The sequence below is a fragment of the Oryza brachyantha genome, chromosome 1 (genome assembly GCF_000231095.2).
Source record: "Oryza brachyantha chromosome 1, ObraRS2, whole genome shotgun sequence".
Taxonomy (NCBI): Eukaryota; Viridiplantae; Streptophyta; class Magnoliopsida; order Poales; family Poaceae; genus Oryza; species Oryza brachyantha.
In genome coordinates, this window is record NC_023163.2 from 15,971,701 (window position 1) to 16,043,789 (window position 72,089).

Consider the following 72,089-nt stretch of genomic DNA (forward strand, 5'->3'; position numbering starts at 1 on the left):
TTGTTTTTCATCTACACATCAATTAGATCAAGTACTTTCGGCGCATTGCCACCCTCTTGTGCGAGGTTTTCAACTCTGGCGGAACTTGGCACCTGACGCGAGGCTGCATCGCTTCGATCTACGGCGGAGGGGTAAGTCCATCGTTCTGCCGGGCCACAGTAATCGCGCGGCTAGATTAGGATTGTCTTGGTTCGGTCTGATCTTCTAATCTGGTTGTGCGATTGCTAGTTATCATATCAGTTTCAACTTGAGTTACTTCTGTGTCTTGAGTTGATCTGGTCGACCACTTTGGGCGATCTACGTGGGTTTGATATTTGTTGTTTGACATATTCAATCTAGTACTATCTCGGTTAGGTCCGATCTAGTAGATTGTGTTTGTCAGATGGTTTATATCAGATCGATGTATTTTATTCATTGTTTTATCGGAATACCAGTCGATAAATTACCAGTCATCGACTCATTGGCTTGATAGCAATCTAGATCTGTTTAGTATCTATCCTGACATTGTTAGGTTTAATCTTGCACTGTCTTGGTTGGGTTCGATCTTCTGTAATTATTCTTAGCAATCTGGGCTAGGTATTTTATAGATCATGGTTGTTTGTCCGTCGTCTATAGCCGATGTTCTTTGCCGATCTACATGTTCATTATATTTACATAAATAAAGTAGTCGATTGCTTTACTGCATTATTTATTTTGACACAAATTGGCTTGATTTACTTAGATCGACAGTTATTTATGTTGTATCGGCTTATGAGAATTACATGCAAGTTGGGTTTAGCCGATCGTAACACATGATTCATTGTTTATTCCAAGTAATTCGTCGGTTTATTTATTAGCCTTATCGATCTTCATATTTCCTATAATTATATCGACTACATACTGTCTTGGTTAAGTCCAATCTCTGTACGTCTACTTCGATCTGGTTATAAGGGCTCGTCTGATCGACTAAGATTAATAAGTAACTTGGCGGATTATGTTGGTTTAATATTTAATTTAACTCTATTTCTATCAAGTTTCTAGCCGATCGAATTTCTATCAAGTTTCTAGCCGATCGAAGCTTTTAATAGCCAATCGTTCATCCTATCGGCTAACAGTCACTGCATCAACATCTGATCGGCTGGATTATTAGTTACCTATCGGCTCAATAGCCGACCGGCTTGCTTTACTGTTTATCTTGTCAATTGCAGGATCAAACTGATTGGTACGCCCGTGAATTCTAAGATTTAGGTCCTACAATGGAGCTGTCTAAGATTGACTCCCAGGCCTTCGTGTGTGACACATCAACGTTCACATTTTGACGTCAACATTGTTATAACATGCCCAAGATAAATCGGGAGCACCTTTTCGAAGTTGAGTCCAAGTCGATTGAGTAAGTACTCAACTACATTTACCATATTCCAAGCAACTTCTGGACGTATCTCGAAAACCTTATAAAATTACAAGTAAAAGTATCTTAAGAGCTATGTGTCTCGAGATTAGTATACCATATGTCGCTCTCTCGATATGAGATCTAGGAAATTTTGCAAGACTTCGTGGGGAGTTTTCTCAACTATGCCTTTTAACTACAAACAAACATGGAAGTTTTATAGAACTGTATTTGCAAGAACTCTAACGGTTGAAACGAAACGAGTAATAATAATACTTGAGCTCTAAATATCATCTTGTCAGCATTTCTTTAGTGGATAGAAACACAAAATACATTATTTTCTATTGTGGCACCCTCTATAGCTTTAATAGCCTCTAGTAGAGACCTGAAAAAGTGCTAATTCAGGAATACAACAAAACATACATTGTTTATATCTTTTTTTGTCACCTATCAGTCGTCTTTGATTAAAATATTATTACTTAAGTAGCAACTATAAGAAAACTTTTACCACTAAACAGGGGCAGATCCATATCAGAAAAGGAGGGGGCTAATTGTCTTCTTCCTCCTTTAGCCCTCCTACTGTTCATGTTTTCCCTTCCTCTCTCTAATTTTACATGGGAATCCAGTGGGTAGGTGGGCTTGAGCCCTCCTAGCGCCCATGCTAGATCTGTCCCTGTCTTTAAGGATAGCTTGCCAAACTGAACTATTGTTTCAATTTAAAAAACCATGAAAACCTTGTTAGACAAATCCACACGAGCTTTTATGTTGAAGCTCTATTCGAATATTCTTATTACGTCCATACTAATTTTCTTCAAATGCACCAGATTGAACAATTACAACAAACTCAATTAAAAATTTATTTTGTCTGCAAATTGGAGTTTAATGCTACACTCAATGTTGAACATACAATATATTGTTACATACGAGCTAATTGATCTTACATTTTTATCTACCTCAACGCTCACTCCATGTAGTCAAAGCAGTGAGGAATTCCATCACATAAGTAACAATATGTATTTTAAAATGCATGCACCATTTGCGTCCTACAAAATATGATAGGAATAAAAATGAAAGTAATTACCTCATCTAGGTCTTTTAGTGTGTAAAATGTTATTGTATTCTGAATCATATCAGCTTTTTATGAACGAGAATCCCGGACCTTCTTTGTTGTTAATGGAGCAACTGACCAAAGCAATGATCGAGAGAGTATTTTTAAAATGTGGGATATTATTTTAAAACATGATCACATGACAAGTTTTTTATTAGGAGTATTAATAACTTGAAGGTGTCGTCATCCGTCATATTATCTCCGAGATAAATTGGGAGCATGTCTTCAGAGTTCATTCGAAGGCAATTGAGCAAGTACTGAACCGCATTTCCCTTATTCCAAGCAACATCTGGAAGTACCTCAAAAACCTTATAAAATTATTAGATTAGTATAAGAGCATATAAAAGAAAATCTTTGTGTCTCAAGATTAGTATACCATATCTCCCTCTCTCAATATGAGATCTAGGATGCAATACCTCTAACATTGGAAAAGGAACAAAAAAAAATAATACTTGAGACCTGAAAACCTACTAGAGACCTGAAAACCTACCATACAAAAGGTAGATTAGAATTTTCATATATAAAAATTAAAATGAGTAGGATAATTTGAAATATGCTACAATAAAAAACATGAGTCATACCTTGCTAATAGTAGGGAGAACATCACAGCTAGCAGGCTAGAATGGAGTTTGTTCTTCCGTCTGATGAGTGAAAAATACACTAAGAAACATTAAAAGGGAGTGCATTTAGAAATTTTAGCAGATAATTAATCAAAGTTCAAGGATAATAGAACTATGAAATATTGCTAGATACTTACTATTTCACTACTGCTTGCAAACTGCATAGCAGCTTCCAGAATATCCACCCCTAGACTTCCGCGTAGTTGACCTCATTCAACTGTACGAAGTCAGACACTTGTAGTAATTATCAAGTGGCTAGTTTCTTAACATCAAATATTATGAATATAAAATTGCAATATTTCGATCATGTTAATAATAGTGAAATAAATAAATAATTGCAAAGAACGTTGGTAATGCAAAAAATACTCTTTTGAAAAGAAACTTGCCTCAGAGACAGGCTTCTCTGTAACACAAAAATAATATCAATGTAAAATATAAACTTTAATATTTACCTAAAAGAAACTCTAAGTGTCGAATAGTTTTAGGTTTAGAAGATATGTGACGGAAAAGAGAAAACTTTGATGGTGCAATACGAAGAGATGATGCATGTCCTGACTCATTCAGGACATAAGCTGGTTTGGATAGTTATAAGAAGCCAAAAACTCGACTATTCACTATTCCTTTTTCTATAGCTCTCAAATTGTAGAGTTGCTCCGGACCTCGTGTACTTTTAATAAATTGTGCAAAAAAAATGGTCCCTCTTTTTTCTATACCTAATTGTTCTTAAAAGACAACATTTTGATACAAGATAATTTGATTTAGGTAGGGTGGAAAGGTGGCACTAATGTAAGTTCTGATGTGTCATAGAAACTGTTCAACATCTCATTAAGATATGGTGGAAAGGTGGGACTAATGTAGTTTCCTAATAAATGGAATGATTGTATTATGGAGGTAATTAGAGAGGGCAAGGTTAGTAGTAAGGTGATCATTAGGTGCACACTTTGAGACTTGTAAAGGGCTAAGACAGGGATCCTATCACCCCTACAGTTTGATCTAGCAACAGATATTGTACCAAATACTTAATAAGAAAGCATAACAACAACAAATTGTAGTGGGGCATGGAACTGACGAGATCTTCCTATTGGAAGACACAACTCACAATATGAAACATCTTAAACTCATATTATGTCTGTTTGAATAGATCTTAGGCCTTTCAAAAGTGAACAGAGGTGAGCTATGCTATCTGAATTTTGACCAAGCCAAATTTAACATGCATGATTGGGGAATTGACTACGAAATATTTGAGGATCCTAGCAAATAAAAAAGGAATCCATAACAGGGACTAGAAAGGAGTATAAAACAAAATAGAGCTTAAACTTGGTCGCTGGCAAGGCAAGCATGGAGTATATGCTGTCCTTATATGAACTACCTCAGGAGATTAGCAAGTGTGTAGCAGGATGTACTTGGGGCTAAATTTCAAAAGGGAAACACCTTAAGTTGAAAAAACCTAGCACGGGTGACTCTTTCTTTCTATCTGGTGCGATGGCAATAAATACATTTTCCTCTAATTCTATAAGGAAAAACTTCGAATGGGAAAAATGCTCTTTTGTGGGAAGATTGTTGGTTGGAAGGGATAAGCCTTAAGCTGATCAATACACTAACCTTTTTAATATTACCTTCACCAAAAAAGTCAGTGATAAAAGTTTTCTCTGATGGCTAGGTGAAAATGTGGAACAGCATTAGTGATCAATGTTAGATAACAATGCTATTAAGGGTCGTACAACATTATCCTGATTTTTTTCTCATTATTAGAAATTATCTACATTATTTTATTTCATATTGAGTTTCGAATGAGTGGTGTAACTTTGGGTTATAACATGCAAATTTCATTGGATTCTACCAAAGTAATCTCATTGTTACATTGTTGAACACTTCCTGGATACAAGATTATTGATATTTAGTCTAATGGTAGGTTAGCATGATACAACTTAGTTAATTATTTCTACTTTACATGTACTATCGATTAGGCAATTTGATGATAATGACTGATAGGATGAAAGTGAATGGAATGATAAAATGATAATAGTAATAGCTTGCTAGTATCTTTTCACGTGACCTACCACTCACAATAGAAGTAGGAAAAAGTCCGGCGACATTTTTCATAGCTTCACGCATCTAATCTTTTTTTGTTTTGTTTTGGATTGAAACAGGGTAAGTAAATTTCAATAAGAATATAATTAATTGTTACTCATGCTCAACCTCATGGACATGAATGCTCTCTCAGGATTTTCCACAATTGGAGAAACAACTCCATCATAATCCAAAAATAGCGTAATCCTCTTTTCATGTACGCTAGCTCTTATTTTCTCGAATGATGCCAAAGCGGAAGGGTGTTCAACCTACAATAAGAGGAAACTTCTTTTAGAAGAAAAGAAATGGTATATAAAGCATCCACCATGCCGAAATAGATTTATGTTGGCACAAATTTGATGTGTTTGTATCAAGTGAAAATATAAAGATTTTGTTAATTCTTTAGTTTCCTCACCAATAGTAATCTCGCTGTCAATAGTAGCCTTGATAATCTCAGTGGAGAATTTTGGGATTTTACATTTTCTCCATCAGAAAATAAGAATAACAACTGATATTGAAATCACATTCATAATGGATAGTACAACCCAGATAATTAATATTTTTCTCTTGTGATTGTTTCCTGCATGCCCAGACATATCTATATTAATATATAAAGGAACATACAACTGAAGAAAAAATATATACAAATTGATGGTAACATCAACAGAGGATCATCACTAAAGAAAGGGTGTCTGGTATCTATTATAGCTATAGTACATAGAGGAACTTCTCTCCCATATCAATCTAGTAAATCCTTATGTAGTCAATAAATTACTAATGCGTATATGACATGCTATAGGAGATATGTCTGCCAAGCATTACACAAGTCCGCAAAACTTGTATTTTTTTTAACATTCGTATCGATCTCCACCTCACTAGTAATAAACTTTCTTGGTGATTTTTCTATGCCATTGAGCATGGCACAAATGAACACACCAATAACCTCTCCAAATTCCATTATGATAACTAGTGAGAGGTCAACCTTATTGGCTATGATGTTGTTTACATAAACATGATTGTCAAAAATATGTCCCTTTTGGTTGCACAACTAAATGCTACAAACATCATAAAGTATGGAAGCAACTTTTGATAATCCACATGCAAACTTTACGTCCTTAAAATCTTAATTTACGCAATGTATGCATGTCCTTGCACTGACATCGCCTCAACATTGCACAAATCCAAATTATTCTATCGATGTCACCAACAACACCTCTAGCATACAAGAGCGGGGATGAGGAAGTTGTGGTAATAAGAATTGTTGACAGCAAATCCAGGTTGGCATCATATATATTGCCTGCCATTGTTTAATTATCTCTAGAGCAATTGAAATACCACCAGTTATGTGATCCACTAATTATGTTAATGGACCTACTTGTGTAGTGATGGATGATATGAGAATAAAACTAAGTGCTGGCAAGTATGTCATTGTTCTAGTTTCGCTAACAAACTGAGAAACATAAATAACATGTGAAACAAAGTTAGCTAGAGCAGCTTACTATACCTGTAGATTAGATAATGCAATTCAAAAAGCAACATAACTTAAATCCACTCGGAACTTGACTACTATTATTTTGAGAACTTAAAAATGAGAAAAAATTGATTCCACACACTAGGTCAAATCAAGGAGGATTTTAATAAGTTTTAACCTAGGCATTTTAACAATGTGAACTACTAATTAATAAGCATGTAAGGAATCACAGTTTAGGGTAGGAAAATAATTAGTCATATAGGCTAAAGAGAGAGTTTTGTGTCCATGTTTTTTCATGTGCAAAACTTCATCCTCCTAAAACTCAATAAGATGTTGGTATGCAAGCATTAAGACCATGATGTTGGCATGCCTATCATACTAGAGTTTTAGTCAATCTAACTTCAATTTGACCAGCCAATAATGTGTGCTAGAAATTCATTTTTTATGCACATGAATTATGTCAACAGTTGCACTCAAAGGGCTCAGATTAATTTCTTAACATGAAACTATGTTGAAACATATTACAATATTTTTTTCCTAGAATGAAGTAGGTTCATAGTTAAATGGCTAAAATGTCTAAGATGACATATGGCTAATAAAATGTAGCAAATGTGCATTTAATTAGACAATCAAATAGAACCAAACATGCGCTGATCTCTAAACCAAATGGACAGAGGCATCGATGATACTGTCTTTCGTTTCCTAAGTGTATTTCTTCCCTGAGAGAGACAGAGATTTGTATTTAACATCTATGCAGTGCATTACATTTGTCTTAAGGATAGAGTGTTAACATTGTAAATGTGAACATGTACACATGAAAAGAGCACATTACATGCGTATGATACGTGAAAACAATCACTAAATGTAGGAGTTTAAACTAAGGATGAGAGAACAACACATGCAAATAGATGTACCTAGTTACTATAGAAATCCCTCCATATATCACCAATTCAAGCATTGGTTATTACTATCATACTACTAGATGTAATGTTAATATAAGCATTATTTGGTGATCTGTGCGACGAGTAATTAAATTAAAATGCAATTGTTTCTAATAAAAGCTCACATCTAGGGCTAGATCTAGCACAGTGCATAATCGGAGGACTTGCCATCTTTTTGTTGCCGGCGATAACCAGCCTGCTGTGATGCCGCCACGTCGTCGCCGGTCGTTGTGGCCGCGGATCCGGCCGCCCGGGAAGGCGTAGGCTTGGGTGGGGTGACCACTAGGATCGAAGATTGGAGTTGGCCAGGGTAATTAATTAAGCTACCTATAGTACTGCGTCTGGCCGGCCGGCTACAGCTGAGGGACGAAGATGGCGGCGGCCAGGGATATGAGATGCAGGTGGATTTGTGCGTGTGAGCTAAGGAGAGGAATTTGCATGTAGCATGTGCACGATGCTTTCTCCTCCTAGGCCAGGAAACTTGATAGTATATTACTACGTGTTAGCTAACGGCTATGTATGTATTCCCACATAGCTTGATAATTAGCTAGAGCTGCAACAAATTAAAAAGCAGGGATCAGTACGTGGATGTGTCTAATTATATACGTACTGAGTAGCCAGGTGATGATCTTCATACACTAAGGAGGTCATGTTTTGATTTTTTTTTTCATATATAAAACATGAATATTTATAAACAAAAAATATTTTATCAATAAAACCTTTATGATATATATATATAACAATCTAAAAGCAAATACTGAAAAATAAACCACGTGCAATGAAAAAATCATAAAATCTACTCTAAATTTAAGAGTGATTTTATTTTTTAGCTTATAAGTATAAGCATAAATGATAATACCACGGTGTGAGTATTAGCTAGGTAGACCTGTTAGCCACAATTGACAACATCCATGTGACAAGAGGAGCAGGGGCTGCACCTGAGCGGTGAGAAGACCATCAGGCGCCCTAGCTAGCTGTTCGCCATGGCCTGCATCCATGGCCGCCCAAAACATGCATGAAATTAGCATCGCATGCGCAGGCTGTACTCTCTGCTTTCCCTGAGCAGCACAACTAGAAAATGATTTTTCCCCTCGCCAAATTTCAAACGGACCTAAAGCTCACATGTAATGTGATCAATCACGATATAACACAACCTGTTTTTGAAAAATTCATTATAGTAGGTTGGCGTAAACATCAGACGAACCATTAGATAGCCCATATACGATATGGTTCTCCATTAAAGATTGGCCATATTGTGAGTAGGCTCTATAGCAGTCCACCCGGAATTTGGTAGGGTTCTGCACATAAAGTCAATTTTTATAGTGAATGTTGAGCCCGGTTCATGGATGCTAGCTAGTATAACATGGATATGACAAGACGACGCTGATTATACGCATGCACCCTTTTGCATGAGAGATTCATATAGACATAGAATTATGTTTTTTAAATATTCTTAAAAGTATATTTTTATTTAAAGTACGCATTTACAGATTTATACCACCAACACCCTCTGAAAGGGCTTTCTATATTAAAAAAAAGGTTCTTCTAGAGAGCGTTTTTTATAACGTGACATATGGTCATTGGGCCCGATTGAGAGGGGAAGGCTGACGTGGGTGAATTTTTATGGGTGACCCACTCTCCAATGAAAAGGATGTTTTTTTATTGGAATGTGACTGTCCATAAATACATTGTTCATTTGTTGGAACAGTCCTAGGGTAGGCTGGTCACTTGCTAGTTGCTACCCAACCAAATAGAGCATTTTATAGGGTGTTATGAGGCCTACAAGAAAACTCCATCCATGTTAGAGCATGCACAATGGAAACCACTCATAGGACTAGTTTCAGCATGCCACGTACGTTTTACATTTCACCCCCTACATATTTATAAGTCGGCCCTTCTCTTTTCTTTATTAGCCAAATCAATTTTATATTTTATATTTAAACACCTAGGACAAAAAGAACACAGCTACATACATACTATCGACGACTGATGTCGGCAATAAACTTATAGGGTGGCTACCGAGCTCGGAATTCGATGGTTAAGATAAAGAGGGAGACGATTTACCCAGGTTTAGGCTCTCGATGTGGCGAGACAATACCTTACTCCTGCTTGGCGATTGTATTATGCAGATGGATTTCTGTTGCCCTCGAGGGGGCAACCCGTACCCCTTATATAATGGGGGAAGGGTTATGGATATGATAGAGTCCTTATCTAGTAAGACTAAGATCTGTCCTAATTCAGTTGCGGCTCGGGTCCGACGTACACGGCATGCAATCCGGTACGGACCATACTTCCTAGCCAACACCGTACAGATATAATCTCCTTCTTCTTCGGTACCCCATTGACCGTACGTATTTGTATAGTCTCCGGATACCCCCGGTATAGGTATCCCACAGCAGCCCCCGGAGTCGTCCATAGCAGCGCAAGTCATCCATGTGGATTATTGATCCTTAGACATTTCTTGGCACTATATGCTTGACATTATCCGAGTGCTTTTTTAGGTGCTCCTCGAGTGCTTCCCGAGTGATCCCGAGTACTCTGTGATGATTGTAGAGGCTGTGGAAGGCTCCGAATGGAAGAAGACATTAGGTGTTGTAGCCCCGATTCTATGCTTAAATGCGTAACAATTAAACATAGAGTAATCTATGGACTGTTACCCAAAAGGCTTCCTCTCGAAGTTTTCGACCTCACCAACTCGGGCTGCACTATTACAAGTGCTCCCGGACCCGAGTGGTTTGGAAATAATTTTGTGCGTGTTTACCCAAACACGCAGCGTTCAACTATGTTCTGCCCAGGGGATAGGTTGCGCCGACTGACCCAACCGTTATAGCCGAGTAGTTAATACCGAGTATATTCGGGTTTACTCAAAGTTTAGGCACAAGCTAGAAAGCGCAGTTAAGTGTCATGGGCGATATCGACCGACGTCTGCCCGAGTGTGGCCATGGGCCCATAACATAGGCATTCCGTCAATTCCCGGTTTGAAGGAAATTACGAATTTCATATTTACCGTTATAAAACTCGCAACGTTCCTTAAAAACGGCATGGTATCTGTTATGCTAGCACCGAAAATTTCGGTCTGCCCTGCCCGCGAAGGAACATTTAAGCCTCCCATTACCTTGTCTGTTCATCTTCTTCCTCGCCGCACTAGGTACTGCAGCCCCAATCCACTCCGGCGATCACCGAACCCTAGCCTCCGCTCCCAGGGCTCTAGCTTCTCCTTCACCCACCGCACCCACGCCTCCCTTCGATCATACCAAAGAGAGCCCTAAATGGCTTTCCCAGCGGATTCAGGGAAGACGCTGCCGCTGCACGCTTGGCAATCTTCCATCATCTCCAACCAAAACCTCTCCATTCTCTCCGGAGCCAACTTGATCCAGAGAAAGGAAATAGCTGGGTACCGCGTCGCTCATGGTGAGGAGTTCCCTACCCCCGATTCACGGGAAGTAGTTGTATTTGAGCCTTTCTTCGAGCAGGGCTTCGGGCTGCCGGTATCTTCCTTCTTCCGGGGTCTATTGGATTTTTATGGAATCGAACTTCATCATTTGAATCCCAACTCCATTCTTCAGATCGCTGTATTTGTATACACTTGCGAAACCTTCCTTGGAATCCCCCCTCACTTCAACCTTTTTTGCCATCTGTTCGCCGTTAAGCCCCAACCGAACCGGAGTCATCCATTGGTGGTGGGCGGCGTTGTCACACCCGGAGTTTTGTCCTAAGCCTTAATTCGTAAAAGAAATCCGTAATTAATAATTGGCTTAATTAACTCAGGAAAAATCTCTCTAAAGGAAGTAATTTAATTAAATCGAGGTTCCAAATCGATTAACTGGATTTAAACTCAAATTGCAGAGTATAAAATTTTGTCCAAAAAGTTAAACTAAAATTCGGCAAAAGTGGGGTTTTTCTTTTTTTCCCTCCTTTTTCTTTCTTTTTCCTTCCTTCCCAAATTGGGCCGAAGTCCAATTTTCCTCCTCTCTCTTTTTCTTTTTCCTTTTTCCTTTTTCCTCTCCTCCTTCCCGGGCCGGCCCAGCCGAGCCAGCCAAGCCTCCTCCTCCTGGCCGGCCCGCGGCCATGCCGGCCTCTCCCCCCTAGGCACGCACGTGCCCCCGCCTCCTCCACCTGGGCCGCCGTCCGCTTAGCCCACCTCCCAGCCGTCCTCCTGCCACGCGCGCCTCGGCCCAGCACGCCCGCGACCGCGCGAAGTCCGCACCGCCTCCCTCCGCGCTGCCGCGCCGGCCGAGTCTACGCCGCCTCCGACTCCGTCGCCGCGTCGCCGCAACAGCCGCCGCCTCCCTCGCTCGCGCCCGACTGGGTCTCAGCAACGGCCACCCGCCCTAACCGGCCGCGCCGCCCCCTATAAATCCCCTTGCCTTCGCGCCGCGGCCGCCCCTTTCCGCATCCCTGAGTCACCGCCACGCCCATCGCCTCGCTGCCGTCGGCCGATCGCACGCCTCGCCGCCACTCACCGCCGTGGAGCCGCGTCACTACCGCCGCCTCGTCGTCGCGAACCTTTCGGCACCTTCGCCACCGCCGGTGAGCGCCCCCCATCGTCCTCTCCTCCTCTCCCTCACCTTCGCCGCAGCCACCGGGCTACCCGCCACCGTCGCTGGGCACCGTGGGCCGCCGGTCGTCGCCCGACGTCGCCGCCGCCACGCCGACGTGGTGACGCGCTCGCCTTCCCGCGCGATGGCCTCGCCCTCCCGCTCGCCCGGTCGTCGTCCTCGACGTCGTGCGCCGCCCGCCACCACCCTGGTCGCCGTCCTCGTGTGTCGTCGCTCGATCGTCGTCCGCGCCACCTACCTGTCCTCTGCGCTTCGCAGTCGGGTTCGCGCCGTCGGTCCGCGGTTCGCCGCCACCTGCCGGCGGACGCCGCCCCTCGCGCCGGACACCGCCGCCCTCCCGCTCGGCCGGTGTCATCCCCCTCGCCCTCTCTGTTTCCCTCTCACTGGCCGGCGAGCCCCACCCGTCAGCCTCTCTCCCCTTCGTTTCTCTCCTCACGGGCCCAGCTGTCAGCCCTTCCTCCCTCTCTCCCTCACCGACAGGTGGACCCCACCCATCAGCCCTCTCTCTCCTCGCTGATGTCAGCATCCCGCTTAATTGTGCAATAATTGATTTAGGACTTTTCTGTTTAGTTAAAAAACCTAGAAAACTTCTAAAATTCATATCTAATTCATCTAGTTTCCGTTTAGGCCCATTCAAATTTCATTAAATTCATAAAATTGTCAAGTATCCATTAAAAATACTTTCTTTTACTGTTTCAGTAGAGTTTGTGCCTATTTTATTTATTTTTGTGCTTTGTCGCTTAGATTCGGACCCCGCCTAAGAGCCGGTTTATTTCGAGATTGTTGCCGAAGTTCCCCAAGGACCAGAGCAAGGCAAGTGGTACTCATCTTTGATCATATTGAACCTATTATTGCAAATTCCCCGCTTTATTTATTCAAATATGCATTGTTTTAATTAAAGTATTTACTATTTTATTTTCCGGGTAATCCCTATTGTTATTATGTCGTTGTTTACCCAACTTTATTCATGCTAGACCAGGGGTAACTTGACTAGAGTTAGGCCTAGGTTAATGCTTAGCCGTGCTTAGATGAAGTAGCTCATGGGATCATTAAATAATCATGATTAGCTCTGAATAGCTGGAATAATGATTCATTTCCCAGTTCGGGTTAATGTCAACCAAAATACTGCTAATGGTGGGTCGTGGGTGCTTGGTTTTGAGAGTCGCGCCCATGACAATTAAGGACCGGTTCGCAGGAAACCTTGAAAGTTATTTCCGTGCTAACGACAAGCCAGAATGGGCAACGGTTGGATTAGGAGTGTGATTGCGAACTATTCGACGTACCCAGGCAAGGGTGAGCGTGATGGAGTATGGATGGGAGTCGTGGTGTAACGATGGCCTATGCTGCTTCCGGATTCACTTAGGCACAAGAGGGGGCTGCCCGACTTGGTTTAGAGGAAGGGGCGAAACCTGAAGTGTGGTGCGATTGAATAGGGAGGGTTATGCAACGGGTCCTATCATAGTTCCCTTTCCGGTATGCCGTGGTGGTATGTCGGCGCACGTTCAAGTGTAGTGGGACTATGTCTTGTGGGTACAGTAGTACACCTCTGATCAGAGTAAATCTATTCGAATAGCCGTGCCCACGGTTAAGGGCGAGCTCCCAGCTTCACTATGATTAGTGAACCTTTAATAACTTGGGTAAACTGGTTTTCACTTGGGACTACTGCAACGTGGTGTAACGTTGATTAGTGGTTGGGCCTGTTTCAACGTGGTGTAACGTTAGACAGTGATGTGGTATTTTACAAGTGTTATTTACTTACTCCTTAATTTATTCAATTACTTCTATTCATTTAATCTCTGCTATTTATTTAAATGCTGCTTTATTACAACTAACCCTAGCATGCCCTTGTTTATCCCTATACATCATTTATTGTTCTCTTTTCCATGTTACTTGTTGAGTACGGTGGTTTGTACTCAGCCTTGCCCAATTTTCCCCCTCCAGAGTTAGAAGTTGAGTCCGATGGAGGTGACTCTCAGCAATGAGCTGGTCTGCCGTCGAAGCTTTGCCTGTGGACTGGAGCCGTACCCGCTGGAGCTAGTCTACCTTCCTTTCCGCTGCATTTTCGTTAGAATAAATGTTATTTTCAGTTGTTCCTAAGAACGATGGTTATGTAATCAACATTGTCTTTTTGTGTACCCTGGCTGGTCCTGGACAGGGATTTTAATACACAATTAAGTTTGGAAATTCGGGTAAGGAATTTCTGGGCGTGACAGGCGTCGGCATCCAGCTCCGTGAGGGGAGCAAAAAGGCATGGTTGTTCCTGCCCATGAAGACCTCTCTCAAGGGCTGGCATGTGGCATGGTTTTATTGCTTCAACCTTGCCGACTCCCTCCTTTCGTCGGCCATGCCTCGGTAGCTCAGGAGACCTGGTCGTCTCTCCCGACTGCCGAGGAGATGCCACAAGTGAACTCACTCAACCTGATCGAGAACCTGAAGACCGGCGGCCTAACCGGAGTCTGGGTGACTCGGCATTTCATCCATCGTCGGATTTAGCCCCTCAAAGACCGGGTCCGATTTGCCTTTGATTACACTAGGAGTGACGACCCAACTCGAGAGACGGTGGAGATACTTCAGCCGGTAGATATCTGGTCGCGAGCCCGTAGGCTATTCGCTCCGAACACCCCCATCCCAGCCGATGCCTCCGGCCTTCTACCTCCATTCAACGCTGGAAACGTCCCACCCCCGGTAAGTTCTCCATCTTTCCGAAGACTCATTTCTTCTTCTTGAGTATTTGCCCCGATCGGTCATGGCAGGCCTTTTGTTGTGTCTGCAAGACCGGCACTAGTTCTTGTCCTCCCCCCGAGTCGGGCATCGCCGTGCTTAAGAGGGGAGCGGAGACTTCAGCTGACGAGCCGGTAGCCAAGAGGATGGCGTTTGACCCCGACGCCGAGCTGGCCGGGGTACCCAAGGACGATGACGCTCCAACCCCGGCTCGCTCTCCGAGCCCGCCTCCACTAAAGCGCCTAAGGAGACCCGTCTTCAAGACGGGATCAAGGTAACATAACTCAGCTTTCATGTCGTGACCCTATTAGGGTTCTCGTGCTTGCCAAAGTTATATCGCTTGGCTCTCCCAGGAGATCGAGCACCATAGATCCGGCCGTACCATCCGGCTCAGGGGACGTTCAGCCCCTGAGCCCGCCAAAAGCTACTGCCCCAGCCATCTCTAGTCCAGTCCGTGCTCCAGCAGCCGACCCTGTCACCGGCCATCCATCAAAGCTACCCTGGCGATCATCCCAGCTACTACCCCAACACCAACCGTGGAGCCGGACGTTCTTGTAGTGTCCCCAGCCAGAGATGCCACAGGACCGGGTGCCGGGAGTTTTGCTTTGTCAGCTGTAGTGACGACCTCGGTAGTGATTCCCCCGAGGGCCCGAGAGGGCCATACCGAGCAGGCCAAAATTGACCCACCGGACGACTCAGAAGACATTGCCAGTATCGAGCGGTATATTGAGAAATCGGTCAGGCTCATGAAAGTATGCTCCTCAACAGTCACTCTAAGTGCGCAATCCCATTAGCTCACGTCAGCTGTTTAGGGGATCGAGGCATGCTCCAAGGCGAAGTCGGAGGCTCTTTGAGCGCTGAACCCGTAGCTAGGGGACATGGATACCCTACGGCAGGACCGCGACGACATCTTAGAGCATGCAAAGGCCTTGGAGAACCACCTGCAAGGTGAGATAGCCGACCTCCGCATAGAGCTGGTGTCGAGTACCGCTTGGATCAAAGGTGCGATGATCTGTCTGTGGTAATTGTTTTTTCCTTTGTCATTGAAGGTTGTCTTCTTTTGCCAGATCAAGATGCGGCCTTGAGGGAGCTGAAGAAGGCGAACAACGGGCTACAAGCCGAGTACGCCCAGCTGCTAGTGGCGAAAGCTGATCTTGAGGCCGAGCGCTCCAAGCTGTCAGCCTAGAAGGCTGTGCTGGCTCGGGACCGACTCATCACAGTCACCCTGAATGTGCTTGGGGCGACGTCGCTATTGGCGCAGGGCTCCTCGTCGATCAGCATAGACGGGGTAATCTAGCAGCTGGAGAAGATGCCCGCGGCCCACGGCGCCGAGTTACGGGAGACGGCGAAGCTGGCGTCTAGCCATGCTCTCGCTATCGTGAAGTCGTTGTACCCCCGAGTGGAGGTTGACGCCATTTGCGACGGATTTGCTACCGACTGTGACGAGGAGACGTCAATGAAGTACATCGACGAGGCGTAGAAGGCAGCCGAGTCGGTTGCAGACGATCTTGGCCTGTAAAGACATAGGAGAACTTGCAGTAGTTTGCCATGTTTAGGCGGAACAGTTGTAATGTGGTTTTAATCAATCTATCTGCTTTCGAGTCTTTTTTCGTGGTGTGTTTCGTTGTCATGTGAAGGGTTATCCTTTCGGCGTGTGCCTGTCCCAGCAGCTCCGAGCGGACTTAGCCATCGCGGAGCGTGGCGTAGTGTTGCCCAGTTTGGTGGGGAGCAAGGTGTGGTCGATCGGATGTGGCACCGCATCCAGACTTCGATCAACCGACAGTTAGAGAACTCATTGGCAGTAGATTTTATTAAAAAGAACCTGAAGGTAGAGTACATCGTAGCCCCTAACTGGTCTCCCGAGTGGGATCACTCGGCGAGGGTAGTCAAGGGTAAAAGGAGAAAAATTACCAAGGAAAGGACTATGTGTGAAAGGGACGTAGCTGTTCGATCTTCCATGAATTTTCTAGCAGCCTTCCGTCTTCCATCCTTAGTCGATATGAGCCGGGCCGAGTGACCTCGGCTATGACATAGGGCCCCTCCCAGATTGGGGAGAGATTGTATCGATCCTTGGTGGTCCGTACCTTGCGTAAGACTAGGAACGCCCGCCCGTGAACATTCCTGTTGTGGCATCGGCGGAGCCCCTGCAGGTAGCGTGTCGACTGGATGGTCGCGATATCCCTGGCCTCTTCCAGCCTGTTGAGGTCGTCTTCCCTGGCTGTGTCTGCCGTGGACTCGTTGTAGTTGCGTATGTGAAACGATTCATGGTCGATTTCGGTAGGTAGGACTGCCTCTGCTCCTTACACGAGGAAGAAGGGCGATTGTCCCGTAGCCCGACTGACAGAGGTGCGGAGTGCCCAGAGTACTGGCGGCAGCTCTTGCACCCATCATCCAGCATAGGGATGTAGTCGGTCGAAGACCCTGGTCTTGATTCCTTGAAGGATCATGCCGTTAGCTCTCTTTACCTGCCTGTTGCTCTCGGGTGTGCTACGGAGGCATAGCAGATCTTGATCCCGCACTCCTCGCAAAAATCTTGGAAGACTCCAGAGATGAACTGCCTACCGTTGTCCGTAATGATACGGTTTGGAATGCCAAAGCGGTAGATAATGTTCTGTCTGAAGTCTCTCGCATGCGCCGAGTTGATTGTGGCAACTGGTTTTGCTTCTATCCACTTGGTGAATTTGTCGATAGCAACGAACAGGTGGGTGAACCCTCCTGGTGCCCGCTTAAAGGGCCCGACAATGTCGAGTCTCTAGATGGCGAACGGCCAGAAGATCGGGATAGTTTGCAGTTCCTGTGCCGGCACGTGTGTCTGCCTTGCGAAGAATTGACACCCTTCGCATTTTCTAACCAACTCTTGCGCGTCTGTGACGGCGGTTGGCTAGAAGAACCCTTGCCTATAGGCCTTTTCGACTAGCGTCTTGGCCGAGGCGTGGTTGCCACAGAGGCCCAAGTGGGTCGACTAGAGTATTTGCTTGCCCTCGTTAGGGAGCACACAGCGCATAAGAATGCCTGACGCACTTTGTCGAAGGAGCTCTCCGTCTGACACGATATAGCAATAGCTTCGTCCGCTGACGCGCTCAGCTTCGGCTTTATCGATCGGGAGGACTTCCTCCGTGAGGAACTTGATGAACGGAGTTCTCCAGTCATCAATGATAACAGCAACTGAACGGTCGTCGAAGTTTGACGGCTGGCCATTGTCTCCTGCATCCTCTGCTTCGCTCGAGGTTGGTTTGGGTCCGTCCTTTCTCTCGACTGTAGGCTTCATGAGGTGTTCGATGAATATGTCGGTTGGCACCTGCAGCTGTTTTGAGCCGAGATTGGCTAGTTCGTCGACGGCTTCGTTGTTGTGCCGCAAGACGTGGACCAGCTCGAGTCCTTCGAACTTGTTTTCAAGCTTGCGCGCCTCCTGTCGGTAGGCTTGCATGTTTTCGTCTGCGCAGGTCCACTCATTCATGACCTGGTTGACTACTAGCTGGGAATCCCCACGAACGAGCAGCCGCCCAATCCCGAGGGATATAGCCAACCGTAGCCCGTGGAGGAGCGCTTCGTACTCGGCTACATTGTGTGAGGCCGGGAAGTGGATCTGGAGTACATACTTAAACTTCTCGCCATTGGGCGATATAAGCACTACTCCGGCTCCAGCCCCTGACATGCGTTGGGAGCCATCGAAGTACATTGCCAATGGGGGCAGCTCCTCTGGCACGGTTTCCAGTTGCACGTCGATCCACTTGGCCACAAAGTCAGCGAGTACCTGTGACTTTATCGCGGTGCGGGGCTTGAAGGCGATGTCATATGGCATCATCTCCAATGCCGACTTCGCGATGCGACCTTGCACTCCCTTGTTGTGTATGATATCGCCGAGTGGATAGGATGTGACAACTGAAACCTAGTGGGCTTAGAAGTAATGAATGAGTTTCCTCACCGTGATCAGGATATCGTAGAGAAGTTTCTAGACTTGGGGATATTTTAGCTTGGATTCTCCAAGTACTTCACTGACGAAGTAGACCGGTCACTGCACCAACTGAGCGTGTGCGTCTTCTTCCTGCTCAACCACGAGGACCGTGCTAACGACTTGTTCTGTGGCCGAGACGTAGAGTAGGAGCAGCTCGTTTGGGCTAGGCGAAGCCAGCACGGGGGGAGAGGTCAAGTATTTCTTGAAGTCCTCAAAGGCTTCTTGCGCTTTCGGGGTCCATGTGAAGTGGTCGGCCTTCTTCAGTAGCTTGAAGAAGGGCATCCCTCGGAGGCCGAGTCACGAAACGAATCGGCTGAGGGCCGCCATGCATCTGGCCAACTTCTGGGCATGTCGGAGCTCGCTGGGAGGCTTCATATTTAGTATGGCCTGGACTTTCTCCGGGTTCAGTTCGATGCCCTGTCGGGATATGACAAAGCCAAGGAGCATGCCAGAGGGAACACTAAACACACACTTCTCAGGATTTAATTTCATCCTATAACGTCGGAGGTTGTTGAAGGTTTCCTCTAGGTCGTCTAGTTGGTCATCCTTTTTCCTCGACTTTATGACCACGTCGTCGACGTATGCTTCCTCGTTTCGTCCGATCTGATCGTGGAGGCAACCCTGGATGGTCCGTTAATAGGTTGCCCCTGTGTTTTTTAGACCGAGTGGCATTGTGATGTAGCAGTACGCGCCGAATGGTATGATGAAGGAGGTCTTCTTCTGATCGGCCTGTTTTAGGCTGATCTGATGGTAACCCGAGTAGCAATCGAGGAAGCTGAGTAATGCGCAGCCAGCCGTCGAGTCTACGACTTGGTCGATGCGCGGTAGACCAAACGGATCCTTAGGGCATGCCTTGTTAAGGTCCGTGTAATCCACACACATTCGCCATTTATTGTTCTTCTTTTTAACCAAGACGGGGTTGGCCAACCAGTCGGGGTATTTGACTTCTTTAATGAAGCCGCCGCGAGCAGTTTGGTCAATTCCTCCTTAATTGCATCTTTCCTATCTTGTGCGAAGCGGCAAAGGCGCTGCTTAACTGGCCTAGCGTCGTCTTTTACATTCAAGGAGTGCTCAATCACTTCCCTAGGGACTCCCGACATATCAGACGGTTTCCAAGCAAAAATATCTTTATTATTTTGGAGGAAAGTGACGAGCGTGAGTTCCTATTTAGAATCTAATTGAGTTCCTATGAATGTATATTTAGACGAGTCGGCAGGGTCGAGGGCAATCTGCTTCTTCTCGTTGGAGGTGATCTTTGCCGTCTTTTTAGATGGTAGATCATCGTCCTCCGTCTTGTGAGTCGAGGCTTCGCGTATCTGCTCCCGACCGGCTTGTTCTTTAGCCTGTTGTGCAATCTCGCAGCTTTTCGCCTCGCAGCTGAAGGCCTGCTTGATGTCGCGGTGCAAGGTGATGACGCCATATGGTCCGGGCATCTTGACCATGAGGTAGGTGTAGTGCGGGACTGCCATGAACTTCGCCAGCGCGGGCCTACCAATGATGGCATGGTACGTCGTCTCAAAGTCAACGACTTCAAAGCAGATGTTCTCCGTCCGGTAGTTGTCCTTTGTACCAAAGGTAACCGAAAGAGTGATATGCCCGAGTGGTGTCCGGGAATGACCCCGTGGAAGGGGGCATTGCTTGGGCGTAGCTCCGTCCTCGGGATCTTCATGTCGTTGAGCGTCTTGGCGAAGAGGATGTTGAGGGCACTCCCTCCGTCGGTGAGGACGCACTTCAGCTTGACGCTTTTGATGACTGGGGCTAGCACCAGTGGGTACCGCCCCAGGTGAGCCACTCGGTCAGGATGATCCGAGCGGTCGAAAGTGATCGGAACCTCCGACCACCGTTGTGGTGTTGATCTCCCTTGATGCGAGCTTCTGGTTCCGCTTGGATTCATATGCGAGCGGTCCAACAAAGATATAGTTTAGCTCGGCTTGCGGGTCCTGGAAGTCGGCATCGTCTTTTTTGTCAACGGGCTTCATCTTGCTCTGCCCGGTGGCCCCTGACTGGCTTTTGGCTAACTGTTCTGCGTAGTGACGCATCACAAAACAATCTTTGGCCAGGTGGGAGGACTTTAGGTGGTAGGGGCACTTGTTGTTCATGACCTTGTCGTAATCCGCCATCTTGGGGCGCTGGATTGGCTATCGGTCTCCGACGGCAACGAGCTCCTCAGGCATACGCTTCCGTGAGTCCGAGTCCTTCTTGTGCTCATTCTCCTTTCCTTTTCCCGACGGCTGTCCTTTCTCCTCGTGCTTGTCTCCCCGCGAAGCGGACACCGCATCGGCGGCCACTGCATAGGAGTTAGCCATATCGAAAAGATCCTTGACAGTAGTCGGTTCTTTCCTGGTGAACTTTGCGATGAATGGTTCATCGCGCACCCCTTTTCGGAATGCGGCGATGACCACGTCATCCTTTATATCTAGAATGGAATTGCGGACCTCTAAGAACCGTTTAATGTAGGCCCGCAGGTACAGATCGTACTTCGTCCTTGGCCTTTCATACATGCCCTAGAAATTGGCGATGAACCGGTCACGAAGCTCTGCCCATGAGTCAATGGACCGTTTAGGGAGCCCCGACAACCAATGTCCAACCGAATCGACCCGTAGGTAGTTGGCCATGGCTTTGGTGTCGCCTCCTGCTGCCCGAATGGCCATGGAGTATACCGTGAGCCATGCTTTTGGGTCAATGGACCCATCGTATTTCTTAATGCTAGTTGGCTTGAAACCAGTCGGCCAAGTCAACTTACTTAAATTCTTGGTGAAGGCCGGGACGCCATCTGTCATGTCTGTGTCAGAGCTGTCAGGTGACCAATGCCTAGACACCTGGCTATGACTTCGGTGGTCCCGGTCGTGGTGGCGGTCCTGCCGCCGTCGATGTTCGAGCTTGTGGCGGAGGTCGGCGGAGTTTTCTTGATTGAGACGCCGCTTCTCAGCCTTGAGCTCCTGGCGTTGCCGATCCAGTCGGCGAATTTCATCGTCAATGCGGCGTTGCCTCTCGATGGAGTCTCTCCTCCGTGCCAAGTCAGGGGAGTGCCGGCGTGCTTTGCTTTCGCTATGCGGCCAGGAACCAGTCGGCTGTCGAGAGACGTTCGCCTGAGATCTAGGAGATCTGGACGACTGAGCCTCCGAACGGGTGGCTGGGGTCCCTGTTGTGCGCTGGAGGGAGTGCTTGATCGCAGCAGTGGTTACCATGGCCTTGACCTTGTTTATGGTTTCTGCCACAGGTAGATCCGGCTGTGGCAGCTGCTGGATGATGTCACCGAGTAGATCGGCGGCCGCACAGACGTTCTGTTGGGGCGTCTTGAAGACGTCATGTCCGTTGACTTGGGTTTGGAGCAGTTCGCGCTGCATCTTGTGAGATTGGATTCGCAGTGTGGCGTGGGAGTGTGTCGCTTGTCGTTCCTTTCCCTCCTGCTCCTGGCGTTCCTTCTCCTCCAGAAGTCGGCGCTCTTCTGCTAGTCAGGCCGCCTCCTCCTCTTGTCGTCCGGCTACAGAAGAAGGCGACGCCGGCTTGCTGGCGGCAAAGACCTCTCGGGGCGACACGAAGCTTCCGATGCTACTCTGAGTCTCGGAGGTGTTGACCAGTGGAGTCGGCACCGCCCCGAGATTGGATTTTACCTCCATTGGCGTCGCGCCCTGGCTGGCCTGTGGGTCCGGGCTAGGAGAAAGTATCTCGGTGTCATGTGACCCATATTGGATCTGAGTTTGACCCGAGGCTTCCTTGTTAGGCTCGAACCGGAAGACTTCTTCATCGGAGTCGGAGGAGCTTGAGTCGGTGTACGACAATGCATCGAACTGGTCGGTCTGAAGCCTGCCGCCCAACTTGAAGGTCGAGCCCGGCGGAAACTTCCTCTTCATGACGTCCGAGTTGAAGTCCATCGAACTTCGCTGAAAAGAGCTTTAGATCGAAAAAGAAAGATAGCGTACCCCCTACCGCGCCAACTGTCGACGACTGATATTGGTAATAAACTTATAGGGTGGCTACCGAGCTCGGAATTCGATGGTTAAGATGAAGAGGGAGACGATTTACCCACGTTCAAGCTCTCGACGTGGCGAGATAATACCTTACTCCTCCTTGGCGATTGTATTATACAAATGGATTTCTGTTGCCCTTGAGGGGGCGTCCCCCGTACCCCTTATATAATGGGGCAAGGGTTACGGATATGATAGAGTCCTAATCTAGTAATACTAAGATCTGTCCTCAGTTGCGGCTCGGGTTCGACGTACACGGCATGCAATCCGATACGGACCAGACTCCTAGCCAACACCGTACAGATATAATCTCCTTTCTCTTCGGTACCCCGTTGACCGTATGTATTTGTATAGTCTCCGGATACACCCGGTATAGGTATCCCACACATACCCCCATATCAAAGCGGGCCCACATGTTAGCCCCATTTACTTCTCCCCTTCACCCCGTCCGCATCTCTCCCCTCTGTCACATCCCGATCTCTCCCTGCCGCTGCATCCCCCTCTCCATCGCATGCCGCCGCCGCATCCTCCTTTGCTATCGCCGTCGCGCCGAGGTCACGCCTCCTTCGCCATCATCGCCGCTTCATCCGCCACCATGGCAGCTTCCTCCGACATCGCCATCGCCTATTAATGAAAGCCTGATAGAGATAAGTACATCATCTAAACCGGGACAATTTTAACTGAAAAGGTGGTTCAAATCTATCATTGACGTGCTTTTCGCTAAGGCCCGATTGAGATGATTAGTAACCGTGATGGGCTTGTTATTTTGCCCGATTGAGATTAGTAATTTGTGACGGGATCCTACCTAACCTGGTTTGACATGTATTGCTTGGTCAATCTTATCTATGATGAGCTTTTGTTTTGGCCCGATTGAGATAACATCCATCCTTAACGGTTTTGTGCCCGATTGAGATGTTTTCACGCATTAATTAGTGACATTTGCTAAGTGACGAGGGCTTTAGAGATAATCGATCCCGTGATCCTTAGAAAGCTCCCACAATATTAACTCCCAATTCGGGATTACGTCATTCGATCAAGAAGGTAGGAGTTTCAATTTTTCGCAGGAAACACGGTGAAGTCTGGGTGGCGGCCAGGAAGACGACGACCGCCGCGACTACCACGGAGATGGCCGACCAGGGGCTGGCGATGTAGTCGCGCCGAAGCGCCGGCGAACATCCTCGTACAGAAGACTCGTCGTCGGCCACGCCTCGCGGTCCTCGCCCAATGCGGCTGAAGAACCGGGCCGGCTCGTCGTCGTCGGCCAGCAGGCTCTCGAGGACGCCACGCCGGCGGAGCAGCTTAACGTCGCGCGTTGTCACGACGAGCTGTCCCATCAGCGCCACGTAGCCGGTGAGGAGGCGCGGCTCCTCGCCCGCCTGCGTCTGCTCGAACGCGATGAGGTCGATGAGCAGCGGCCGATCTCTATGGCCGGGATCTCCATGACGCCCCTGCGCCCGTCGAACGTCACGTCGACCTGTCCCGCGACGCCATAACGCCCCAAGACTGCACAAGAAACTAGCCCAAGTTGTGATAGGAAGAAGACACGCGTGCAAATCGCAACTTGCAAATACTGAAATGTACTCCAGTTTCATGTAGTATCTGATCATCCAGGTCGCGTCGTCGTTGACATTTTTGTAGTTGTAATTATACGTTACCTAGTCGATCGAGCCAGCAGAAAAGCACGACCACCAACGCGTTGATTCGTTGACATTTAGGCAAGATCCACTAAACCCAATGTCCTCAAAGCCCCAACAAAACATCTATCGGCAATCTTAAGTGCCACACCATCACTTGGAAGCGAGGGTTTAGGCGGCCATGGCTCTCCTGGCTTTGCAAAGTGGAACTGTTCAAGAGGCCGCTGTGTCCGGGAAATGGTTTAATTGGGTGGAAACAGAGGGATTCTACTGCTGCGAGGCACAAGGTGCGTACTTTAAACAGGGCACGCAAGTGCGGAATTTAGTTTCCATAACTTGCTTATTGCTCCACTATTATAAATTCAATTGTTTGAAATTCTTTAAACTATTAAGTTATATACTCTTTGTATTCGTCTTATTTTAAAAATATATAAATTTTATTTTTTACTTACTTTGTCATTAAATATATTTTAAGCATTATATATATATATAAGTTTAATAAGATGAAAAATCAAACGTGTATATATTTTATGAATGTGTATATTTAGTTTCATTTTATTTATTAACTTATATGCATGTTTGAACATTTCTATATTTAAACTTTGTAGATAGTCTTAATTTATTCTGTGCTTAGGCTATAACAACGTATTTGTTCAAACTTTTATCTTAGAAATAGGTATATAGAGAATAATAAGGGGGGAGTAAACAGTATGAGAGTGATCAGATTGTATCTATAGAGCGATCGAGAACAAAAAATTTAGGCCGACGGGGGATCGGGTATACCTAGTATAGGCCGTGTTCGTTCACCCCGCTAAGTTACCTTATCCCTCTGGTTTTTCGTGTGTACGTTTTTCGAACTGCTACACGATATATTTTTTACAATTTTTTTATAAAAAATTGTTTTAAAATATCAAATTAATCTATTTTATATTTTTTCAATAATTAATAATTAATTAACTATGTACTAACTATTTCTACGTTTTCACGAACCAACGCGGCCTCAGTCAACGAAAAGGCTAATGCGCGCGCGGTCGCACGCCTGCGCGCCGGCCCACCTGCTATTGCGACCTTTTTTAAATTTTTTTCTTTTACTTTATAAATAGAGATTTAAACTTTATAGGTATAAAGTTTACACGTATAAATTTATATGTATAAAATTTTTTCTATAATAAGTATATACCTATAATTTTTTGTGTATATATAATATTTTGTATCTATGTAGATTTTTATATGAAAAGTTTGTATACATGTATATAAAGTTTGTATGTATAAAGTTTATATGTATAAAGATTTTTCTATATTAAGTTTATATCTATAATTTTTTATGTATAAAGTTTTTTACTTTATGCGTATAAAGTTTGCATGTATAAAGATTTTTCTATATTTAAGTTTATATCTATTAATTTTTGTGTATATGTAATTTTTATATGTATGTATGTGTGTATATATATAAAGTTTGCATATATAAAATTTATGTGTATAAAGTTTATGCGTATAAATACATATACATACATACATATACATATATGTATATATGTATGTGTGTATGAGAGGAGGCAGGGTGTATATACGATCCGATCGCTGGCTGACCGATCGCTCATTAGACCCGCCCCTCAGTCAATGCAGAGGCCGAATAGAAGAGGGCGGCGGAGTGGACGCGGCCGTGGAGATCGAATCCCGGGAGGGGGAAGAAGCCGGTGAGCTGGGATCCGGCCGGCGACGCAGGCCCCTCGCGACCCCAGGGTCAAACCCTAAACTCGCTCGGTATGTCTCCCTCTTGGTTGATGCGCAACCCCCACGCGCCTCATAATCTCAGTGCTGTGACCGGCTCCTTTGAGATGGTTCCAATCCGATATAATCATGGAAAAATTCAGATGATTCTCATTCTCAAGCAGTAAAGTAGAAATTTTGCAAACGGGGCTTCCTATGGTCTGCTCTCTGCTGATGTTGTGCAAGATATGTCTACTCAATCCTAGTCGGGCAAAATTTTACTTCTGTTAACGTAACTTTGTTGATGATTAATAGATATAAACCCCTGTTTTAGTTTCAAATACTTTGGTCAAGCTATTGATATTCCTTTTCATAGCTATGTTGATGAATTAATGATCAGTATGTTTGGTTGTTTCCAGTTCACTTTACAGGACAAAAACTTGATGGTACTTTGTTTTCATCGACCGAAGAAGATGGTGTGCCTCTGACTTTTATAATAGGACAAGGTATAACCCTACCATACTCAATAGTTAATTCCCTAGAATTTCCTTTTAGTTTTGACTGAGTTAATAAATCCTAACACACACCACTCAATGAGAACCGAAGAAAATTTACAGGCATGGTAGTAAGTGATATGAGTTCAGAGCTATGTAATGTTTTATGGTACTATGTAATGATTGTGAAACTTTGTGATCACAGAACTTATGATTAAAACTAGTATGCCACTTGCCAGGAATCCCAGGGTTTTCTACATCGGTCACCACAAAACCAGTAATTTAGAATTTACTCAAAGAGTTACTCCCAGAAATGTATTGTGGAAATACATTATTAGCACATGGGCCAAGTATATATAATTTAATTCTTTTTGCCTTTAGTTTGTGCAACATTCAAATTATTTCACCTAAACTATTTATCATTCAGTTAATGCATAGTGAAGCTGTCATGTACTATGTAGTTTTACTGATCTTGTAGATCATCTAGTTGTATATGTTTTAGTTGGTTCCTGTGTTACATAAACTTCAACACAGACCTATATGAAGCAGTGGGATTTGTGAGAAGACTCTTGTTAAGAAGAGACTGAATCTTACAAACCAAAAGTGTCTGTTAGTGATTTGGGGTCTGGCATTTTGTTTTGAGCCATCAAAGATTCTAGTAGAATTTAGATACTAGATTATGTGGTTCATCTTTCATGTGTGTATGTTTCAAAAAATCTGTCTTGCTGGATGTTTTTACCCTGTAACTATACTTTTCTCAAAAATGACATACTTTTCTCAAAAATGAGCTACATTTCATCGAAATGAATCTAAATACTGCTTATAGAGAATGTGATGCGAGGCTTCAGTCTGGCTGTTAGCTCAATGCAAGAAGGAGAGAAAGCTATATTCACCATCCCTCCAGAATTAGTAGCCACCAAGTCTGGGTGCCCTGCCAATTTCCCAGGGAACAATCCCCCCAACCAAGCACTACGGTTTGATATTGAGCTCATCTCTCTTGTCACCATAACTGACATCCTCAACGATGAAGGCATATTAAAAAAGACCATCAAGCGTGGAGTGGGGAACGGCAAACCTTGTGATTTGGATGAAGTGCTTGGTATGCAATAGTATATTAGTTCATTCCTCCGTCTCTCCTTTTCTTTTAGTTTTGAATTTGGGCAATTAATTATGCCAATAAATTTCCATGTATTTGTTTCATAGCGCAGCAGTTCTTGTGCGTTTATAGTGCCAAAAAATTCTATTTATTTTCTCTTTTGTAGTGAACTACGATGCTTTTCTGGAGAATGGAGTGTTAGTATCCATGTCTGAAGGTGTTGAGTTCAGCCTCGTGTAAGGTAAGAATAAGCTCTGTTTATCATGGTTGAGAACATTTAATTATAGAAGTATTATTTTACTAGGACTGTCTAAGAGAACTGCAAAATCCAGGCTTCTTTTGTCCTGCATTTGCACATGCTGTGAAGACCATGACAGAAGGAGAGGAAGCTGTTCTCATTGTTAAACCAGAATGTAAGCTCCCTTCCTTGTATGTAACCATCTAATTGAGTGAAATAAGCACCAAGTCTTCTCATGCACCTTACCTTGTAAAGTCATAATAAAGTTGATCGTCAAAGAAGATAGTGGCAACTAAATAATCACCAATGAAGCATCTCAAATCTTCGTTTCTGTGTGTGCATGCACGTGTTAGGAATATTTAAAACCTTACTTTTCTGTGTGTTATTTTTTCAAGCAGGCAATCATCAATTAACCTTATAGATAATATATGTTCGTTGTTGCTCTCTTTCTCTTGATCCATAGATGGTTTTGGTGAATGCGGCAGGCCCTACATAGGGAATGAAGCTGCTGTACCACCTGATGCAACTCTCTATGTGTACCTTGAATTGATCTCCTGGAAAGCAGTAAGCTACATTGGAGGGAACCGGACAATCATCAAGAAAACCCTTCGCAGAGGAAACTCAGAAGGACAGCAGACAGATAACCAAGCAGTGGTCAGAGGTACCTTCGAGTTACAGCTCCTAATCTGAACAGATATAGCTCATTGCATATGACGCCTAATGTTGACTTGCAATGGCAGTTCGTCTGATTGGTAAACTGCAAGATGGTGCTGTTTTTGATCAGAGAGGTCACGAAGGAGAAGAGCCATTCGAGTTCATGGTTGATGAAGGTTGTATTTCTACAACTCTACAAACTAAAACTTATTTGTTTCTGATAAACATCAGCATTCTTTTGAATTTCAGAGGAGGCTATTGATGTCCTAGAGGAAGCTGTTCTTACAATGCGGGAGGGGGAGGTCTCCTTGTTCACTATTCCATCCCAGCTTGTGCAAGATCAACATGTGGTTGTCCCTCCTGGTTCTTCTATTACCTATGAAATTGAGCTTGTCTCTGTTGTAAATGTGTGTACGCAGCTTGAATTAGTTGCCATGATATGACGATTTTGATATTATCTTTTGACAGCTTTACTTGACATATTGGATCTGAATTAAATTTAGGACAAGCATCCCTGGCTCATGAGTCGAGCAGAGAGCATTGAGGCTGCAGTTGAGAAGGAAAAGGCGGGTGACAAACTGTTCAGCTCATGCAAATTTTTGAGAGCTTACAGGAGATATTACAAGGTAGTAAGATAATTTAAATGAAAAATAGATGTATTGGTGATTTGCCCAGGAAAAATGGTTTAGCCTTTTTTGTCCCAGGTTCATATTTATTTTATGCACGTAACAAATGTCCAGACCTAAATCTGTTTGACTTGTTTGAAGGCCAGACAGATCATACTCTCATGCTTTCAAATAGGAGAAATAGATGGAGAAATTAAACAAATGTTGATTTCCTTTGCCTTCAAAGCTGCTGAATGCGCATCTCAGCTTCAACGCTTTGAACAAGCATACCATCGCTACCGTGAGGTAATTTTCTTTACAAAAGCAATAAAGAATGTTGTGTTTGCTCCATAGCACTGCATACCTTTTCCAAATGTTTACATGGTCCAAATGGCATTGACCCATCAGCTATTCTTTTTACATGGTTTGATACTGTTAGTAAAAGCCTACATACATCAATGAGCAATTGATTTATACAATCAAAACAGGTATTGGATTACGACCCTGGAAATGTGAAAGCACAGGAAATGTCAGGGCAGCCATTCCCCGAGGCCTCGCTTGGAGTAGACACTGCTGCAGTGCACAGGGGATTGGAGGTACTTATTTTATTCTTGGTGCCTATCTTTTATATACATATGCCTCATCAACTGATAAATAATTACATTTCGATTAATAATGTTTGTCTTAGAATCAGCTTGGGTTTGGGCCTGTTCTTTTTTGAGATGAAATATGAAAAATTATCTGATTTTTTATAGTTATTTAATTGTATAAAGAATGAAATTAACTACTCTAAAGATGAAAATCTATATATTTATATATATACACACACTCATCGTCTAGTGGTTCGAAAAGCATACATGCAAAAACCGATAAAAAAACTGAGAATAATTTGGTCAGCATTGTTGAGAGTCATCAGTTGTGTTTCAACATTGTTCGGTTGCCTAGGTAGCGATGGTTATTTTGATAGTTTGGCTCTAGTGAGAGGCCAACTTGGCTGACAGGGGCTCCCACAGCCGCTAGCGTGGCGAAAGCGTTGTCCCGCTAGGCACCTAGCCCACCTAGTAGAGGTGGCAATGGAGGAATAGCACCATCGGCCCTTCCCCTGGCTGGGCGGAAGAACTAACAAGGAGGACTCATTATCTCTAGAGTTGTAGCTCGAGGGAGTGGGGTGAAAGACATGTAGTAGTTTCTCGAAGACCTTCACCAAGCTTAAGTGGATAAGGATATTGTAGACTAGGTACTGTTTGCTGTGGAAAGCACTCAACCAGACAAGCAGAGAGCTTTTACACTGAGTGTTCTCGTTGAAGGATTCCTCGTTATGGACTCAATCTCACAAGATGAGCCAAGGATCGCAGCCATCGATCGAGGCTCCCAAGCATAGATTGGAGTCCCCTCAAGGTGCAGTTGAACACAGGAATCACATAGTACCCCCTTTTAGCTAGGCAAATCTAGTACCAATAGCTTGAATCTAGGTAAGTGGAGAAGACCTCACTAGAGAAGGCAGTCTTGGTCTCGATAGTTAGAAGTAGAGGAGATAGCTCTTTATGGAGAATGCCCGTATTGAGAAGTTGTCCAATGTGATGGCACACTCCATCATCTGTCTCATGGACTTGTGCATCCAGACTTGCTAGCTGGTTGCCGATGATGTTGATGACCAATGTGCACTCATGGTGATCTTCACATGCTCTCATGTCCTCGTAATAAGGGATGATGTATAACTCCGTGCGAACCCTATGAGGTGGGTCACCAGGTGGAAGCCTCTTAGAGGTTGCCAGATGGATCAATTGATAGGGAGGGAGAATGGATTAGTGGTGAGGAGCTTCTTGATGGTGAATGACCGCAGGATTGATGGCATGGAGACCAAGGAAAGCGGTGTGCTAGGCTGAGTCGGACCTTGGTGCCATCAACGGTTGGTTGACAATGACCCAAACATGATGTGGCTGTCTGGCTGAAGCATTGGTGTTGTTTGGGTTCTTCTTACCAATGGGTATGAACATCCTGCTCACAGAGGGAGGCTAAGCACCGTTGGCTTCTCTGGGGTGCTGGCCAACAAGTTGAGCCTTGGAGACAACCATTGTGACCGTGGTCCTGCTATGTCAGCCAATATGCCAAGGGCACCCCTTCAACCGATGCGCCACATCTAAAACATGTGGGAGGCGTTGTGCAATCCGCACGAACATGGTTAGTAGTGAGGCTGTTGAAGCATTTGTCATGAAGGTCTTTGGGGATAGATTAGGGCATGAAGACGACGAGGTGCACCAAACTTCTTGGAGCATGCCACCTAGCTAGCCATTCGCCATACCCCCCCGCCCAACACACACACACCATGGATGGAAGCGTCTACGTTTGTGGGCGGGAGCGGCCATCTCGCTTATATGGTCAGGATAGGCCTATCAGTGGGCTGGATTTGTTTGGGTGTAATGGGTTGGATATCAATTTGGATTGTATTGGTTGGATTTGAATGGACTAAGACATTACTTTGGGCTAGGGAGGTTTGGGCTGACAAAAAATGCGGCTTGGGTTGGGCTGGATGCGGCCTGCGGAAATTGGAATGATCCATGGACTTGCCCCAAAAATAACCAGTACCTTTCTTTGTTTTTTTTTACTTTATATGGGTTTTAACTTTATAGGTATAAAGTTTACACGTATAAATTTATATGTATAAATATTTTTCTATAATAAGTATATATCTATAATTTGTGTGTATATATATTATTTTATATCTATGTAGATTTTATGTAGAGAGTTTGTGTGGATATTATATAAAGGTTGTATATATAAAATTTACATGTACTAGTTTATATGTATAAAGATTTTTCCATATATGTATAAACTTTACAAATATGGGTCTTAACTTTATAGGTATAAAGTTTACATGTATAAAGATTTACATATGAAAAGTTTGTATAATAAAATTTACAAATAGGGGTTTATACTTTTATACGTATAAAGTTTACATGTATAAAGATTTACATATGAAAATTTTGTATGATAAAATTCGTTCGCCCGCGCAGACAGATCGTGACCGACCGTGGATTAGACCCACCCATCGCCATGTCCCCCGTGATCCATCTTTCCTGCCTCCAGCGACGCCGAGGCCTGCTGTTGCTCAGCGTAGTAAATCCATGGATCAAATCCATTTTAGTGGAATGGATTCAATTCACTTTTGTGTAATGGTTTAGGGTGGGCTGGGTTCAAATCTGAAGTGGGCTGGTTTGGTTTGGGTCCATGAGGAGAGGAAATGGAGTGGATTGGTATGGTGGGCTGCATGATGTTGACATGGGCTGGGCTGGATTCGAATTGGATTTCAGCCCACAAGCAGACCTGTCAGGGTGGAAGGGTAACCTGACGCTAGACTGCTTAGTTGGGCATTATGCATAGGGTTACTACATCAGCCACAACGGTTTGGTCTCCAAGCCTACCAAGATGAAAGATGACCAAGCAGAGGCTAGGAACAATGTGCATGGAGGGGCCAACGGATGCTACTCCTTTTCTCGTCTTGTCTGATGCGACGTTCCGCATGGTCGGATTGGCACCTTTTCCCCTGTCCCCTAGCAGCAGTGCGATAGCCATATGGACTGGGAGGCGGGTTCAACGTTGGGTGGGGGAGGAGCTTGTGCTAGCTGCGTTCTTTGCAAACGGTTTGGAGAGAACTATGGCATGGTCGTTCAATTTCCTAGAAGAGTTTGAACTCTCAACCATGATGAAGGAAGGGAGGAGAAAGGAGGGGGTTGTCGGGCCAGAGTAACCTCCGGCGAGGTAGTTGGTGGTTGCAGGACCAGGGTGGTCACCGGCTGGAAGGGAGCGTTTGAGGAGAGGCATATTCACTTAGTCAGTCGATACAAACTCATGTAGACCACGTTGGTAACTGCTACACGAACAATTAGTTGCTGGAGCGTCGTACCCAAATTAAACAGTGTACACTGGAAATGAAATACGAGAATAAAGACTTTGGAAGCTATGATGAAGAGCCTAGGTGCTTGCTTCAGATCTTTCATGTTAGCAATGTATCAACAGCGAATGAAAAGCCCTATCATGGATTTATTTACGACCATTTTCCCTGCACAACGCCACTCATTGAATTTTCGAATGAGTTGCAAAGTAAATGCTAAGTTGATTGTTCACATTCTTTTCCTTTTCAATTGAACTATTACCTTCATGATACTGAATACAATGGAAACCTTTCTTTTTGTTTATGTAATTCAGTGCTTTGAAATATTTGTAGCTCCTTATATGATATGCTCGAAGGATAGAAACTGCCGGACTGAGATGAGCAATATTATAAGCTTAAAAGATGCTTTCATTACATCAAAAGCTTTCGCACAAAAGCACAACATGATGATATTTATCTTCCTTGTACAGCCAATTAGGCAGAAACAAGAGAATTATGTGCTTGGCTAGCTACATGACCCCAGAGTTCTCTGAAATGAGATTAAAGCAGGGGCATAAATATCATGGAAGAAATATTTTTGTCCCTCCTATTCAAAAACCAGAGACCAATGCAAATCAAGTTGTTCCAGCTACTCCTACAGGTCAGAGGCTTACTATACCTCCAGGAACAGATAATGGGACAACAAACAGCAGGAGTATTCAGTCGCTGCCAGTAAGGCCCTAACTTGTTGCTTCAGGTGCATGTCTTCAGCTTAATTGAAGTCGTTTTGTTGCCCAGTACAAATAAAGGGAAAATAAAGTTCTTCAGCAACAGGAAGGGCCCTATAGCACATGTACTTTCTCTGGTCATAACTATTTACCGTTTAAGACAGGATTTTGTTAAATTGTGAATTCAATACCCTACACGTCTGTCACACTGAGGTAAAAAGCGATTGTGATACAATTGTGACCATCGACGGTAGCATCTATCATGAACAGTAATAAACTCAATGGCTCTGTCAAAAACAAGAAAGGAACACCTTATTTTTCATACATATATGGTGAACATGCTTTTTAGATTCATGAGAAACATGGATTCTGCGTTCAAATTAATAGCTGATAGGCTTGATAAGCTCCTGGTAATTAACCCTGCGATCATTTGCTCCGTGGAAACACGGTGAAGTACGTCTGCACGGTGGCGAGAAACGATTTGGTATCGCGAGGTATCGATATCTCGAGATACTTTTGTTACTTTTTGTTAGACTATAAAATTGCTCAACACAAAAATATCCGTATTTTAAGTAGTAACGATTTGCTTAGCCCTGCTTAGTGTAACTTCACTTAATTTTAGTTGAAACATTATATTCAGTCTTATTCAATAAAGTCGGACTTTGTCTCGTAATGGTAATAGTTGTGGTTAAGTGTTTTCGTTAAATAGCTAAAACATGACTAATGGTGTACTATGAGTAGTGTTTTTGCAAGTGGTGCTCACGATAATTAAGGACCGATTCATGGGAAACCTCATGAGACATATTTATACTTATCACGACCCAGCGTGGGCAGTGGTTAGACTTGACATCTTATTCCTCTCCTAGTCACCTAGGCAAGGGTTGAAGTAAAGGAGTTGGGTCAGTTCGATGATGGATTGATTGGCTGCCAGATCTGTCGTGGCATTGCCAACTTGGGTTAGGGTGTGAAAGATGCAACCTCAGTGTGGTATAGATGGTTTGGGATGGGTTATGCGACGGGTATTATCACAGCCTCTTCGCGGATGTCATTGTCACATGCTGGCGTGTGGGTACGGACGTGAGACTATGTCCTGTGGGTAAAGTTGTGCATCTCTGATCAGAATAAAACTGTTCATGTAGGCACGCCCATGGTTATTGGGCGGTCAAAGAGATTCATTGTGATTAATTTTATTGATTTCATAATTAAATAAATATGGTAAACTTGTTGAAATAGTTGAGCTAGTATCATGTGTTTTAGTATAGTGTTAGTGGGAGCGCTGGTATTGTGTGATTTGACACAGTATTAGTGTTAATGTGCTTGATGCGATGTAGTTTAGCACTGACCAGTGATGGTTTAATATTCTTATTTAATTATTGTTTATTTATGTATTTGTTCTTTTGCTTTGTTTAATCGTTGTTTTGTAAAAGTGAACCTTAGTGGTCATTCCTTTGTATATCCTTACTCACTCTTTTTGTATTTGTTGGTGACTTGTTGAGTGTGGTGGTTGTACTCATCTTGTTTTTTTCTTTTCTCAAAAGCCAAAGTCGTGTTCGACGAGGAATTATTCGAAGATTAGGTAAGTTGTTACACTCAAGTGTTGCCCGTGGGGCTGTACAGATGTCATCGGTTCTCTTAAAAGGTGCATTAGTTTTGTTTTTCTGTTGTGTTTATTAAGACCCCGTTTATTTTATTTGTTTATTAAGACAATGGATATATACTAAATTTTATAGTATGTACTCGGGCTTGTACTGGTCCGAGAATGAAAAAATACTATTGTTAAAAATTAGTGTAAATTTGTAGGCCTAGAAGAAAGGAGAAATCAGTATTATCTTTGTCCGGATTGAAGAGTAGAGAGCTGATACTATGACCAAGGAACTACCAGCAAGCAGATCGACAACGATGAGATATCTGCTGGGTGTCAGATAATTAAGGCCACGTAAAGAAGGGGCAGACCGTTGAACTAATCTTCAGCGTGACCACGTCAGCTTGGAACGGTCAGGGAGACAGGATCCAAGCAAAGCAATAATAATTCAGCCAAGGTTTGTTGGCCAGTCAGACGAGTGCGTGTGTCCTGTGTGTATGGGTTGTCAGAGCACGACTAATAATATATATACTCCTCCATCCTAATTTGATAATCGTCTAAGAGCAAGTTCAATAGTATAGTCAACTACTGGCTCCAATTCATCTATAGTCAATCTAATAGCCAATTCATACAATAATTACCTATAAAACATCAATATATGGTCCCACATGTCATACACACATTTTGTCTTTGAGTCCGTATGCAGCTGGCTATAAATTAGTAGCCCACCTCTCTTCCCTCTTATCTCTTTAAAATATGCTTGTTGTTGGCTTATAGCAGGTTATTGTACCTGCTCTAACAAAAAAACAAAAATCTCAGTTTGATCGTTGTATTTGAGTGGAACGGTTGTTTTTCATTAGGAGAGACATGGATGTTGCTTGATTTTCGGATAAAAATCAATGCGTTGCCGTTGAGAATTACTCATGCATGCAAATCCCGGCTTCGTTGCTACGATGCATGCAAATCACGGCTCAATCCGCACGGCACGAAGCGACATAGCACCTTGATCGATGAGGTTTAATTTCAGAAAAAAACGAAGGTTACGTTATCTTTGGTCTTAGTATCATATGTTTATACGACGATTAAATTGGAATGGAGAGAGCAGTAAACAAGCTGGCTATAAGACTACTTGTACTTTTCTTTTAGCCCATCCATATAATAGTTAGCCATTCATCATAAATACAGGACTCACAAGTCTCTCTCACAGAGTTTATTATTTCTTGTACTCAAGCTGGTTATAAGCTTACAATCCACTTCTACTCTCTCCTTCATGTCAGCATTTAGCCGGTTTATAGCCTGCTATTATACTTGCTCTTAGGACAGTGTGCGTTCAGTGTGTGTTGAGTCCGAATTTACAGTATCTTGAGATGACGCGTTTCTTTCTCGGATTCGGTTTATCTTGCATGATATAAGTAGCAGTAGCTAGAAGTTTTTGTACGCAGTTTTTACGTCAGTTTTGGAAGAAATAGAGCCCAGAAAATTGCCCCACAATCCGCAATGCTTTTACTCTGTTTTACTGCATCTCTGATGTAGTTTCAGTCATCTGTCGCAGACGAGGGACAGCGCTGTCGCCAAGTGTTCGACGTGGTTCTAACCAAGAGTTCTTATGTCCCTTTTTTATCCTTCGAGCAAGTATAATAGCAAACTATAGGCCAACTAAATGCTGATGTGAAAGAGAGAGGGAAGGAGAGAGGATAAGCTGGCTATAAGATTATAGCCAGCTCAGGTACAAGAACTAAGACACTATATGAGAGAGACATGTGGATCCTGCATTAAAAATGAAGAACTAACCAATATATATATAAGTGGACTACATGAAAGCCTACAAGAAGTCTTATAACCAACTTATTGGCTATATTATTAGCCCTGCTCTTGTCGCCATGGGACCGATTTGTCAACAAATAAAGTGATCAGAAGCACAAGAAATCGAAATCCGCGCAAGAGTCAGATGATGTACCAAAGTTTTGGTGGAAACACCATTAATTTTTATATAATAGAGATAGATAAAGATACATTAAATTATACTCACCAGATAAGTCGGTGTCCCTTTAATGCTCCATTCGGATGAGGATATATGGGCTGGCACGGAAAACGGACTAATTAGTATATGATCAATTAGTTAATTAGTTAATTATTAAAATAATATAAAATAAATTAATATAATTTTGTAAAACAACTTTCTTATAGATTTTTTTTAAAAAAATACACCGTTTAGTGGTTCGGGAAACGTGCATGTGAAAAACGAGGAAAGGTTAGTTAACTCGTAGGCAAGGCCGAACGCGGCCATAGTCTTTGTTACCCGAGAATGTACGACCGATTTTGGGATGTAATTTACATCTCGACATCAATTGGGATTGTGGTTTCCAAATTTAACCTTTGTTCAATGGAAAGATGGTGAAGTAGGTCTGCAAAGCGGCGAGCGCGACGGCCACTGCAGCGGCCACGAAGGAGATGGCCGACCATGGGCTGGCGAAATAGTCGCGCCGGAGGGCCGCCGTGTTCCTGTGCCACCACGTCCCGCAGTAGCGGTCCACATCCTTGTACAGCTCGACGAAGGCATGGTTGTCGCGGTTGACCGCACCGCAGTCGCCGAGGTGGTTGAAGAAGCGAGCCGCATCTTCATCGTTGGCCAGCATGTTCTCCAGCACCCGGCGCCGGCGGAGCAGAGCGACGTCGCGTGGCGTGACGATGAGCTGGCCCATCAGAGCCACGTAACTGCTGAGGTAGAGCGCCTCCTCGCTGCCCTGGGTCTGCTCGAATGCGATCAGGTTCGAGAGCAGCGGCGTCCTCGCGTCGTCGATCCGTATGGTGGGTATGTACATGACGCCCCTGCGGGCGTCGAATACCACATCGTAGTCGGTGCTTGAGTCTCGCCGCACGGCGAAGGTCACCCCGGCTTCGCTCATCTCGACGGCGCTCGGTATCACTCGCGGCGCACTGGACGTCTGTCCCCGTTGCGATGGCGTCCACTTGGGCACGAAGCTCGCGTAGTACAGGTGTAGGATGTGGTTAACCTCGCCAGAAGGCTGTCCGATTGGCTCCATGCGGCCGATGTGCTTAACGAGAAGCCTGAGGAGGATTTCTCGGGGCGAGCGAACGACGGCATCATATATCTTCTGGAGAACGAAAAACGGGATCTGATTCTCCATCAGTAGCAGATCGGAGAGGACGAACGTGAGGCCCCATCCGACGTCGCAGAGCGTGTCAGGCTCCTCCCTCTCCCACTTGAAGAAGAACTCCAGGATGAAGCAACCGTCCAGTAGGAGCATCTGGACGAACTCGTCGGAGTTGAGGTCGTCGACGGGGTCGCTGTAGCAGGCGCGCGCCTGGGCCTCGAGAGATCGTATCTCAGCCACCAAGTCGGACGCGGAGACCAGAACGGGATAGTGGATGTTCACAGACAGAAGGTCGCAGAGGTAACGCCACTTGTGATCCTCCATGGCGCGTAGGGCGGGGGCACCACGGTAGTACGGCCCGATCGACACCAAGCGCGGCTCGTAGGAAGTCCGACTGCTCTCTCGGAGGAAGGCGGGGACGCGGAAGATGGTGAACTTCTGCTGCGTCCTCCATGGGTCTCCTCTGAGAGCGGTTAACCTCTCCTCCACCGTTTCTTCCAAACTCGTCATCTTCGTCGCTCACTGGGAGAAATCTAGCTTTAGCATAAAATATGTAGCAGGCTAGCAGCATGTGCGAAAAAAAAAATGAACTGTGGACTCTTCCCGATTTCCATTCAGGCCTTAGCACTTAGGCGGAAGTGCGGCCAGATTACTTTGGCGAAAGTCGTCCACTTCACTAATGTTTAAATTTCAGACGTGCCACCGGTGTGACGGTGACCCCTAATTAATTTTAGTAGCACCCCTCCATATTGCTACATTATGTGCATGCATATACTCTATTGGATTTTTTAATGTTTAATGCCATTAAATTTTAGTTATGTGTTTATCATTCATTTTATTTAATTTTTATGTAAACATGTAAAAACATAACTCATATTTAAAGCTCACTTAATGATAAAATAAATCATAACAAAATAAATAAGGGAATTGCTACACAATAGCCGCAGAAAAATTTTGTTTTGTCAACCGAATTCTTGGTCATCAGATCAGCTTGAAGATGTGTGCAAATTTTATAGGCACGGTTAGATTTGGCTTTAGACATGTTTTGTGCAGGGAGAAGTGGCTACAGCAACCTCGCAGGCGCGATGCGGTAAGAGCAAGTTCAATAGTATACCCAACTACGGGCTCCAATTCATCTATAGTTAATTTAATACCCAATTCATATAATAGTAATTATAAAACATCAATACATGGTCTCACATATCATACACACATTTTATATTAAAGTCCGTGTGCAGCTAGCTACAAATTAGTAGCACACCTCTCTTCTCTCTCCTCTTATCTATTTAAAATATGTTTATAGCTGATTTATAGCCTGCTATTATACCTGCTCTAAGTTTACAATTGCTTTCCACAGCGGTCAGCAAGGGAGACAAGGAGCCTTTCAACCGTTGCTCGGTAATCCGTGAATTAGCAAGCGTCTTCCTCGGCCGTCACTATTGTTCGTATGGAGATTTGCCCTGTGAGCCCCTTCGGACAACTCCTTAAGGTTGATTTTATTAACAAATTCTTTTGGTAGCTAGTCAGATCAGTACACGTCGTACTATGGAGAGATTTTAGAACTTCTCTCTGGTTTAGTAGTTGCAATCACAAGGACCTCAAGTCCCTAATGATTAATTTTAGTTTGAATTTGTGAGATGCATGGTAGAATATAGTATCTAACTGCTAGCTGTTTGAGCCAGTAAATTAATTTTACACTTATGAATTATTTGCCTGATCTTAATCATGACGATTTGTTGCTGGGTTGATGTTGATGCCACCATCGATATGAAGTTTTGTGAGTATTCCAAGAGAGCAGTGAAGAAATAGATCCCATTAGTTAGACAGCTGATTGATTCTTTTTTAGTACCAATGATGTTATCTACACGAACAATGAGTTTATTTTTTCTAAATTCTATTTGTACATACATGTTCCTAGTGCTGAGCTAGGTGCACTGATAACTTTGTTACTGTGAACAACAACGGCACCGGCACTGTATATAATGGCGTTCTGTGTGGCTTCTTTGGACCATATGTAATTTTAATTTTCTGCACACTTGTAATTTACTTCCAACCATCGTTCTTGGACAGTATGGCTTTTGTCAGCTACTAACATTTCTAACAAGCATTTCCTAGTCTGTTTGCTTTGCTTGCTTGTAAGACCACATATATTTTAGTTTTGTTAGCCTTACTAGAATTACCTATCTATCTTGTTTTGTGGTATTCACTAGTGGTACTTGGTTTTGTTAATTTTTTGTTTGGAGTTCTGTTATTAAATTTCTGGCAACAGGTTTTAGTTTTGTCAGTTTTTTAGCACCTTATCAGCCAATAGAGCGTTGTTTTGTTTGCAAATTTCTTGCACTAGGTATTAGTTTTGTTAGTTTAGTTTTGTCAAAAAACCTCCGAGCAAACCGCCAGTTGCATTGAGTAGTCTACTACTATGTTGTTCTGGTTTTGTTTCGTTCTTCTACCTGTGGCCTAGGGCTTGAGGCACACAGGGCACCGGTGATGATGAGCTTGCCACTCGAAGGGGAGTCGAGTTGATAAGACATTGAGGAACAGGGAGACCATGAGATGTATATATTTTCGTAGAGTGTCGGCTTCAGCCAGTAGCAGAATGTAATATAATGTACATATTCATTTTGTAACTTTTGTTATATAGAGATTAGTTTTGCCTAAAAGTTATATTAACTTTTGTTGTATAGAAATTAATTTTGTTTCGAATAAGACTGAACTTTGGTAACAATAGATACATTTCTATTTTTGTGCGTTGCTAATGTCGTATTATAAACCACTCATGTTAGAGGCAAATACAACAATGAGGTCATGTTTAGTTTTTAAAAAGTTTTCCCAAAAATATCACATCTATTCTTTGGACAAATAAATAGAGCATTAAATTTAGATGGAACAAAAAACTAATTACACATTTATGGGAGAAATCGTGAGACGAATATTTTGAGCCTAATTAGGCCATGATTAGCCATAAGTGCTACAATAATCAGCATGTGCTAATGATGGATTAATTAGGCTCAAAAGATTCATCTTCCAGTTTCTTGGCGGAATCTGTAATTTGTTTTTTTATTTGTGTCCAAAAACTTCTTCTAATATTTGGTCAAATGTCTGACGTGATATTTGTTCTAAAAATTTTTGGAATCTTTTTCGCTGCCACTGACAAAATCTGTTGGGTGCAGGCATACCAACACGAATGTCATAGTCAAATCTATTCAAAGTGCACCGAGAAAACGACGTTTTTTGTTTAACGAACGTTACCGATTGCTTGGCTACTTCGGTCAAAAATATTTATCGTTTAGCACTAGATTTAGTCAAATTTTTAAAATTTCGATTAGTTTGAAATGCTTAGTTTAAATATAACATAAATGATATACATGGATGCTCCTCGAAAAGTATTTTCATACTATCATAAACTTATTAGGATTTATAATTTTATTTTAACACAAAATTAATTATAAAGTTTGAACAAATCTTATCCTAAATGATAAATATTTTTGACGGAAGTACTAAATATGAAACTGATTTCAATAATCACTATTCTCAAATGGGTTTTTATCGTTATAAAAGTGAGGGGAGGAGGAAGGGATAGTTTTAAGGCTCGTTGACAATGTACAAAACAGGCTTGGGCAAGATTTGACCCAATGAGGTCTGGACAGATGAGCCTGGGGAGCGGGTGCACAGTACAAGAGGTAATTTCAGAGACCATGACACGTGGTTGATCGTACGTGTACAATTTTGGCTGAAATAACAAAAATTTTCAGCCGGCATGTCCATATATAGCCCCAATAAGGTCTTGTTCGCTTAACCCCTTTTAGGCCTTGTTCGGTTATTTCTCAAGAGAGAGGGATCGAAGAGAATTGAGGAGAAATAATTCCACACTACAATAGGTGTGGAATAAATCCCTTCCTAATCCCCTTGAATCCACTGTGATTGGGATTAACCGAACAAACCCTTACAAGGAGATTCAAGGGGATTAGAAAGAGATTTATTCCACACCTATTATGATGTGGAATTATTCTCCATCAATCCTCTCCAATACCTCTCTTGGGAAATAACCGAACAAGGGTTAAGAGAATTGCGAGGAACATGGTAGCCAGGTATTTCGTAGTGGGCCTTATTTTAGTTGGATTAGGCATGGCTGAGTAAGTCAAAAACGGATGCTTGTAATCCAACTAAAGGCAATTATGGGAGAAGATATAAATCCCGAGAATCTCATAGATATTTTCTAGATAGAATAAAAGGATTTAACTGTAACCGACCAACTAACCTTTCTTATAACATTTCCCCTCATACTACATACGAGTATATAAGGTCTCGACTAAAGTGGGGCGACATCCCGCATACACGCCACAGTTAATGGAGATATATTCCTTACACTGAAATCCTTGACAGAAGGCAAACCCATAAAAAAAACAAAGAGTAAGTATATGCACGTGATGTTGTGACTATAACGTGTGCGCAAGTGCACATAGATATATTCTCTATTAAAAAAAAAGTAAATTCGTGTAGGATACCCAGACACGAGGTATACCGTGTACTGTAGTTATCTATATAGAAAAAATGGTCCTGAGTTGGAAAGAAAGATGCAAAGATGTAACAGTAGGTCCAATCGGTTAGGCATATGGTAAAATCTAGATTATATCCCTAGATTACCGTGTATGACTGTATATGGGTCGGATAGGCTTGATCTTCTTAGATTAGGTTTCTATCTTTAAGGTCCTGCCCCTCAGTATATAAAAGGCGCAGGGATCCTTGAGGGGCATAGCTTAGTAGATAGGCAAGCTCATTGTAGTGATCTATTCTACATAAAATACAATCTCAGCAGGCGTAGGATATTAGTGATCTATTCTACATAAAATACAATCTTAGCAGGAGTAGTGTATTATCTCATCTTAAAAGCCTAAGACGGTTAATCTCGTGTGTACTGCATAACCATTAATTTTTGCTCCTCCCTTGCCACCCCATATTATTATTGCCGATCTCAATCATCAATAGTTGGCAAGCAAGGTACGGGTGCAGTGAGCATTTCTTCAAAATCAACAAATCCCAACTCATTGATCATGAAGACCAGGTTTTCCCCATGCTAGACCTTCAAGTTTAGCGGCATCCAACTTCAAGCTGTCGAGTATGGTGCGCTCTCTTTTACGGGCTAGGAGTCTACTGAGTCCGGAGAAGAGGTGTGTCAATTCGAGCCAGGAACCTCAACGCTACCCAAGGACAAGATCCTATCTGGGTCGCAATCTATAGAGCTATAGTCACCTAAGATGGAATATAATCCACTTGGGTCAGGTTTTCACGCGGAACCAACTGTGCAGTTCGATGCGTCGAACAACAGCAGTAGTGTGGGAAGCTTTATTCCCCCTCTAGAGATTTTCATGACATCCCAATCCGTCCAAGACGAAGCTGATAGGAAGCACCAAGACGAGGAAGCTGCCCAATTAGCCAAGGAGAGACGCAAGGAGCTTCAACACCAAGAAGATGAGAAAGATGGGAGAACCAAGCTCGTGAGGAATGTAGGAACCAGTCATGCAAACTATAGCGTGACATTCTCTAGACACAAGTCAAGGCCCATACTATCTGTAATTAAGACCCCTCAACAAAACATGAACACCGTAGCAAAACTACTCGGTGAAATCCTGTAGAAATTCCCCAATCACCTGATCACGGGAACCATCCACAAGGCCAAGGCGATGGTCACAACTACGACGATTCAACAATCCTAGCATCGTATCGGGAATACACCCTCTAGGTGAAAAGCCCACTTATCAAGATCACTTTGGTCTGGGCGACCACCATCCAAGCGGCCCTTGAGTGCCAATCACACGTGTCATGAATCAAATCAATGTAGGTCTCAAGCATGAGCTTGCTAAAAAGTGACGATGTCTGGATGATGTGCAACACTGACTGGAAGAATAAAGTCGATAGCTTAGGGCCAAGCAAGAACAACTGCGCCGCAATGAGGGTTATGATCTCCATGGAAAAATCGAGCGTAAATGACGGCAATTGGAGGAACAACAATGCCAAGATCGTTGCAGATTAGTCATGGTGATCGGAGCTAGGACCACTAACCCAGACGTCGTTTGCCAAATAGTTTCAACACTGAGCTTGATGATGGAGTCCCGACCATCACCCAAAACCTTATTGAAATCAAATCGATGAATAGTTTCAAGCTGACCTAGATCCAGAAATATGATGGTGCCTCTGACCTAAAGTCTTGGCTAAGCGTTTATCCTACACCTATCAAGGCAGCCAGCAGTGACTCCAAGGCCATGGCAAATTATCTACCAATGGCTCTAGTAGAGTCAGCGCGACACTAGTTGTTGGGACTCCCTAAGGGATCTACCGCAAAGAGTCTATGACAAGACCCTTCATATAACCCATCCATAACCATTCACAGCACATTGAGGTTCCATCTCCCGCACCCTAACCCGGGTTGGACAAACTGTCCACCTTGTCCCATGGCAAATCCAACAGCCAATCAATCCATCAATGGACCGACCTAACTCTCATTCCACCATTGTCTAGGTTCCTAGAAGAGGAAAGTTATATGTCAAGTCCAGTCATTTCCCACATTGGCTTATGGTAAATACGGATATGTCTCATGAATAGGGGCGGAGCCACAACAAAATATAGGGGAGTGCCACTCATTTATTTTTAGTGCTTTCAACCGGATTTAAACTATTACGGGTGCATAAATTTAGATTGAGAGGGTACATATATAGTAAAAATAGATAAACTCTACTTCAATTATTTTTGAACCGGGTGCCTGGGAACCCCCCAGGCACCACATAGCTCTGCCCCTGCTCATGAGGGTTTTGTATGAACCAGTCCATAATTGCCATGAGCACCACTTACAAAATCCATGCACAACCCACTAATAGTCATGTTTTAGTTGTTTAGTGAAAAACCCATGAACAAAACTACAAAGTCCTGACATATTAATAAGAATGAATATATTGTACCAACCAAAATTAAGTGAAATTGACACTAAGCAAGGTTAAGCAAATCAACATAAATAAAATAGAAATCCCAGGTTTCAAGGTAACATGGTAGATACAACAATATGGCTCTAAGCGAAGCATAGGTTAACACAAAAGCATTTAATTTTAAAAACCGGTCAATATGGTCAAGGATTTAGCAACAAATTTCTAAGAAAGTGGATGGCCTTTTGACTTTGTAATAGCTTGGGCTACCACTTCATCATAAACCGAACCCTAGGTTTTGCCAAAATCTAGAGCAAATAATTAAAAAAATTCAAAACAGTACAAAGGTCCACTGAAATAGTAAAAGTAACTATTTTAATGGATTCTTGAATGGGCTTCAGATTAATTAGTTATGATTTTTAAAAGTTCTATTGTTTTCTAGCTAAACCTAATCTTTTTAACGGCAACCTGAAGGAAATAGGAAACTGGCTAGGAAAACAGAACTTACCCCAAACTGTTGACTTGCTACCGACTCACATACGAATCGCACGATAGGACAAAAACATGCACAATAAGACATAAACATGCATGAATCAGGGATTCGCGTGATGAAACAACACTGAAACGTGGGTCATGAAACACACAGATGAAAACAACGACATGATTAGTGACAGGAAAAACGACTACATTAATGGCTCGTTAAGGATAGTATTTAATGATCTGTTAATCAAATTTAATGACTTTCTGAAAATGGAAAATTAATGGCTCATTAAACCCACTTTGACGAAAGATCGATTTACGAGTACGAAATGGAGAATCGTAGATCGACGATTTGTTAAACGACTTGCATGAACTTAAGCGTCGAATACAATTTACTAGATTAGATCGGTTTTGTGTGTTAGTGGCTATGTGAAACAGTGACTACACATTGGGATCTTTGCAACAAAGGAGTGACTAGCTAAGACACACATAGGGTGGACAGAAAGCTCGTGGCTCGTTAGCTCGCTCGACTCGTGACAAGCTCGGCTCGGCTTGACTCGACTCGTTTCATTTTCCTAACGAGCCGAGCTAGCATTTTACCTTGCTAGAGATACCGAGCCAGCTCACGAGCCTAACGAGACAGAGACAAGGAGGCCCACAGGCCAAATACTCAACTGCACAAAGCCCACAATGCAAACAAACCTTAGTCAAAGCACTATCTCTCCTACCCCAAACCCGTGAGACACCTAGCCGCCACCTTCCTCTCTCCCAGCCACCATTGGTCCGTTGCCGTCACCGACGACTCGTCGACTCGCCGTTGCTGCTGGCCTGCCATTGGCGCTTCCACGTTGTCGCCGCTGCGATATCCTATCGACGTTGTCGTCACCGCCGCACCGGATCCTGTCAACGCCGCCGCCGGATCCCATCGGTGCCGATGCCGCCGCGGGATCCCATCGACGCTGCCGCCAGATCTTGTCCACACCGCTAGATCCTGTCGACGCCGTCGCTGCCTCCTTATCCCGCGGCCACCGGATCCTGTCACCGCCGTAGGCTTCAGCGTCACCGACTCACTATCGCTAATGGCTCCCCATCGGTGCCTCTGCCCTCCGCTATCCACGCTGTCGTTAGCTCATGAGCCTAACGAGCCAGCTCGAGCTTTCCAACGAGTCGAGCCAAGCTAGGTTTTTTAGTTCGTTACGATAACAAGCCAAGCCAAGCTAGCTCATTGTCTTAACTAGCGAGACCGAGCCAAGCCGAGCCGAGCTGGCTCGATATCCACCACACACGCGAACAGCGGCAAGCCATGGACGAACACCATGTGGCAGCGGCTACAGCAGCACAGGCAGCAACCAACGGCAAACAGGAACGGCGGTGCACAAAAACGGATCTAACATGGGCGCACGAGGGGCTGGGGGATGGCGGCTATAAGGGGGGGGGGAGTTGAGGGGCTAGTGCTCCTCTATTTATATAGGTATAAAATATAGTCCATATGGATACAGGATTAGGCCGCGTTCGTTGTGGGGGGCATAAGGTAACTTATGCCCTGCGCGAAAAACGTAGTAATAGATTAGTACGTGATTAATTAATTATTAATTATTAAAAAAATATAAAATAGATTAATATGAATTTTGAAAACAACTTTCCTATAGAAATTTTTTGCAAAAATACACCGTTTAGCAGTTTGGAAAGCGTGCGCGCGAAAAATGAGAGAGGTTTAGTTAACTTGCTGCGGTGCCGAACGCAGCCTTGGTACAGGAGATAGATTAGGAGGGGGAGGGGCTAGGCCAGGGGGAGAAGGAAAGGCTGCCGGCCTAGGCTTGGACCAAACTCGCACCAACTCAGCCTTTCGGCCCAAGATCAGAAAACCTATGGCTAAAAACAACGAAAATGACCGAACGAGTTACCAACTTTAACTACAAAGTTGAACTTTTTTATTCGGTGAATTATTAATCTGTTTCATCTGAAATTTTAATTGTACGTCCAATTGATTGCATTTGACACGATGAGGGTACGAAAACACATATTCCTGGCCTTCTGGATCAATTAATCAAACATTTTCTTTTGGCTACTTAACTCTCGACTAAACCAACATAATTTCTTGTAATTCAATTTAGGAAAAAGATTTGTTGGCTTAGGGTAAACTAGGGAAGTTACATAATGTCTCACCTAGTTTGAATATTGATGATAGTGGACATATGTTATGATGGTGTTAATTCAATTAAAACATGTTTAGTGGTTGGCTGTTGGTGCATGGTGCTGCTAGTCATGCCCATGAAAATTAAGGACAAGTTCACGGGAAACCATGTAACAATTACAACACTAAACACAATCTAGAATAGGCAATGGTGGGATTTGTGGTATAGCTTCATTCTGTTCGACATAGCTAGGCAAGGGTGAGCTTGATTATGTTTGGATGGGTCCCACGATTCCCTATGTTGCTTCCGGATTCACCTAGGCACAAGAGGGGCTGCCTACTTTGCTTTAGGGTAGGGATGAAACCCACTGTGTGGTGTGCTTGGATACGAATGCTTATACGATGGGTCTTGTCACAGTTCCTTTTTATGTGTCATGGTCACACGTTGGTGCACAGTAACATCTTGTGCGGTTTTGTCTTGTGGGTATAATTGTACACCTCCGATAAGAGTAAAACTATTTGAATAGTCGTGCACGTGGTTACAAGTGACCTACCAGATTCACTATGGTTAGTCTCACCTTTAATAATATTAACCCCTAGTTTAGTTCATATGTGGGGTTGGGCCTGTCGCAACGTGGTGTAACGTTGGACAGTGTTGATGCCTACTGTTTATTTTATCTTTTGCAAATTTATTTATTTGTTATCTGTGTTTTTATGTTCCTTTATGAATATTAACATCTATCCCTCCTTGGAATGACCTGCATTCAAATCCTTCTCTTCGGTGTGATTTGTTGAGTACAGTGGGTAGTACTCAGCCATGCCTAGCAGGAATAGGTTTCCAATCATACCATCAAGGATGCCTGTGGAGTGGAGTCGTCGTGCCATGAGCGTCAAGACTTATCTTACCTTGCTTTATCTTTTCCGCTACATTTGTAAGATTTTTAATTTATTTTGTAAGATATGTTACTATATGTCAACATTGTCGATTGCATACCTTGGCTAGGCCAGTTTAATATACATTTAGCTTGGGAATTCTAGTTCGTGAATTTCTTCATGTGACCTAAATGGGCTAGGATGTAGTGTACCAACATCATGATGGTGATCAACACCCCCATACAATAAATAGTTTTTTAACCTGCGATTGTTCCTTACACCAATAAACTTTGCAAAGAAACCCCACCGATGCCTAGAGACGAGCACTTTGTCGTTTAGCGAGAAGACAACACTAGCACGTGCTCCGAGACCGAACAGACGACTGCAGCAGTGTTGTACGGCCTCGTCTTCTCCAGACGATGGCTCGCTTAGATCCCGCGACGCGCGAAGCAGATTTGCATGCACTTGGGAGATAGTCTCTGGGTTGTATTACCTGTCTGTATATCTGTCTATATACATGTCCTAGAGATGACCCCGTCTCTGCATTAGACATGCCCTAACTCTTTTTCTCTGCAATAATTAGCCTCCTTACAAATGGGCAGCCCACCTACCAAGGACAATTGATTATCCCGTATAGGTCACTCAACACGCCGGCCTAGAGAATAAATTTTTGTGTTCTATTGTTTAAGGTCTCAAAAATATTTTTATTTCTTTTTCTATTATAATGAAGTGTAGCGGTTGTCGGTAGAAGGTAATTAATAATTGGCTTCCTTTTGTACCCGAGTACCGCTTACTCACTCTGTCCAAAATAAGTTTATTTTCTAGTTTTTTGGTTTTTATATAATCTTTGACTCTTCGTCTTATTTAAAATATTTTTGTGATTAGTATTTTTTGTTATTAGATCATAAAACATGAATACTACTTTATGCATGACTAATTATTTTGAGTTTTTTTTATCAATTTTTCAAATAAGACGGATAATCAAACACTGAACACAAAACTAAAAAAAATAAGTCATTGAACGGAGGTACTATCTCCGTTTCATAATATAAGATGTTTGACTTTTTATTATAATATTTGACCATTTGACTTATTTAAAAATTTAGTACAAATATAAAAAATAACAAGTCGTGGTTAAAGTTCTTTTGATTATACAGTAAGTCACAAGCAAAATAAATGATATTTTCATAATTTTTAAAGGAATAAGTCCACTTGAGGTCCCTCAACTTATCGTCCAGTCTGTCTTTCATCCTTAGACCATAAAACCGGATACAACAGATCCGAGAACTATCAAAACCGGTGCAAAAGAGGTCCCTCGACGGTTTTGGCTGACTTGGCGCCTACATGGCTAGTTTGACTAGGTATCTGTCTCACGTGGCATTGACATGACGCTTACGTGGCAATTATATATCAGAAAAATAGTGGGGTCACCTGTCAACTGCACAGAAAAAATGATTTAAAAATGGTAGGCCCACGTGGGCCCACAGTCAGCTACCTTAAAAAAATAAATAGGGCAATAGGAATGACATGTGGGCCCCACCATATTTATTTCTTTTGGGTAGCTGACTGTGGGCTCACATCGGCTTGTCATTTTTAAATCATGTTATTGTGCAGCTAATAGGTGGGCCCACTGTTTTTTATATATAATTGCCACGTAAGCGTCATGCATGTCAATGCCACGTGGGACGAAGACCTAGTCAAACTAGCCATGTAGGCGTCAAGTCAGCCAAAACTGTCTTCAAAACCTCCGAGGGACCTCTTTTGCTCCGGTTTTAATAGTTTAGGGACCGGTTGTATCCGGTTTTGCGGTTCAAGGACAAAAAACATACTGGACGATAAGTTGAGGACCTTAAGTGGACTTATTCTTTTTTTAAATAAGACAAATGGTTAAACATTATAAGCAAAAACTACTCTGTATTGAACATGAAGGAGACGAAAGACTTGGACTCAGTCGGTCAACACAATATTGAGAAGACCAATATCCTGTAGACGGGGATACAAGTTGAGACGTACAGACGTGTTTCGGCCTGTCATAGTATGTTTCCACAATAGTGTGTATATTTTTTATAATAGTTGTCTCATCAAGCACCGCATGTTCCAATCTTTATCCATTTTATTATTACATATCTCTCACTCCGTACCATCTTGGCATACCATCTTCTTATTGAATGAGATACATTTAATCTACTTTTTGTAGCAATTAATGTACGTATGTCCGTTGTGTTAGAAATTGAGGGACTAGACATTGTCTCGACATGGTGAACTCTGTATGCAGCGGCAGCAGACGCTGTCTCACCTTCGCGAGGCGACAAGCACAAGGATAAATCCCAGGCTCCCAGCCCTTGAAGAAGGGCAAAGAGAAGGAGAAAAGCACCACAAGGACTCAGACAGTAGGAAGCAGAAGCCAGAGGAGCTAGTCGCAACAACCGATCGGCAACTAATCCAGCGGCCAAAACTCAATGACTTTGACAAGGCCTTGAACAGTCGGTGCCCCTACCATCTGAAGTCTTCCCATACTGCCAATAACCGTTTAGTTTTTGGTTTTGTTTACATATTCGTTAGACTATTATTTTATATGTTTTAAGTCGTAGAACTGCGTACTCAGGCTGATTTTTGGAGCGAGATTTAATGCATTCTATTGTTTATAAATTGGCGTAAATTTCTAGATGTGATACTCTCCTTGTTATTTATTTCATTCATTTATCCTTCCCTTGTGTGTTAGTTGTTGAGTAACTTGGATTATACTCAGCCTTGCTTAATTTCTAACCAGACCCGCAGTATGAGTCCGATGGAGGAAACTGCAGGAGTAAGGTTCGCCCTACCGTCAAGACTGTCTGTGGCGTGGTACTGTTGCTTCGCGAGCTCAAGCTTAGCTAGTCATTTATTTTCTTTTTCCGCTGCATTCGATAGATTATTCTTTGTATATGTTTGTAAGACGTGGAATTATGTATGAACTTTGTCAACTGTGTATCCTGACTGGTCCTGGATAGGGATTTAGTGCAGTTTTAGTTTAGAAATTTTGTTTGGAATTTCTGAGCGTGTGTTAACGCCAGATTTTGGCAAATCGTCATTATGTATTGAAACACAGCTAGAGACCGAATCGGATAGAAAGAGGTGAATCGACTGGAGACAGGATAGTGGACGCAACATGAATGCAGCCGATGGAGTCTGAATTAGACAGGAATTAGAGTCCGATTGGGCCCAAAGTTTAGAGATAGATTCAGTATTTAGCTGTGAGTCCGTGTAGGTTAATTAGGCTTTAGTTTAGAATTTGTTTAGGATTTTATATCTGATTAAAGACCGAGGGTTGGAAGTTAGCTACTAACGGATTCTTATCCGGATAGGTTAGTTAACACCCGGGGTTATAAATATGTGTGCCCAGGGTCCTTGTAAATTATCTCTAGATCAATCCAACTTGGCGCATCGCCACCCAATCCTCCAGTTGCTTGAGCTTTCGGCACGGGGTTTGTCAGCTTCGCAATGTAAGTTCATGTTTATCAAAACCCATCGATCAACTAGAACAAGACTGTCTCGGTTAAGTCCGATCTCTTGTCTAGTTGATCGACGGGTTGAGTTCTAATATTACTTTGATATGTTCTAGTTTAAAGTAGTATTAGTTTTCAATCAAGTCCTCGTGAGTTCTTCTGTCTGATCTGTTAGCATGGTTCCGGTTGAGCTGATTCTGTCTCGGTTCGGTCCGATCAATCTGGTTTGTCGGGTTTGTGTTATCAGATTAGATCAGGGGCTCGCGAGAGCTTATCGCTGGAGTTCTAGCCAGCATTATCTTAAGTAATCTGCTGGTTGGTTCATTAAACTCATCGATCTTCATATTTCTATGATTATATCATGTTATATTGCACACTGTCTCGGTTAGGCCTGATCTATGTATATCTGGTGCGATCTGTTTGTAGAGATCTATCGATCGGCTGGGTTTAATGAATTGGTTGGTAGATTATGCTGGTTTGCTATCCTGTTACTCGCATGCTGCAATGATTAGTTAATTTAACGTATGATTATATTTAGATCTGTACTGTCTCGGTTGGGTTCGATCTTCTAGATCTAACATAATTATATGTGTAGTTGGTTGTTATTGTTTTATACTAGTAATTGGTATAGTATTCCGGTTTGTGTTAAATTCCACGTTTAGTCTCCTATTGGCTGTCGATTTTACGTGAGATAAGTGTTAAACCAGTCGGACCGGCCGGTTAATCTTAAAACTGTCTCGGTTGAGTCCGATCTTTTAAGATTAATTGGTTGGTTGGTCTGTTTGGTGTTTATCTGGCTTTTGGTTCAGCCTATTGTGCACATTTATACCCACTATCATGAAATTCTAGTTCATCGGCTAGGGTCCGGGGATGGTATCGGCTATCCGGCCGATAGCGGTTTCGGGGTTAACTATTTTTCTTTGTTATATGTTGTCAGTTACAGGATCAAATTGACTGGCACGTCCAGCACTTCTAAGAATTAGGTCCTGCACTGGAGTGGTCTAAGATTGACTCCTAGGCCTACGTGTGTGACTGTTGATTGTCATTTTCAGCGTCAACAGCGTGACATTTGGACTAAAAAATAAATAAAACATAAACATATTTGTTTCATATATCATCTTATAAAATTAGCAATGCTTCTATCGGTAACAATAATATATGTTGAAAGATATTTGGAAGGAAAGCAATGAGCTGATATTCGAAAATATTCACCCATGTCTAACATCATGGAAACAAAACTTGAAGGTTGATCTGAGTCTACATTTAATTAGGGCCCCTTTGATTCGCAGGATAGGAAAAACATAGGAATAGGAAAAATATAGAAATTAAAGTAGTATGATTCTTTAATCCCACAGGAATTAAAAACACAAGAAAAGATGAAAATGTGCCTTTGATAGTGCCATAGAAAAACCATAGGATTTCTCTTCCAAAAAGTTTCCAAAGAGGTCGTACCTCTTTCTTATTCTCCTGTGAAAATGAACTAAAGGAATTCAATCCTAAGGAATGTATCCTTCATTTCCTATGAATCAAAGGCATACATACGAAAAAATCCATAGAATTATGAATCCTTAAAAAATCCCATACCAATCCTTTGAATCAAAGGAGACCTTAGACTTAGGATGTTCACCAAAACACTATTCAATCATGGATTAATTTGTTGTAATTGATTTTAGCCTAAGAGCCTACCTTATAATTTTTATTCCTTAATAAAATTATACCGTGGGGGCTTCGCCAATATGCATTGGTAAAAAAATTATGTTGAAAGAGCATTCTTAATTACAATATAATAAAAGTTGATTTGTGCAATAGGATGAAGAATAGATGATTTAATTTTGTATTGACTTATATTAAGAAAGAGATTTTAAGAACTTGATTTTAATAAAGATAACAAGAGGTTTCATGCCATGTGTGATCAAAGAATAAATTTGCTTAAACCAACATGCTTCTCCTACATAAGCTGGACATGCTTAGTGATTTATCACTGGCATATGTCTTCTCAGATACTGATCTAACTTTTTAAAGATGTTCAATTACTTAATTATTACTTATGTTTGGTAAATTAACTATTCTTTGTAAATAGATAGGTTTATTATTATATTTGTGTGTCTAATAATTAAATTACATATTGCGTAAATATTATTGGTTCATTTTCGAATGAGAATTACTATTTTGGAGTATTTTTGACTTAATTTATAGATTGTGTTTTGTTTATTATCAAAATATAATATAAATATGATACGAATTGTATTTCGTGTAGTAGCATTCAAATAATATTTGCGCTTTATCTTTATTTTAAAAGCAGCGTCGGTCGCTGGTACTGCTTATCCAACTGGAGGAGACGAAAGACTTGGCCTCGGTCGTCGGGCGTTGGGTCGATCAGTCCGTCAGCACATTATTGAGGAGACTAATTAATATCCTGGGTTTCCGTTGGCTCAGTCAGCAAGCACGTCTTAATCTGTACTGATGGGGAGACAAGTTGAAGCTAACTACAGTAGCATTGGTCGGTAACAGGCAAGAGGGGCAGTATCGTACTACACGGTAAGATAACTATAAATTTATGTGAGGAGAAAAATAAAATAAAAAATAAATAGGGTTGAACTAAAGCCTTGTTTAGTCCAAAAATTTTTCCAAAAACATCGCATCTAATCTTTGAATATCAAAATGAAGTATTAAATATACATGAATATTTAAACTAATTACATAGTTATGAAAAAAATCGTGAGACGAATCTTTTAAGCCTAATTAGTACATGATTAACCATAAGTGTACAGTACTAACATGTTCTAATGATGAATTAATTAGACTCAAAAGTTTTGTCTCGCGGTTTTTAGATGAAATTTGAAATTTGTTTTGTAATTAGAGTACGTTTAATATTTCAAATGTGTGATCGTACGCGCCGTTGTGATCTTTTTTTAAAAAAATTGGAAACTAAACTGTGCCTAATATAAACTGATAGTAGCAAAAGTTCGCTCTAATCTCTACTACGAAACCATCTTCACATCCGGTAAAAACTCGTTTTCGCTAGGGGCTACTTGGCCCGTATAGCTGTTAATATATGCAATAATCGATTATCCCAAGTAAGTCCCGTAACACATCTATCTAGAAAATGAATTTTTATATTTTATTCTTTTAAGGTATCAAAAAATATTTTTGTTTCTAGCGTCTATTATAAGCTAAGTACAGAAGTTGTCGGTACAAGACAATTAATTATTGGCTTCCTTTCGTAGTCGATTACTGTTTATCCAAATGGAGACGAAAGACTTGGACTCCGTCGTCGGGCGTTGGCTCAGTCAGTCAACACAATATTGATGAGGCCAAAATTATTAAAGCTAATCTATTATACATCTTAGCTCTAATAAAAGCTTATAGTTAGTAGTTAGCTCTAGTATCACTCATACATAGAACATTTATGCACGTGGTCAAAACTCATTTTTGCGGGCGCGCTGCTTAGCCGTTTTAGCTCCTTTTGTCTACAATAATGAGCATCTTTATAGATGATCAGCAGCCTACCCGTTTGAGATAATTGATTATCCTAGGTGAGCCACATAACGCACCCACCTGGTGTAACATCAAGAGATTTTTCTAAATCAATAGGTTGAATTTATAAATTAAAATAAAAAAATTGTGTTAGGTTTAGTCAAGAGTTAATTAAATAAAAGAAAATGTTTAATTACTTCAACCCAACTATGGTGATTACGTGTTTCATCTTTTGTCGCGTAGAATTGGACTAACAAGGTTTATATTTCAAATTTCGAAAAAAATGACCTAAAGTATCAATAAATGAGTCGACCAAAGTTTAATCTAAAGTCGGAAGTCCGTTCTTTTGTTTTATGCTTTTTTGCCATTGGTCATCGCTTCATGGGTCCAATGTGGAGTTCGTAGGCCTCATGCCTAGCCTAAGGTTGTAGCCACCGCCCAGCCCCTCCCCCTATGTCACCTGCCCCCTGTCCTCCTCACACTACCGAAGAGCCTCCACCTTTCTCCCTCCATACGAACTCCTAATTCACATAGACTCCCTCTCTATATTTTCTTTTTTTCCTTATCCCTTTCTTTCTATTGAGACTAGACTCTAAGATCAGTCACCAATTCTACATCTAACTCCGCCTGTTTGTTTCCTACAGGGCTTTTTTTAAGTCCCTGTCATATCGAATCGAATGTTTGTTATCAGTTTATATTTAATACTTCTAATTAACGTCTAAACATCCGATGTGAGGGACTAAAAAAGTCACTGGATCCAAATAGCCACTTAATACAAACCCCACCCTACCATTTTCAACCCCAGTTGTGCCTGCCTCCTCCCTGCCTGTTTTTGCGCACACCATAGACACTAGCCGCCACCTAGCCCGGGCACCACCGCCCTCTATTGTCGCCGCCGCCTGCTGCCGCTCGTTGTTGTTGCTTGTCGCTGACCGTCGCCCTGCGGCCCTGCCCAGCCGCTGCTGCTGCCCCAATCCACTGCAGCCCCGCGCGCCTGCACGAAGTCGCTATTCGCATGTGTAGGGCGCCGCTGCTAGCCGTGCTTATATTGCTGCGTGTAGTGCTATTTCGTATAGGTCGTTGCCGCGCGAGCCCGTCAAATCTAATCTAGATTATTTTGCCGCTTTAGTTCACGTGAGTCTCTATATAGTGAATTCTCCATTTCGTAAACATAAGTTGATCATTCGCTAAAGCCATTTAGTAAGTCATTAAATTTTGTTTAACGGATCATTAAATTCTATTTTTAACGAGTCGTTTTTCATATCACTAACCCTGTCGTTGTTTCTGCCGTGCATCTCATGACACGTGTTTCTGTGTTATTTCGTCATGTGATTCCCTAATTGATGCACATTCATGCCCTATCATGCGAAGTCGAGTTTCGTCCGTTGTTTTCCAGTCTAGCCATTAACAGCTTTGTTGTGCGAATCTACGATACATGTGAGAGTCGTTAGCTAGTCATATGTTTGGGGTAAGTTATGTTTTCCCTGTTTCGTTAGGATTGCCGGTAAAAAGAGTTAACTCATTTCAGTGTTTAGCGAGAAAAAACCGAACTTCTAAAAATCATAACTAATTAATCCAAATTCCACTTAAGCACACTCACATAACTATGGATCAATAATTTTGCCAGGAAACCATTAAAAATAGGAAATTTAACTTTTTGGCACTCTTACATATCCAGTGGCAATAAATAGTTTCTTTCCTTTTGTAGTGGAATTTTGTACTGCTTTGAGTGTTTTTAATTTTTTGTTCTAGGTTTATGTGAAACCTAGGATCTGATCTATTATGAAATCACTTTATTAACAATTAATTTCTAAATCCTTGAATATGTTGATCCTTCAAAATTATTTTTCATTGCTATTTTGTTAATATGCATTGCTTTCGCAATTACATACTTATGGGAGTTTACCTATATTTCGCTATTAAGCCTTTATGTTGTAACTAAGATGCTACCTTGTAGCCTAGGATTTTTACTTTGTTTAAGCTGATTTTCTTAGCCATGCTTAGTTGTCAACATCACTTAGCACTACAAGAATCTATTTAATTTATGACGAAATTTTAATGATGTTTTCAAAGATCATCACGGATATGCAACTATGGATATATACAAGACCCATAATACCGTGATAGTTTATTGATTTTGTTATAAACTGGCCCAAAACATGTGATATTATACAATTTTGTCACCAATTAAATACTTTAAAACCATATAAGAGATATGTAAATTTTATGAACAATATTGTTATCACTTTATCGGATGAAGAAATGACTAAAATAAAAGTTATAGATATTGATGAATTATACAACTTTGATGCAATGGTTTTTTTAGTTGAAATCATTTTGTATTTCAAAATATTGTTTGCAGGTTGTCATAATTTGCTGCTCAAACATCATCACACGAACTTCAAATGATCTAAACTTGACCATTTGAACTCGGAATTGACCTGTTCAAAATCTTAATTTCCCCTGAAACAATGTAGAACCCATCTTTTCATTCGGTTACTGATTATTATTCGATGTTATTTAAAGTTTGGACCCTGTTTGATTGTATTATCATCTAGACACTGCCGTTCCGGATGAGCCGCTCTTTCTCAAGGTTGCACTTGAAGAAATGGGTAGCGAGCAAGGAAGGCCATGTCGCTATTTTAAATTATTGCATTTTGCTTTATTTAAATTCCAGGGTTAATTACTGTGTAATTTTGTTATACCTTTACATTTCCTTGTTATGGCCTAATTACTTGAATTGTTATTATTAAATCCTTGTCAAACCTAGGCAAAACAAACTAGTAAGGATCCTAATTAATCGGTACTTGCTAGAAAAATTAGTATTATGCTTAGCCCAGTTTAATTTAGAAAATTTAGAGATTTTTCATAATATTAATCCTTGGTAAAATTTATGGAAACATTGAACTTACTAGTTTAGCGGCTAGTCAGCCATAGAGAATAGTTTCCCCTTCAAAGTACCTCAAACTCTGATATCGGCTAGACACAAGGTGCATAGTTTTGCTAGTCACACCTGGACTGTCATAAGGACCAGTCTTTGGGTACAGTTGCCAAACATTTTCCATCTGACCACTAGTCTATTGGGTAAGGCTTAATGTGTTGAATAGTGCGGTCTTAAACAAGGCAGACACAGATAGGGGTGGATGACACCTAATTGTTCGGTGGACATTCTTGGGAGATACACCCGGGGGCATAGACTGTCCACCTGTCCCAGGGTCTACAAGTCATGAAAGTCTGTGGCGGTCTTCTTTCTTCAGGGCAATACTAGACGATGGTTTATGTCACAACTACCTTCCCATATGCTGTGACGGCATAAGGCGCGTGGTGAAATGCAAGGAAGGCATGTTCGGTGCGTAAAGTGGTACACCTCTGGCAAGAGTATAATCTATTCGAATAGTCGTGCCATCGGTTATGGACAAGTAGAGCAATGACCCAAAGTTAGAAATTTTTCCTTTGTTAGGTTGGAAATTCTAGTGAAAACTTGTAGGCGTAGGATAAGCCAAGATCGCATTGGTGCATGACTTAATCATAATCTCGCAGAGGAGTTCTCAGCCTTGCTCTACAATTCCCCCAAGCAGAGGAGTTCTTCGAAGATGGTGGGTTTGACTTCTAGCTCACACCCGGCATCATGTGCCTGTGGTTGCCCGTGCGATGGCGGCCTTTTTCGTCTTGTCGTTTATCTTTGTTGTGTTGGGCCATTGGTCACCCATGTATTTAAAGTATTATATTTACTCTCCCGCTTGTAAACTCTATTAATTACCAACTTGGTTATGTCTACTTTCCCTCCTAGGACAAGGAAAAATGCACCCAAAAAAGGAATATAGTGTTCTATTTTCCGCGCATGACAGTTTAGCTGTTTAAAAAGCACATGTATGGAATACGAGATCTAGCTTTACTAAGATGGACGAATGAATGCGACGCATTATTCTATAGGTTATAACATACTATGTGCATCTGTAGAGCTAAACTTATATTTGTCAATCTTTAGTTAACTTTATCTCTCACATCACATAGTATTTTTGAAAATCGTTTTCACCATGATACCCAAAAAAAAAACTTAACACAACTAGATCCATCATCACTATAATGAAAAAAATCTTACATTGTTCATCCGAGATGATGACCGAAATCAAGTAGGATGTGGTTGGAGTCAGTATGAGGGTTTGACTAAGATCTAACCAAAATGAGTTGTCTTTCACCGCTCTTTAACTGAGGTGGGAGTTAGGTTGGGCCTTGGATGGGTGGTGGGAGGTGGGTTAGGTTATGAGAGAGGATAGGCCATGGGATATTTAATTTGTAGGAGGATGTGGAATATATTTGCTATCTCTATAGCAAATTGAATAGAGTATTGGTGGAGGGTTACATGTCGGGCATCCTCCACTATCGCTCCACTTTATATGAAGAGAAAAAAATGTTTAGAGACTTCATATATCAATACAAATATATACATCAATTAGTAGTTAATATATGGTAAATGATAGTAATAATGGGCTGTTCAATATAGACGTCGAAGTTAGACCTGTTGATTGATCAAAGATCTGTAGTAATGACAAAAAAGAACTTATTACTCTATCTATAATGTCGTGTTCGACGCTGCCGCCGAAACACATTTGTAAGGACAATCCTTGTGGAATACCTCTACTAGGGGTATCCATAGACTATACATATTCGTATGGTAGGGGGTTACCGAATAGGAAAGCAATTATATCTATATGGTATCAACCAGAGTTTGGTTACTGTAGGATTGCATGCCGCATGTACCGGATCCGAGTTGTAACCGAATTAGAATAGATCTTAGTCTTATCAGATTAGGACTCTATCTATAAGCCCTATCCCCCACTATATAAGGGGGACAGGGGCACCCCTCAGGAGGAGGGCCAGACATACGGTATATTCAGATCAACTATCTTCTAGTTGATCTGTCCACAATTCAATAGAATCGCCAAGCAGGAGTAGGGTATTATCTCGCTAGTCGAGAGCCTGAACCTGGGTAACCCTATGTCTTCATCCCAACAATTGATCTTTGCGCCTCGCTAGCCACCCCATATATATTGCCGACATCCAAATCGTCGACAATCCTAATAGTATATTAATAGTGGTTTCTATTCTCATTAAGGGCATGTTCAATGGTAGAGCCCATTATGGGCTCTATCTCAAGCCACGTCAGCAACAAGAGTCTATTTTAAAATGATACTTACAAAGCTAGAGTCAGATGTGGTTTCTTTATTAATACAATAAAATATTTTTTATTAAGCTAGCTTCCTTTTTATACACCTTCATGCAAGAAATTTTCCTTTAATAATTGCTAAGAGTCGACTCTAAACTGTTGCCATGCATGACAACAACTTTTCTCTCTCCTTCCCTCTATTTCCTTCACGTCACCAAAACCCTAAACCTTTGTACATGCCCTAAATGGTTTTTACATAAGAAAATAACATGGCAACATAATTAATGAAAAAAGAGAGGAAAAAACATAGAAATTGTTTCCTCATGAAGAAACCAAATCTTCTTTTCAACCAAATGCCCCAAGAAACCATGAATTCACAATCGGGAAGAAACCACTAGTTTCTATAGGGCATGGGCGTCTCATGCAAGTGGTATGTATAAACAAATAAAGAAAGATTTGCAACATTCCATTGATGAATTAGACGTTGCTGCGGAAGTACGAAGCTTGACAGTGACTGAGAGAGAGCAACTTGCACTTTCTAAAGATCATTTAGCTAGGTTTGTACGAGAAGAAGAGATAAAGTGGTACCAAAGATCAAAAGTCTCATATCTCTCTTGGGGATAGTAATACAAAATACTTCCATATGATTGCTAATGGCAAACAAAGGAAGAAACATATTTTCTATCTAGATCAAGATGAGGGAAAGATAGACATCTCTTAAGACATATATTACTGGCTTTTACAAAAAAAACTTTTTGGACCACCTGAAAACGATTATCTCCAACTAGATGAGTCTAGGAGAGAGGATATATCACAGGTTACAGAAGAGGAGAATGAATTTTTTACAGCTCCTTTTTTGGAGAAAGAAATAAAGGATGCTGTATTTAGTATGGAACCTAACAAGGCACCGGGACCTGATGGCTTCCTGGACGAATTTTATCAGAAATTCTGGGATGTCATCAAACAAGATTTGATGAATTTATTCCATGAATTACATAATGGTGAACTACCTTTGTTTGGTTTGAACTTTGGAGTTATAACTTTAGTTCCTAAAGTCAAAGAGGCAAATCTTATTCAACAATATAGACCTATTTGTTTATTGAACGTCGGCTTTAAGATTTTCACAAAGGTTGCCATGAATTGAATAAATGTTGTGGCTGACCATATCGTTAATCCCACTCAAACTGCTTTCATGAGAGGACGGAATATCCTAGAAGGGGTCGTCATTTTACATGAAACCATAAACGAACTACATCGGAAAAAAAACAAATGGGGTGATTTTCAAAATTGATTTCGAAAAAGCCTATGATAAAGTCAAATAGCCATGCTTATTACAAGCCCTTCGAATGAAAGGATTCTCATCCAAATGGATCTCTTGGATTGAATCATTTATATCAGGGGGAAGTGTTGCCGTAAAGGTGAATGAAGAAGTAGGTCCTTATTTTCAAAATAAAAAAGGACTTCGGCAAGGAGATCCTCTTTCTCCAATTCTTTTTAACATAGTAGCAGACATGTTATCTGTGTTAATCAATAGAACCAAAACTGATGGGCAGATTGGTGGAATAATACCACATTTGGTGGATGATGGCATTTCTATCCTACAGTATGCTGGCGTCACTATACTTTTTATGGAACATTACCTAGATAAAGGTCGTAACATGAAGTTATTACTTTGTGCTTTCGAGCAACTCTCGAGTCTTAAAATCAATTTTCATAAGAGTGAGTTGTTTTGTTTTGGTGAGGCTACGACCATGGAGGACCAGTATACAGATCGTTTTGGCTGTACTATTGGTGAATTTCCAATTCGATACCTAGTTATACCAATTCACTTTAGAAAATTGAGAAATGCGGATTGGAAAAGGGTAGAAGAACATTTTGAGAAAGACCTAAGTAGTTGGAAAGGTAAAAGATCTATCTTCTAGGGGACGGCTGACTCTGATCAATTTAGTGCTAACTAGCCTTCCTATGTACATGATGTCCTTTTTTGTTATTCCAAGGGGAGTACTAAAAAAACTAGATTATTTTCGGTCAAGATTTTATTGGCAATGTGATGATCTCAAGAAAAAGTATCGATTGGCTAAGTGGAACATTATGTGTCGTCCAAAGGATCAAGGGGGTTTAGGAATTCATGATTTGAATATGAAAAATATTACCCTCCTTAGTAAGTGGTTTTTTAAGTTACTTAAAACTGAACGAATGTGGCAACAATTGATTGGGACTAAGTATCTGGGATCAAAACCTTTGTCACAAGTCCAATGGAAGGTTGGGGACTCACGTTTTTAGGCTAGTCTTATGAAAGTCAAGAGTGATTTTCTACGCTTTGGTACTTTCACCATCGGAGATGGCTCTCAGATAAGATTCTGGGAAGATATTTGGTTAGGTCGGACAACATTGCGTGAGCATTATCCTTGCCTTTACAACATCGTTAGGAGCAAACAGGATACTATTGCAAATGTGCTACAAGATCACCCACCAAATATATTTTGGCGAAGGGATCTAATTGGAAATAAGTTAGTGGCGTGGAATAATCTTTTACCAGGAGTCGCGAACTTAGAGCTCACGTAATTTCAAGAAGAATTTCATTGGAATTTAACTACGAATAGAGAATTTTCAGTGAAATCCCATTACCAGGCATTAGTTCAAAATGATGTTCCCGATATCAACAAGATGCTTTGGAAGATAAAAATTCCATTGATTCATAATGATGTTCCCAATATCAACAAGATGCTTTGGAAGATAAAAATTCCATTGAAAGTAAAAATCTTCTGATGGTATCTGCGCCGAGGAGTAATCCTGACAAAGGATAATCTTGCAAAGCGAAACTGGAAGGGTAGTAAGAATTGTTGTTTTTGTAATAAAGATGAATCAATTCTACATTTGTTTTCTCTGTGTCGTTTTACGAGATCAGTGTGGTCCATAATTCATATGGCTTTAGGTCTGGCACAACCTTGTTCTGTTACTCATATGTTTGGTGATTGATTACGTGGTTTTATGAACGATATAAAGTTACTTATCTTGCTAGGGGCTGCGTCAACATGTTGGTCATTATGGTTATACAGGAATGAGACAGTGTTTAACAAAAAGATAATTTCTTCTCCATTACAGGTTATTTTCAGAATTATTCATTGGCTCCGTACATGGGCTATCCTCTAGAAGCCTAGATCACGGAATACAGTGTTTATGGTGTCTCAGCAATTGAAACTGGTGGCTACGGAGTTTTTTACCCAGGACTATGGGTGGCAATTTAGATTGAGGATTTCTTCTTAGCTAGGATTTGCTCTTTATCTAATACTTGGTTAAGTTTATGTCTAGTTTTTTGCTGTGGGCATCTTAGTTATACAGAGGCCAAAACTAGTCTTCAAGTGATTGTATCTATCTAAGATCAATAAAAACAGCCTTTATCTTATAAAAAATGTGTCAAGCTCATAATTGATGCAAGAATAAAGAGTTAGGAGAGAAATAGAAAAACAATTATTACTCGAAGACACCGTCGTTATGAAAAATGATTTCTAATACGATGGCAGGCATGTCACTTTCTTCTATTAGGACTGCCCTAAGCTATTTCGTAATTTATTCCTAGAATACTGTTCTTGCTAATAGACTACTTATCAGTAGCAATATTATTGATCCCAGCGCGTCAGCACCTGCGGATAAGAGGGCAAGGAACCTTCCGAAAATCTCTTGCTCGATATAAACGGGTCAGGCACGAGGTAGCTCTCGATCAGCTGCAAAACTTTAGCAGAATACGCACTACGGGTAGGTACTGACTTTGCTTTCATTTGCTCTTTGCCCATCCCATTGACAGATTCCTCCTCTTGGCAGCAGTTCAAGGAGAAACCGATTTGAAGGCGGCTAACCCCTGCACGCATGCCGATCCCGTTCGAGCTGGGTGAACCTGACCAAAGCTTCTACAACCTGTGGAAGGAAGAGGGCGACGAACTGTGGGAGGATGAGGTCGACTTGTGGGGGGAAGATGTTGAGGAGGAACTATCGCTTCGTCACCCTGGATTCAACAAGTGGACTATCCAGCAGGCTGCTTCAGGCGGCGACAATATTAGCGCCAGGGGCGAGAACTTTTACTGCGTTGAGGCCCAAGGTACCATCTGAATAAACAGTAAATTTTAGAAAACTGAAATTTTTATGGCCAAACTATCAATTAGCTGCAACATTAGCGCACTCTCTATATTTGCAGGCAGTGTTTGAAATTATTAGTAAACCAGAAGTTCGTTTGAATTACCCCGTTACTGACAAATCTGGGACACATGTCATACATATTATGTTTAATAGTGCCTCTAGTTTGGGGTTTAAAAGTCCAATTCTCTGAAATTTACTCCTGGCTGATTCGTCATCCAGCTCCTGACAATTTGCTAGCTTGGGTGGAGGATTTCCTGTCTGTATACTATCTTCAGACAGTTTCAACTAGTTTTGGCAGGGCCAATCCAAAACAGCTCCTATTCATCTATGAGAAACGTTTGTGATCAACTGATCTCTAATCACTACATCCCTATCAATAGATTGCGCCAATCGAAGCCTTCAACCATTAGTAATTAGCGTAAGTTAGTATTTCGAACAATGTTACTGTCCTTGATAAAGTACTGGGACCTCACGTTACTTCGAACCTCGGGATACCAAAAAATTGAAGTGTAAATTTTAATACCGAAATATGTTTTCTGAACGAGGGTAAAATTGCTCCTAATCTTTACTGTTCAAAACCATCAATTGGTAGTTATTAATCTTTACATTTAATGAACGATCGTTACAGATTAACTCTAAACTCTAATCGTTCTTAATGGTTACAGAGGTATATAAAAACTTGCCTCTCACAGTTGCAGCTCAGGAACATTTAGAGATAAGGCAGGAAACACAGTTCTCTTTTTCAAAGGAGCTTTGTCTGAAGAGTACAAGGCAACCGTTTTCACTGAAAAATAGTGCTTCAACGTACTGAGGTTTTCAAGCTGCACCCAAATTATTGTAGGACAATTCGAATATGCTAATCACAGACGGTTCTTTAAGAATAGAGAGACGGTCATATCTGATATCACATCTTTTTGCCAGCTACACTGGTGTATCACCTCAGATTTGTACTACTTGGCAAACCAGCTGGATCCATATTATATGACTAATGATATCTATTCTAAAATTGTACTGCCAATTCATTTTAATTATCAAATGAGGGCCAATTTGCTTTATCAGACCAATACGTCCTCCCTACGATTTTATACGGAGTATTATCACTCTTTATGTGAAACTTTGTAAACTCCAATCAAAACTAATCATATTACAAATACATATAGTGTATTGTCAACAGAATAACATTTAACAATACTTTGAGAACACATTGACCGTATAGATATTAAGAAAAATCAATGAAAGTTTTTTTTAAATAAAATACGCAATAAGGCCAACGGGGTAGTATGAAGGAGGTACTCCATCTCCGCTTGGATTCATGTATGAAAAGGAACTCATCCAAAAAAAAGAATAATTGTGGGAAAACATTGTTATTTCGAACAAATTAATGTTCAAATCATAAACCTTTTATGGTCCTTGCCTTTGTCGTTCCTGCAGTTCACTTCACAGGAGAACTACTTGACGGTACACAGTTCGTGTCAAGTCAAGAAAATGGCATTCCACAGAGGTTTATACTGGGAGAAGGTATAAAACCATCCATATATGACAATCTCACCGTTAATTCTGGAGTTACTCTAACTTTTATCTATTAATAACTCTACTAATCTACCGATAGACGGACCAAAAGGATTTATCTCTTTTTCTCCTCTTCTGTTTTGCAGAGGATGTGATGCATGGCTTCAACTTAGCAGTCAGTTCGATGCAACCAGGGGAGAAAGCTATATTCACCATCCCTCCAGCGTTAACCATGACAAAACTTGGCTCTCCTGCTAGCATCCCATCAAACGTACCTCCCGACCAAACTCTACGGTTTGAGATTGAGCTCATTGCTCTGTTTACTATAACTGATATCTTCAAAGATCAAGGTATATTGAAAAAGATCGTCAAGAATAAAGAACCAAACAGAGAACAATCTCACTCGAGTGATTTTGTATTTGGTACACTCCTCATCCACCAGTTCCATTTGTACATAGAAGTTGGTTGCTTTATCATCTCTTTGACTTTTTATTACGTTTAATTTCCGTCGCTTAGTTCTAAAACAAAATTAACAATTCATATTAAGTCTTAACAGTTGTCCACCAAAATTGTTTTGACCTATATCACACATGATATCCACATGACATAAAAGAGACGTGGAGCCTATGTCATAGTCTGAGGGGTCCACCAAATCGAGTTCCACATTTCCACGTAGATGCCACTTGGATTAAAACCTCTACATGATCAAGCAGTTCTATATTTCCGCATAGATGCCACATGGATTAACATACATGATGAAGCAGGTCTTACGTTGAAGTCTACATGGATATCAGACCACCACTAAAGGGATTAAGGGACAATCTTTACTCGGTTTTTACAGTTGGTACATGGATTATATCCAAATTGATACTTGAGAGACGTAAAATAGAGTGAATCGGAGTTGTGGGATGAGAATTGAGAAATAAATATTTACCTTGTCCTTTTGATGTCTTCTCTTAATTTTCTTTTGACTTGATGTTCACATATACATATATTTTGTCATTGACAGTGAGATACCACGCATGCCTAGAGGACGGAACTTCAGTGTCCAAATCTGAAGGTGGTGTTGAATTCAGCCTTACAGATGGTACAGAGACCTCCCATTTTCCACTCTGTATTTCTTCAGCATGCTCAATGATTACTTGATGTGAGTATTACTGCATCCAGATTCTAACAGATTTGATTAGTCCAGGTTTCTTTTGTCCTGGATTTGTACATTCAGTGAAGACTATGGAAGAAGGAGAGGAAGCAGTATTTATTGTAAAGCCACAGTGTATGCAACGGAAGCATTGCCTCAGATATTTAATATAATTTTCTTCTTTTTAAGAACATATATTACATTTACATGTGCACATGTTGTTTAATTAATTATGTGAGTAGTGATTATTATTGTCCTTCTTTCCGTTGTAGATGCTTTCGGTGACCAAGGAAGGCCTTCTCAAGGAGACGAAGCTGCCGTGCCCCCAAATGCAACTGTTTATGTGCACCTCCAATTTGTGTGTTGGATATATCGAACTGGGCTCGACCAGGCAATTGCCAAAAGGATTCTAAGCGTACGGAACTCATCAGAGAGGATATGCACACAAAGCCAAGCGGTCGTAAAAGGTATTTTCATAATGAAATTGATTCATTCTATCTTTTGCTTAATAAAAACTACAACCAATCATTACTGATATCGTAGGACAAATGACCACAAATTACAAATTAACGGTTTGATTAAAACAAGAAAACTATATAGAATTATGTTAGTCCTTGTATTCCTCAAAATAGTAAAACTGATCTCTGAAATCAACGGTGGAGCCTAAGTCGATCGATTTTTGCTTCTATCACCACTAGCGATTGAAGTAGATGTAAAGCTGGAGATAATGCTAAAGAATAGTTAAGTTGTATATCAGTCATTACACATCTTATCACTTTTACCACTAGATCCATTAATCTATATAGACACAGCCACAATTCCTTCAACATTGCACCTTCCAGAAGATCGTAACATTTAAAATGTCACCGTCACTAGGTTTTCACTTAGAAAGAGGAGGTTTCAAAAAGATTTATGTCACCCACAAGAGTCACCAATGTTTCTCATAAAACGGTGATAATGTTTCTATAACCATTCTCATCCACATCAGCGGTGTAAAAGAAATGAATCCAGCCCTACCGCCACCAAATCTGGCCACCACCACAGGTGCTCCACCATCCTTATTACCGCCAGAACTAGTGGGGTGGCAGTGTGGAAGAGGAGAGGGAGAATAGGGTGGTCGAAGCCTCTTAGGTCGTCATCAGGGCATTAGTGACGAGTCGCCACCATACTGGTGCTCGCCAAACCCAGCTCCATGCTACTTGGTTGTGCCCAGAATCTTCTCAAGGCCATCCTATCGAAGTAGCTGCACAGGGCGCCATCCATTGCGATGATGGTATTAGGTCTGCTAATCAGTTGGATGGAAATAGATTAAATGGATTTAATTTAGATTGTCTTTGGTTAGGATGGAAATAGATTATACTTTGGATTGTCTTTGGTTTGGTGTAAATGGATTGTTACTTTAAATGTTTTGAATTGGATTGGATTGTAGAGACAAATGATTGGTATGGACTAAATTTGGTTAGGTGATTTCAAGTTCTAAAAGAATTTGATTCGTGAAGGGCAAATAGATTCTTTAATTGGGTAACCAATGGATAAGAGAGTGGACATATATGGGACCTGCATGTAGAAATTGATTATATATTTGTTAATGATTTTATACATATTATAATAGAAAAGAGTGGTCATTTTTTCATGAAAACATGTACTTGTCTAAAATCACTATAATTATAAAACCAGAGAGAGTGGCCCGCTTTTCTTCTCTTTAATCTCTCTCCTCCATCTACCAGAAATCGTGACAATTGTTATAGACCACTTACATGAGCCTATTGTGCCTAGTCTAGTAATGAGTAAATCATTGGCTTGATAAACTGGGAAATATATGCAGTGCGGTTGCTCGGCAAACTTCAAGATGGGACTGTTTTTGATCGGAGGGGTCACGGTGACGACGATGAACCATTCGAGTTCGTGGTCGATGAAGGTTAATTGTTGCAGTACTCACACCTACGGCTTGTGTGTTTGTTCAGTGGCATTTTGTTTTGCTTCATTTGATTCTACGTGATTTCAACTGGAAACCGCATATCATGGAAATGTGCAGGCAAGGTTATCGATGGGCTAGACGAAGCTGTGATGACAATGGAGGAGGGAGAAGTTGCCGAGGTTACCATTCCATCGCACCACGCGTTTGGCGATGTTGGATCTGATCATCAGCATCAGCTTGCGTCTGTCCCTCCGAATTCAACTGTCATCTACGAGATCGAGCTCCTATCAGTTTTTAACGTAGGTTGTTCGGTACTTATACATTATTACTGGTACTAATAGCATTTAAATTACAATATCCGCCGTGAGTTAAGAGTAACACTAGCCCTTGGATCAATGGGCAATGAAGGGTATAAAATACTGTTGGTGTACCTTAAAGTAATTTATTAACACCATATTCATTCTACAGATAAAAAATAAGTAAAATTATGACTTAATTACTGATAACTTATATATACTTAAAATTTGATCATAGGACTAAAAGTACTTGTGTTGGCTGAGCAAGATGACATCTCGAAAGAGGTAATTTGAGCTGGTCATCACTTTATTGTTAGGTAATTGACTGACTTAATTAGCATTTTCAGGAGAAACATCCGTTGCTCGTTGAGAGCCGTGACGAAGTTGTGCGATATGCACATAAGAAGGAAGAGGAAGGGGACAATTACTTTAACTTGGGTAATTATTTGAGAGCCCACAGGAGATATTACAAGGCCAGACTGATTATCGAATATTCACGCTTCGGAAAAAAGTGGAAATCGGGACTTAATATAATTGAACTGCTGGGAATTCCAATTGATACGACTTCAGATATGGATGCACAGATGGAACAAATGTTGATTTCCTTCACCCTTAAGGAGGCAAAGTGCGCAATCCAACTCCGATGTTACAAGCAAGCAGCTGTCTACTACAGAGAGGTAATTTTTCTGTTAAGGAATCTTTAATTTGTATTCAATTATAGACATAACATTGTGCTCTTGACTGCATTAGCAGTTTAACTGTACGGAACACATAATTTTATTTGGGCTCCAAACTTTTACTCACGACATGCAGGGTGGCGCGCGTATCTAGGATTCTAAATTTGGTTAGTCTAACTTATATATTTTTTTTGTAAAAACCGTAAATTAATCATACCACAATACAAGTTTAAATCGATAAAAATCAATATCACATACTATTAAGTGAGCTTTTTTTTTCCTTTTTCATAACATATATTTCTCTTTTTTTACGCACATATGTACATTAGATTAGGAATTTTTTTGGTCCCGAGCCCACCAGGACCATCCCTATATACGTCACTTAGCATGCATGTATATACATATAATTGTACCATTGCCTCATGGTTTTTTACTCCAGTAAAATTAATTTTGAGTAATTTGACTGGATTTTTATGTGCTTTTGAGATGGGATGGAATAAAACTATTGTGCACGTACGTACTACATACATAGGAACACAATAGTGTGATACGGGTCCACGTGTGTTTGGCAAATCAGTTTATAATGCTTGTTTATATTAACTTTGCACATAGCCATAGCTAAAGCCACAAGATGGGTAATTGCACATGGAAATAATTTAATATGAATACCATGAGAAAATTGGGAGTACTAAATTAGTTCTAACAACGCAGGTGCTGAATCAGGATGCGGCAAACGTGGAAGCCCAGGAACAAATAACGCTGTTGGAGGAACTTTCTGAACATTCGTCAATAGTAGACACCGACGCAATGCACCGAGGCTTTAAGGTATTACATTCTACTATTGGCACAACAGTTCAATAGTATTTTAGTGAATCATTTATTTTCTTGCAATTGAAGTTTATATGCCCGCATGTTATGTGGACCAACTATATAAAACGTGCACACACACTAATGTCGTCTGAAAGAAACATACAAAGAAAACCAAGACAAAATGACGAATATATTGTCACGGAAAACCTACATAAAAATAAATAACCTCTCATCACAAATAAGTAATAGTCAAAATACTAGTAATGTTAGACCTATCTATTTTCGAAAGTTGAATTGAAATAATCAAGTTGATATCAATTCTAAAGAATTAAACATATCAAATAAGTACATGCATTATAAAACATCACTTGCTTGTGGCAAAAGGGTAGCCTAGACGTGGAAAAGGAACTTTGAGGCTGACCAAGAGATCAATAACGGGTAACCACAGTATATGTATAGAAAAGAGATGTAGAGATGCAGGTATATCTACTCCCTCCGTCCCTAAATATTTGACATCGTTGACTTTTTTATACATATTTGATTATTCATCTTATTTAAAAAATTTATACA

General features: G+C 41.8%; 2 protein-coding genes and 1 pseudogene across 3 annotated transcripts in view; 2 read left to right on the forward strand and 1 right to left on the reverse strand.

Annotated features, from left to right (window-relative positions):
• Positions 1–26,026: 26,026 nt before the first annotated feature.
• LOC102702608 lies at positions 26,027–36,002 on the forward strand (annotated as a pseudogene).
• Positions 36,003–36,541: 539 nt separating this feature from the next.
• Positions 36,542–39,140, reverse strand: LOC102705030 (UPF0481 protein At3g47200-like). The gene is made up of 2 exons (XM_006645947.3): positions 37,766–39,140; positions 36,542–37,470 (listed from the first exon to the last, which is right to left on the reverse strand). The coding sequence occupies exons 1-2, from the start codon at positions 39,015–39,017 to the stop codon at positions 37,406–37,408; spliced, it is 1,317 nt and encodes a 438-aa protein (XP_006646010.2). The 5' UTR covers positions 39,018–39,140; the 3' UTR covers positions 36,542–37,405.
• Positions 39,141–64,702: 25,562 nt separating this feature from the next.
• Positions 64,703–72,089, forward strand: part of LOC102702328 (peptidyl-prolyl cis-trans isomerase FKBP62-like) — a 12,108-nt gene continuing 4,721 nt past the window's right edge. The window contains exons 1-11 of one of the 2 annotated variants that reach the window (XM_015843332.2): positions 64,703–64,793; positions 64,863–65,133; positions 66,603–66,689; positions 66,827–67,102; positions 67,690–67,767; positions 67,873–67,953; positions 68,091–68,285; positions 69,644–69,736; positions 69,854–70,035; positions 70,380–70,709; positions 71,421–71,534. In XM_015843332.2, coding sequence (XP_015698818.1) covers positions 64,905–65,133; positions 66,603–66,689; positions 66,827–67,102; positions 67,690–67,767; positions 67,873–67,953; positions 68,091–68,285; positions 69,644–69,736; positions 69,854–70,035; positions 70,380–70,709; positions 71,421–71,534 — 1,665 coding nt within the window. In that variant the 5' untranslated portion in view covers positions 64,703–64,793; positions 64,863–64,904. Of the gene's footprint in view, positions 64,794–64,859; positions 65,134–66,602; positions 66,690–66,826; positions 67,103–67,689; positions 67,768–67,872; positions 67,954–68,090; positions 68,286–69,643; positions 69,737–69,853; positions 70,036–70,379; positions 70,710–71,420; positions 71,535–72,089 lie in introns of both variants that reach the window. The other variant, XM_006644200.3, reaches the window with a different exon arrangement.

What these genes read in the sequence shown, in the direction of transcription:
- LOC102705030 (XM_006645947.3), bottom strand. Translation starts at nt 39,017, where the DNA reads ATGACGAGTTTGGAAGAAACGGTGGAGGAGAGGTTAACCGCTCTCAGA. An exon ending in CATCTTTCCATTGAACAAAG is followed by an intron (nt 37,471 to 37,765) that starts GTTAAATTTGGA and finishes TTTCCGTGCCAG; the next exon opens with CCCATATATCCTCATCCGAA.